Source organism: Salvelinus namaycush, chromosome 27, assembly GCF_016432855.1.
Source record: "Salvelinus namaycush isolate Seneca chromosome 27, SaNama_1.0, whole genome shotgun sequence".
Taxonomy (NCBI): domain Eukaryota; kingdom Metazoa; phylum Chordata; class Actinopteri; order Salmoniformes; family Salmonidae; genus Salvelinus; species Salvelinus namaycush.
This window is the reverse complement of record NC_052333.1, coordinates 27,376,293-27,447,483: the sequence shown is the minus strand read 5'-3', so window position 1 is coordinate 27,447,483 and position 71,191 is coordinate 27,376,293. Positions and strand designations below refer to the sequence as shown.

Sequence of the window (71,191 nt, the reverse complement as noted above, 5' to 3'; positions counted from 1 at the left end):
ACTTGATTCAGTATATCATGCGGCCCTCAGGTTCATTACCAATCAAAAACATCTTACACATCATTGTGATCTCTACAGCGCCGTTGGCTGGTCGTCATTGACCTTGCGTTGGCTTAAACACTGGTATACACGGATTTATAAGGCCATACTGGGTTAAATGCCACTTTATCTCTGTTCTTTTTAAAAATGAATCAGGTCGGTAAATAAATATAAATGACGGTCCCATTCTCATTTGCTACTAGCAGTACCAAGAATTAGAACAGGTCATGGTAGAAATAGTTCTAGTTATTCAGCTCCCAGGTCCTTGAATTCTCTCCTAGACATTGAAATATTTTATGATCTTGTCACGTTTGTGGAGTTAAACACTTGATCGATGTAAATATCATAGAAGAGTGTAATTGTCTTTAGGACAGGTGTTTATGTTTTTTAGTCATGACATAATATGTAATTGTTGTACTGTATGTGTGTCTATAGTGTTGTTTAATGTTGTGTTAGTGTATGTAAGTTGTTTTGTCTGAAAAAAAAAATGCTTAAAGCTCCAGCATGAGGAAGGATTCCCACACAGGGTCCAGGCCAGCACAAGTGTGCTAGTCACCCACCAGGTGTTGCTGAGGGGAAGCCCTTTGTAACGGCTTTCTTCCATAGGTGAAGGAGAGGACCAAAGTGCAGCGCGGCTAGTGTTCAACATGTTTAATAAAAGAACAAGTGAAACACTACAAACAACATACAAAATAACAAAATGTGCAAAAACCGAGACAGACCTATCTGGTGCAGACAACCACAGAGACAGGAAACAAACACCCACAAAATCCCAACACAAAACAAGCCTCCTATATATGATTCTCAATCAGGGACAACGAGTACCATCTGCCTCTGATTGAGAACCATATTAGGCTGGACATAGAAACAGACAAACTAGACACACAACATAGAATTCCCACCCAGCTCACGTCCTGACCAACACTAAACAAGCAAAACACATAATAACTCTGGTCAGGACGTTACACCCTTGTTGGCCAGCCACATGACCGTCAGAGTGGGACGAACGCCACCTAGAAGACAGGTGGGACGTTAGGGAGAGGGGAGCTGTCAATCAATCACCAGACTGATACGACAATATTGATGCAGCAGTTTTACATCTCAGCTGTTAATTAAATGTTGTTTTCTATCAGTAGGTTTCTGTTCCTCAAACACAGTTTATCAGTCTTTCTGTCACTCTTTCACTTTTCCTTTGAGTAGCTACTGAAGCATATTATAACTACATGAGATGACAGAAAATATATTCTATTAAAATATAACTATCTTCCAAATATTTATTATTTAAAATGAAACATATTTTAGCATACTTCTTCCTTATTGTAATGGGATAAATCCTAGAAATCAAACTTCTTCTGAATCATCTTCGACCTCTTCTTGTTGATCAAATCTTTTTTATTATTAAAAAAGTATTATTTTAAAGAAAAATCCACAGAATGTATGACCAATTCATACATGATAAATGTATTTAAAATCTGTTGAAAATAAGCCTATGCTGAAGAAGTAAATTCCAGTTGACTGTAACCATCTACAATAATATTATAATTAAAGATGCACTATGCAGAAATGACTGTCATTTCCTGGTTGCTAACATTGTAGTTTGACTAATTTCAGCAGATTTGGCAAAACAAGCAAGTATAGTGAATCATTGTACCATCTAAACTGCTGTGAAATATATTTTCCATAACTAAAAATATTGTATTTTTAGCTGTTTGAAGCTGGTGTACCAAACCTAAAGTAAAAGATGCAAAAATGAAACTTAAGGATGGGAAGCACAGAAATAGCTCACATAGAATAATCTACCGCTTCTTAGACTTGCTTTCAATAAGAATTAGAGATCTATAACTCATGTGGATTTGGTCTTGTTGCTGAAAAAGCTACATATTGCAGCTTGAATTTAAAATACATAATCTTTTATCATGATTATCAAAAGAAAATAAATAAAGTTATTCTGTAATTTACGAGACATTCTATCACAAGTTGAAACCAAAAGTATATTCCTCAGGAGGTTGGAGGCACCTTATTTGGGGAAGACGGTCTCGTGGTTATGGCTGGAGCAGAATAAGTGGAATGGTATCAAACACATGGTATCTCCTCCCCTCAGCAGCCTCCACTGGTATATTAATAAGAACAGTAGGACTTTCTAAGATAGCAACACTTTGCAAAATATAGCAAATAGCAAATACAATTGCAAAATAAGATAAAGATAGCAAAATATAAAAAAAATAGCAAAACTAAGGATAATTTTTTTATGAGAAATTAGATGTAGATAAACTTACTTCCAACATACAGTCTAATGCCTCCACCAGAAGTGCACCACAGTGATACAAAACTCAAGTCCTTCTGCTCACCTGACCAATAATTCCTTACAATCAAATGCCGGCCATTTTACATCCCAAGAAAATTCTCGTCAGTTATTGTCACAGCTGTGTACATTCCCCCTCAAGCAGACACCAAGACGGTGCTCAAGGAACTTCACTGGACTCTATGTAAACTGGAAACCATATATCCTGAGGCTGCATTTATTGTAGCTGGGGATTTTAACAAAGGAAATTTGAGAACAAGGCTACCTAAATTCTATCAGCATATTGATTGCACTACGTGCAGGGCTAATACACTTGATCACTGCTACTCTAACTTCTGCGATGCATACAAAGCCCTCCCTTCGGCAAATCCGACCACGAAGCCATCTTGCTCCTACCGTCTTATAGGCAGAAACTCAAACAGGATGTACTAGTGATTAGAACCACTCAACGCTGGTCTGACCAATCGAAATCCACGTTTCAAGATTGTTTTGATCACGCGGACTGGAATGTGTTCCGATCAGCCTCAGAGAACTACACTGACCTATACGCTGACTCGGTGAGTGCGTTTATAAATACGTGCATTTGAGATGTCGTACACACTGTGACCATTAAAACCTACCCTAACCAGAAACTGTGGATGGATGGCGGAATTCGCGCAAAACTGAAAGCGCGAACCATCGAAAGAGGTCATGGAAAGAGGTCTGGGAATATGGCTGAATATAAGCAGTGTAGCTATTCCCTCGGCAAGGCAATCAAACAAGCGAAATGATGATATATGGACGAAGTGGATTTGCAATTCAACGGCTCAGACGCAAGACGTCTGTGGCAGAGTCTACAGGAAATCACGGACTACAAATAGAAAAGCAGCCACGTCACGGACACCGACGTCACACTTCCAGAGAAACGAAACACCTTCTTTGCCCGCTTTGAGGATAATGCAGTGCCCATGTCGCGGCCCGCTAACAAGGACTGCCCCCCCCCCCTTCTCTGTGGCCGACATGAGTAAAATATTAAACTGTGTTAACCCTCGCAAGGCTGCTGGCCCAGACGGCATCCCTAGCCGCGTCCTCAGAGCATGCGCTGTCCAGCTGGCTGGTGTGTTAATGGACATATTCAATCGCTCCCTATCCCAGTCTGTTGTCCCTACATGCTTCAAGATGGCCACCATTGTTCCTTTAACCAAGAAGGCAAATATAACTGAACTAAATTACCACCGCCCATTAGCACTCACTTCTGTCATCATGAAGTGCTTTGAGAGACTAGTCAAGGATTATATCACCTATCACCTTACCGGCCACCCTAGACCCACTTCAGTTAGCATACCGCCCCAACAGGTCCACAGATGACGCAATCGCCATCACACTGCACACTGCCCTATCCCATCTGGACAAGAGGAATACCTATGTAAGAATGCTGTTCATTGACCACAGCTCAGCATTCAACACCATTGTACCCTCCAAACTCATCATTAAGCATAAAACCCTGGGTCTCGACCCCACCCTGTGCAATTGGGTCCTGGACTTCCTGGCGGGCCACCCCCAGGTGGTGAAGGTAGGAAACAACATATCCACTCTGCTGATCTTCAACACTGGGGCCCCACAAGGGAGTGTTCACAGCCTCCTCCTGTACCCCCTTTTCACCCACGACTGTGTGGCCATGCACGCCTCCAACTCAATCATCAAGTTTGCAGACAACACAACAGTAGTAGGCTTGATTACCAACACCAACGAGAGAGAGGAGGTGAGGGCCCTTGGAGTGTGGTGTCAGAAAAATAACCTCTCACTCAAAGTCAGCAAAACAAAAGAGATGATCGTGGACTTCAGGAAACAGCAAAGGGAGCACCCCCCTATCCACATCAATGGGACAGCAGTGGAGAAGGTGGAAAGCTTTAAGTTCCTCGGTGTACATATCACTGACAAACTGAAATGGTCCACGCACACAGACAGTGTGGTGAATAAGGCGCGACAGCCCCTCTTCAACCTCAGGAAGCTGAAAAAATGTGGCTTGTCACTGAAAACCCTCACTAACTTTCCAGGTGGACAATTGAGAGCATTCTGTCGTGCTGTATCACCGCCTAGTACGGCAACTGCAACGCCCACAACCGCAGGGCTCTCCAGAGGGTTGTGCTGTCTGCACAATGCATCACCGGGGGCGAACTACCTGCCCCTCAAGGACACCTACAAAACCCGATGTCACAGGAAGGCAAAAAAGATAATCAAGGACAATAACCACCCGAGCCACTGCCTGTTCACCCTGCTTCCATCCAGAAGGCGAGGTCAGTACAGGTGCATCAAAGCTGGGACAGAGAAATTGAAAAACGTCTTCTTCCTCAAGGCCATCAGATTGTTAATTAAACAGCCATCACTAGCACAGAGAGGCAGCTTCCTACCTACAGACTTGATATAATTGACCACTGTAATAAATGGAACACTAGTAACTTTAATAATGCCACTTTAAGAAAGTTTACATATCTCGCATTACTCATCTCATATGTATATACTGAATGCTATGTCCTTCACTATCTATTGCATCTTAGCAGCTCTGTCACTGCTCATCCATATTTGTTATATTTATATATTCTTATCCCATTCCCTTACTAGATTGTGTGTATTAGGTTTTGTTGTGGAATTTGTTAAATATTAGATTTTGTTGTGGAATTGTTAGATATTACCTGTTAGTTACTGCTGCACTGTCGGATCTTGAAGCATAAGCATTTTGCTCCACTCACAATAACATCTGCTAACAATGTGTATGTGACCAATAAAATTTGATTTGATGTATTTGAAAAATCTTACCAGCTCTCTCGCTTTTGATAACCACTCAGCGTAAAAGGGGAAAATGGCATGCTCTGATCAAGTGGAAACATCATAAAATAGGTCTACCTGATCAGCTCATATCCCTTGCGCAAATAGACTACAGCTGTGTCTGTCCGGAGCTTTCTGGCAAAGGAAATTCTAAGGGCCCAGAATATTTTAGACAATGATGCAAGTTTACTAGGGCCAACTTCGGGCCCCTACAACATTTCAAGTTCGTTACAGACAGGCCATGCGTAGCCAATGTGATTTATAGGATATGTATTTTTAACAGGATATTTTCTACCTGCAGGCTGCAATGTTTTTATTTGTTGGCTTTATGTAGGCTATGTTTACATAATTGGCAAAGGCAATAGAAGTTACTTTTTAGGTTTGTATCATTTTAATTTAAATTTGGATCGAATTATTCAGTATTCAGACTCCTTGACTTTATTCACATTTTGTTAGATTACAGCTTTACTCTAAAATAGAATTTAAACATATTTTCATTAATCCACACACAATACCCCATAATGACAAAGTGAAAACAGGTTTCAGACATTTTTGCACATTCATAAAAAATAAAAAACTGAAATACCTTATATACATAAGTATTCAGACCCTTTGCTATGAGAATCAAAATTCAGCTCAGGTGCATCCTGTTTCCATTGATCATCCTTGAGATGTTTCTACAATTTGATTGGAGTCCACCTGTGGTAAATTCAATTGATAGGGCATGATTTGGAGAGGCTGTCACGAACTTCTATGGGAGAGAGAGAGGACCAAGGCGCAGTGTGTGAAAAATACATCTTCTCTTTATTAGAAGAAGAACAACGAAACAAAACAACAAACAGACGAACGTGAAGCTATCAAAGACAAAGTGCAAACATGCAACATAGACATAGACAATTACCCACAAAACCCCAATGCCTATGACTGCCTTAAATATGGCTCTCAATCAGAGACAATGAACCACAGCTGCCTCTAATTGAGAACCAATCTAGGCAGCCATAGACATAACTAGACAACTACACTAGACACTGCCCCATACACATACAACACCCCTAGACACTACAAAAACACATACATTCCCCATGTCACACCCTGACCTAACTAAAAAACATAAAGAAAACAAAGAATACTAAGGCCAGGGCGTGACAGTACCCCCCCCCCCCAAAGGTGCGGACTCCGACCGCACAACCTGACATAGAAAGGGGAGGGTCCGGGGTGGGCCCCATCATTGCGGCGGCTCGGGTGCGGGACGTGGCCCCCACTCCACCATTGTCAATACCCGCTTTGGTAGCCTCCTCCAAATGGCCACCCTCCAAATTAACCCCACTTGATTAAGGGGCAGCACCGGACTAAGGGGCAGCACCGGACTGAGGGGCAGCACCGGACTGAGGGGCAGCACCGGACTGAGGGGCAGCACCGGACTGAGGGGCAGCTCCGGACTGAGGGGCAGCTCCGGACTGAGGGGCAGCTCCGGACTGAGGGGCAGCTCCGGACTGAGGGGCAGCACCGGACTGAGGGGCAGCACCGGACTGAGGGGCAGCACCGGACTGGCTGGCGGATCCTGGCTGGCTGGCTCTGGCGGATCCTGGCTGGCTGGCTCTGGCGGATCCTGGCTGGCTGGCTCCGGCGGATCCTGGCTGGCTGGCTCCGGCTGATCCTGGCTGGCTGGCTCCGGCTGATCCTGGCTGGCTGCCTCTGGCTGATCCTGGCTGGCGGACGGCTCTGGCTGATCCTGGCTGGCGGGCGGCTCTGGCTGGTCATGGCTGGCGGACGGCTCTGGCTGATCCTGGCTGGCGGACGGCTCTGGCTGGTCATGGCTGACGGACGGCTCTGGCTGATCCTGTCTGGCGGAAGGCTCTGGCTGATCCTGTCTGGCGGAAGGCTCTAGCGGCTCCTGTCTGGCGGACGGCTCTGAAGGCTCATGGCAGACGGGCGGCCCTGAAGGCTCATGGCAGACGGGCGGCTTTGCAGGCTCAGTACAGACGGGCGGCTTTGAAGGCTCAGTACAGACGGACAGTTCAGACGGCGTTGGGCAGACGGGCAGTTCAGGCGCCGTTGGGCAGACGGGCAGTTCAGGCGCCGTTGGGCAGACGGGCAGTTCAGGCGCCGCTGGGCAGACGGCAAACTCTGGCCGGCTGAGACGTACTGTAGGCCTGGTGCGTGGTACCGGAACTGGAGGTACCGGGCTAAGGACACGCACCATCAGGCTAGTGCGGGGAACAACAACAGGGCACACTGGACTCTCAAGGCGTACTATAGGCCTGGTGCGTGGTACCGGCACCGGTGGTACCGGGCTGAGGGCACGCACATCAGGGCGAATACGGGGAGAAGGAACAGTGCGTACAGGGCTCTGGAGACGCACAGGAGGCTTGATGCGTGATGCCGGAACTGGAGGCACTGGGCTGGAGACACGCACCACAGGGAGAGTGCGTGGAGGAGGAACAGGGCTCTGGAGACGCACTGGAAGCCTGGTGCGTGGTGTAAGCACAGGTGGTACTGGCCTGGAGCGGGGAGGTGGCGCCGGAAATACCGGACCGTGCAGGCGTACTGGCTCCCTTGAGCACTGAGCCTGCCCAACCTTACCTGGTTGTATGCTCCCCGTCGCCCGACCAGTGCGGGGAGGTGGAATAACCCGCACCGGGCTATGTAGGCGAACCGGGGACACCATGCGTAAGGCTGGTGCCATGTAAGCCGGCCCGAGGAGACGTACTGGTGGCCAGATATGTAGAGCCGGCTTCATGGCACTTGGCTCAATGCTCAATCTGGCCCGGCCGATACGAGGAGCTGGTATGTACCGCACCGGGCTATGCACACGTACAGGAGACACCATGCGCTCTACTGCGTAACACGGTGTCTGCCCGTACTCTCGCTCTCCACGGTAAGTACAGGGAGTAGGCGCAGGTCTCCTCCCTGACTTCGCCACACTCCCTTTTAGCCGCCCCCCAAGAAATTTTTGGGTTGTACTCGCGGGCTTCCAGCCTTGCTTCCGTGCTGCCTCCTCATTTCGCCGCATCTCTGCTTTCGCTGCCTCCAGCTCAGCTTTGGGGCGGTGATATTCTCCTGGTTGAGCCCAAGGTCCCTTACCATCCAATTCGTCCTCCCATGTCCAGAAATCCTGTGTAGGTGGGTCCTGTTGCTGTTTCACACGCCGCTTGGTCCGATTCTGGTGGGTAATTCTGTCACAAACTTCTATGGGAGAGAGAGAGGACCAAGGCGCAGCGTGTGAAAAACACATCTTCTCTTTATTAGAAGAAGAACAACGAAACAAAACAACAAACAGACGAACGTGAAGCTATCAAAGACTAAGTGCAAACATGCAACATAGACATAGACAATTACCCACAAAACCCCAATGCCTATATAAATATGGCTCTCAATCAGAGACAATGAACCACAGCTGCCTCTAATTGAGAACCAATCTAGGCAGCCATAGACATAACTAGACAACTACACTAGACACTGCCCCATACACATACAACACCCCTAGACACTACAAAAACACATACATTCCCCATGTCACACCCTGACCTAACTAAAAAACATAAAGAAAACAAAGAATACTAAGGCCAGGGCGTGACAGAGGCACACATTTGTCTATATAACCTCCCACAGTTGACAGTGCATGTCAGAGCAAATGGGGTCTAAGGAATTGTCCGTAGAGCTCAGAGACAGGATTGTTTACCAAAACATTTCTGTAGCATTGTCCCCAAGAACACAGTGGCCTCCATCAGTCTTAAATGAAAAGGGCCTTGGTCAGGGAGGTGACCAAGAACCGAATGGTCACTCTGACAGAGCTACAGAGTTCCTCTGTGGAGATGGGAGAACCTTCCAGAAGGACAACCATCTCGGCAGCACTCCACCAATCAGGCCTTTATGGTTCAGGGGCCAGACGGAAGCCACTCCTCATTAAAAGGCAAACCTGGCACCATCCCTATGGTGAAGCATGGTGGTGACAGCATCATGCTGTGGGGATGTTTTTCAGTGGCAGGAACTAGGAGACTAGTCAGGATTGAGGGATAGATGAGAGAGAGAGATCAGAGAGATCCTTGATGAAAACCTGCTCCAGAGTGCTCAGGACCTCAGACTGGGGCGAAGATTCACCTTCCAACAGGAATACTACCCTAAGCACACAGCCTAGACAACGCAGGAATGGCATTGGGACAAGTCTCTGAATGTCCTTGAGTCGCCAAGCCAGAGCCCGGATTTGAACCCGATCGAACATCTCTGGAGAGACCTGAAAATAGCTGTGCAGCAATGCTCCCCATCCAACCTGACAGAGCTTGAGACGATCTGCAGCGAAGAATGGGAGAAACTCCCCAAATACAGGTGTGCCAAGCTTGTAGCGTCATACCCAAGAAGACTCAAAGCTGTAATCGCTGCCAAAGGTGCTTCAGCAAAGTACTGAGTAAAGCATCTGAATACTTATGTAAATGTATTAATTTTTTGGCAAAAATGTCTAAAAACCTGTTTCTGCTAAGTCATTATGGGGTGTTGTGTGTAGATTGATGATATTTTGTTTTATTTCATTCATTTTAGAATAAGGCTGTAACGTAACAAAATGTGGAAAAAGTCAAGGGGTCTGAATAATTTCAGAATGCACTGTCGGTAGAAATTGTAAGATAAATCGGCATTCCTCATGAAAAAGTTTGCCGACTCCTTTGTAGCCTATTACCGGCAACTTCAGGAGAGTAATGGCAGAATATGCGAAAGCCAGCAGGAGGAAGATTGTCGGGTCAGGTTAAGGTTTTTTATTCTGGTTATCTTGATATCTGGCTCCCTCTTGAGTCTTTTGTGTCTTATTTAATCAAACGGTGTGCTGAAAGCATCGGACAAGCTCAAAGTTGATTTTATTAAAACACAAAGGGTGTGTCTATATGTGGAAAGATACATTTTTATAAATTTTGACCAACAGACAACCCCAGTAGGCCTACATCCATTGTACAACCTGTGTGTACTGTAAACAAAGCCAAAGATATGGAATTTGACTGCAGATCAGAATGATCATGGGTTCCCCCCCAAAAGAGAGTATTGTTAGATGATTTTGGATTAGTATTTACAGCAGGGAAACATGGGTCCTATCATAACCCTAGCTGTTTTGCACTAAATGACTAATAGTAATTGTAAATAAGAATATGATATGTTTTTAAACACTTCTACATTAATGTGGATTCTGCCATAATTACAGATGATTGCAGATAATAAAGGGAGGTTAGCATTTTGGGGAGGTATGATATTAATGCCCCTGTACCTTTCTCTCTCATCATTATTCACGATTCATTCAGGATTATCCGTCATAATGGTAGCATACACATGAATGTAGAAGTGTGTGGGAACATAATATATTTTTATTTACAATAAAAGTGACTTCAAAATGACACAATACATGATTTACCTATTTCTAATGGGAACAAAATAATCTGAAACGCAACCAAAACAAACAGAAAATGCATCTAAGTTTGTACAGTCACAAGCTTAATGTAATCATTGCATATATGGGACAGAATACTAGAATATGGGACCAAATACTAAAGTTTTTACTATTTTAAACATTTAAGTGAGTTTGTCCCAATAATTTTGTGGGACTATGGAGAAAAAGTGCTCTAATTTCTAAACGGTTAAACCGATATGAATGAAGATTGCCTCAAATTAAAACTGACAGTCTGCACTTTTAGATTCATAGTCATTGTATAATTTCAAATACAAAGTGCTGGAGTACTGAGCCAAAACAACCAAAAATGTGTCACTGTCCCAATACTTTTGGAGTTCACTGTACTTTCTAGGTATCCATAAAATGGGTACATTTGTTATTTGGGGGAACTATTCCTTCAAGCTTGCTCCAGCCTTACGTCAAGCCTATATTTCATTGCTTCCGTCAGCTTTACATCCACGAATACGTAGATTTTGTTCTCACTTTCTCTTACAGTACATTTATTTCTGCATAAGTTCCATGCAACAGTAACTTCCCATAAAGTGTTGGTATATTTCAGCATACAGTACTTTTGATGTTGCCTGAGCATGTCATAGAATGTGGTCATCGGTATGTCAAAACTTTTAACTACAGAAATATGTATTATATACAGTGCCTTCAGAAAGTATTCACACCCCTTGACATTTTCCAAATGTTGTTGTGTTACAGCATGGATGAAATTGTGCTTTTTTTGGGGGGGTGGGGGGGGGGTTATGTATTTCAAAATGTTTACAAATTAATTAAAAATGAAAAGCTGAAATGTGTTGAGTCAATAAGTATACAACCCCTTTGTTATGGCAAGCCTAAATAGGTTAAGGTGTAAAAATGTGCTTAACAAGTCACATTATACGTTGGACTCAACCATGGACTCACTCTGTATGCAATAATAGTTGTTTACCATGGATTTTTAAATGACTACTTAATCTCTGTACCCCACACATACAATTATCTGTAAGGTCCCTCAGTCGAGGAGTGTATTTCAAACACAGATTCAACAACAAAGACCAGGGAGGTTTCCAATGCTTCGCAAAGAAGGGTACCTATTGGTAGATGGGTAAAAAAAGCAGACATTGACTATCCCTTTGAGCATGGTGAAGTTATTAATTACACATTGGATGGTGTTTTAATACACCCAGACACTACAAAGATACAGGCATCCTTCCTAACTCAGTTGCCAGAGATGAAGGAAACCGCTAAGGGATTTCACCATGAAGCCAAATGTGAGTTTAAAACAGTTACAGAGCTTAATGTCTGTGATAGAAGAAAATTGAGGATGGATAAACAACATTGTAGTTACTCCACAAAAAAAAGTTTATTTTATTTTATTCAAGTTTTACAAAATGTACATCAATGTAAGTACAAAGATTTTACCATATCCCAACCACCCAACCACCCTCCCTCCACACAGCACATCCACCCAACCACCCTAGTCCCTACCTACCTCTCCTCTCTACCTCAGTCCACCCACCTCGATTCCCTCCCAATAAATGATCAAAACCTTAGACAAACTTGCTTGGACTGGATAGCATTATATTGATGACTGTACCTATTAAGTAATGACTACTGGTAATGCCTACTGGGAAACCTTAATTAAAGCATCTCATCAGAGGGGAGCCTCTGCAAGCCATTAAAGTATGATATAAATGGTTGCCATTTTCTAACAAATGTATCATTGGAACCCCTAAGAGAATAGTTACTTTTCTAAAGCTTTAGGAAGAACATTACATCGCTGAGCAATTGAGAAGTAGAGGGGGGTTGAGCAGACATCCACTGGAGAAGAATTCTACGGCGAGCTAATAAGAATGTAAAAAGCAACAAAATCGCCATGTTTGGGATCCATGGAGAGCAAGTCTCCTGGAATACCAAAAACAGCTATCAAGGTACATGGCTGCAGGTTCATTTCAAGCACCTCAGATAACATTTTAAAAATAGAATCTCAGTAATTTTGTAGTTTAAAGCATTGAATGAACATGTGACTAAGGTCATATGGTGAGACATGACATCTATCACACTCATCATTTACATTTGGATATATTTCAGACAACCTTGATTTGGAAAAATGCACTCTATGTAAAACCTTAAATTGGATGAGACCAAGATGAGCTCAAGATGTAATGGAGCGTACCCTATCAATAGCCCCTTCCCACCACTCCTGTGTAAATTCAACACCCATTTCCCGTTGCCAAGCAGATTTAGTTTTGTTGGTGGAGTGTTTGTCCCATGACAAAATACACAGATAGATCTGAGAAATGACTGCTTTCTGTCAAGGTAAAAGAGTCAATATACCATCCCAGGGTTGGCAAGGGGGTGGAGCAGGGAAGCCAGAAAATTGGGAGGAGACACAATGCCTAATTTGAAGGTAACGGAAAAAGTGAGATGGAGGCAAAGAGTATTTAGAGGCCAGGTTGGAAAAACTAGAAAAAAATCAATTTACATATAAGTCTTGGAAGGACTTTAATACCTTTCCTCGTCCAGTGAGAGAAAGCATTATCTATTAGAGAAGCGGGGAATAAGTGATTCCTATCAATAGGACTCATAGTAGATGCAGAGGAGAATTTAAAATACAGTCGAAACTGGTACCAAATTTTAAGTGTGGAAAGCACTACAGACTTGCGAGTATAGAGAGAGGGGGATGTTGGGAGAGAAGAGCAGAGTAACGCAAGAAGAGAAGCAAAAATACAAGAATGTGCCTTTAGGTGGCACCATGGGGTATCTGGAGCATGTAACCAGAATGGCAATTTCTGAAAGCTGGCTGCCCAGTAATAGTATAAAACGTTGGGTAGTGCCAGCCCTCCACTAAACTTGCATCTCTGAAGTAAAGATCTATTGACTCTGGGTACCTTTCCTTCCCAGATAAATGTGGTAACCGCCTGATTGATTGACTTAAAAAAAAACACTTTGGTAAAAACAATGGGATAGATTGAAATAGAATTTGGGTAAACTGTTCATTTTTACAGCATTAATCCTTCCTATAAGTGATAGTGGTAAGCTACCCCATCTCTGAAAATCCGTTTTCATTTGCGCAAGAAGGGGAGCAAAATTTGCAGAAAAAAGAGCATGTAATGAACGAGTTACGTTCACTCCAAGGTATTTGAAACCAGAGCGGCTAACCTGAAAGAGCAAATCTATCTGCTGGAGCTGTAGCGATGCTGGATTGATTGGGAAGCACTCACTTTTCTGGAGATTCAGGTTTATACCGGAGAAGGAGCCAAAGTTCTCCAGAATAGAAAGGATAGAAGGTAAACAGGTTACAGGGTTATTTACATAGAGTAACAAATCATCTGCATGTAATGATAACCTATGTTCAACTCCTTCCTGTGTTACACCTTGGAAAGAGGAAGATTCCCGTAAAGCTACTGAAAGGGGCTCAATGGCGACGGCAAATAATAAAGGGGACAGTGGGCAGGCTTGGCGTGTCCCACGTTCCAGAGCAATATAATCAGAACGGGTCTCATTGATACAGACACTGGCCTGGGGAAATGTATACAAGAAACGGATCCATGAGCAAAATTTTTCCCCAAATCCAATTTTTTTAAGAACAGCAAATAGGTATTCCCTTTCAATTCTGTCGAATGGACGTCTAGGGTGATTACCACCTCAGGGGAGTTGGAGAATTGTTTAGAATAAATAATGTTAAACAGTGTCCGAATGTTAAAAAATTAATATCTGTCCTTTATAAGGCCGATTTGTTCCTGTGATATGAGTCCTGGTAAGACTACTTCCAGACTGGAGTCGGAGCCATTACCATTACCGACTGGAGTCGGAGTCGGAGCCATTACCATTCACGTTTGCCTTCGCGGTTGGAACTTTAGTTACAGGTCTTCTGCTCCTCAAGTCATGTGACATTTGTGTCAAAAAGGTAACTTATGAACTCACCAATCAAATCTGATATGTAAGAAAGTAGAATGCAAAGTACAAATTTGGCAAAATTAACGCGTAGGAGCCTTGTCCACAAGATTCTTCTCCATTCACATGCTAAACCGGAATGTAGATTTTTCGAACAAATATTACTTCAATAGAATAAAAGTCTCAATGGATTATCTCACACAAAAATATTTCACACATTACAGAAAACTTACAAGAGTAATGAAAAGTAATACATTTTTTAACTATACATACGGATATCAATTGTACGTTGAGCAGAGGATCCAATGAATGGATGGCCCCACTATATAATTTTACATTTCATTTGACATTATAAACATGTCTTAATAATTATTCGTTATGTAGTCTTCACTCTCAGCTCTTCCTGTGGTGGTTACTGACAGGACACACCTCTGTAGAAGACAGGAAAGCAGAACAAAATGCAGGTTAACCATATGTTTGCCAATCATTGAGATATTGGAGAAGAAATGAAATGCAAATTTTACTCACTTATTCATCTACAAGATTGGCGAAGTTACTCTTCAGCTTTTCTTGCTCTTTCATATCTGTCAGTGTCTTGACTCTCTCGGGGTTGTGATCCCTTTCTGCGTTTTCAATCAGGAGGTCAAGGTATATGGCTGCACTCATTGGATTTGGTCTCAGAGCGATCTCATCCAGCTTTTGAACAATGCAGTGTATTTTAAGAAACAAGATGGAGCTGACAAAGAGGTGCAGGTGAATTTCATTGATAAGGAGGATGAGGAACATCGTTGCTGTCAGCGATTGCCCTTCCAATTCTTCATACTTTCTCTTGAGGTCCAGGTATGTTGATTCACCTTCTTCTGTTTTAAAGACATAAATGAACTTCTCTTTACAATGATCCTTCCAGCTGCATTTCTTTATGCAGACGGTGCATCTGTCTTGCTGCATGCGTGTACACCCAAAATATTCTGTGCAAGGGTGATGGCAAGTTTCCCTGCAAGAATTACAATTTGTTGCCTTCTTGTTTACGGCACATTTCTCCTTCACACTTCCATCTAAAAGAATGGAGAAGTTTCTGCTGGCTTCCATGTCCTCTTCATGTTGTTCTAATTGGTCTCTGACCCTCCTCAGTGCTTCTGCCCGCTGCATTGCATCTTGTAGCTGCTTTGTTAATGTCTGGATTTCCATTTCCAGTTGTTTGCGTTTCACTAAAACTTGACGTGTTAATACCAAGCTTTTTGCTTCCATTGTATTTAGTGATTCAAAAAACATGGCCATGTTTTTCATGCTCATTTTCCAAGATGATTGATACACCTCATCATTTTCCTCCTCCTCTTCATCCTCTTCATCGTTATGTTCTTCATCATCTTCATCCATTTGTAAACCAGCAAACACATTGTTGAATTTGAAGTAAACAGGTGTACCAATTTCATTTCTGACACATGGAACTTCTGCCATTACCAGTGCTTGAAGGACTAAAGGCTCCCCACTATCTGCAAAAGTACTGAGTACCACAATGTTATTTTCTATGTCCTTTCCAAAAATTGAGAGGACAGAATCAAAAATGTACCTCTGTGTAGGTGTGAGGCGCACTTGTGCAGCTTTTACAACAAAGCACACTGCATCAATGTGGTGAACTCCTTTTGGAGATTGAAACAGCTCCTGTAGATGCTTTGTGATGAGTTTGTCTTGTTCTATTCCGCTTGTGTCACCAAATCCTGGAGTGTCGATGATGGTTAGAGAAAATGGAATGTGATCACCTTCGTGACCAAAGATCTCATACACAGTGATGGCAGTGGTTTGTGAACTAGTTTGACTTTTACTCTCATCAGCAATGATTTCAAATCTGTATTTATCCTCCCACTCTACGCCAAGGATGTAGTTCACCATCACATTGATGAGGGTTGATTTTCCTGATCCAGTTTCTCCCATCATCAATATCGTTCGGTTCATTTTGCTCGGGTCCATTTTACCAAAAGTCCATCGCCTGATATTTTCACTGTCATGCAGAATCTCTTTCTCTGTCATTAGCAGATACTTTGTTGGAGGTCCTGGACTGGTTTGTTTACAATCTTTTATGATGTCAGCATGCAGAAGCTTTGACCTGGGTTTATATTCTGAACTCATTGCGCTTGCTGATTGCCTGTAAAAAAAAAAATATATAAAAATATAAATTAAACATGAAATACCAGGGCAAAAATGGTATGTAGTAGGCCTACACACATTTAATACAGAACACACTATATTGCGCTTATGGTAGAGCTGTGTTTTATTCTTCCTGGTATTGCATCCTAAATATTTGAATGCTTTTGTTAAGGATTTAACTACATTCAGGGATTCTGGGACGTCTTCTACGTTAATCTTGATTGGTATTATCTTTTTTCTAAAAGTACATATTAAACCCTGAATATTTTGAGTAAAACAACAGTGTTTTCTGATATTCAAGAAACATCCGAGAATCACTACCAAAGCTGTAAAATATGCAAATAGAAAACGTTTAAATTCCTGTTGGTTTATGGTGACCCCTGTTATGTCCTTATCTTTTCTAATTATCTCTGCTAGCATGATGACTCATGGAAAACAAGAGTGGGGAGAGTGGTCAGCCTTGTTTAGTCCCTATCTCAAATGGGAATGGTTCAGAAGTGCTTGGGGTGCTTATATTGTTTTAAGCAATTCTAAAGGAAAAGTAAATTATTCAAATAAAGTAAAATTATAAAGTAAAATTATAAAGTAATATAAAGTTTTAAAATTCAATCCCCACTGGCCTTGACAACTCAAAGTGCTTTCATCACGTTAGGAAAAAGGGATCCAGATCGATCACTGTAGACCTCTGCAAAATGCAGTGTAAAGGCATTCTTAATTTTCCTGGACTGATAGGCTGTCCATTAGACCTTCCAAACAGGTGGTCCCCTGTGATTAGATGCAGACACTTGCGAGGCATTATCAGTCAAACTTCACTTGCAATATGCAAGATGTTCATAGGCATATATGATCTAAATTAAGATACAATGTTGGTTGAAGATAAAACAATTTTTAATAGAACATAGTCATGACATACCTGGACTGATGCATTGCTATACATGTGAAAACAAAAAAGACAACATTCCATGATGTGGATGTAATCCACCGGGATCTTAGGCTGCATTTACACAGACAGCCCAATTCTGATATTTTTTCCACTAATTGGTCTTTTGACCAATCACTTCAGATCTTTCCATATCAGATATTTTTCAGAGCTGATCTGATTGTTCAATAGACCAATTAGGGGAAAAAAGATTGTGCTGCCTGTGTAAACGCAGCCTTGGTGATCTAATTTGAAATCACTTACAATTCTATTTAAAGTTTACTAAAATTGTTTGTGCTGATTCTAATGCCTGTCTTCACAAGACACCTCAACAGTTATGTTCCATTTCAGTGCCTTTAATTGTTATGCATGTTCTTAAGAGTGATTGATTCAATACATGGAAATAAAATCAATTGCTAAAAAAATGCCTACTGAAACAAAACATACAATGACCATTACATTGCATTGTCTCTCCATCACCACTGCTCTACATTCTGTTTGACTGTTAAATATAAAGTAAAAAGTATTGCACAATCAACATTATTACTACAGTATAGGAACCAACTTAGTAGTTTCAAGATACATTTTGTGACTTAGTACCTAACTAACTAATGATGTTTGATACACAAATCATTGTCAACTGTTAACCTATTTTTGCAGTCCAATATGCTCCTATTGGATATTTTCATTATGAGCATAATCACATAATCACGTTGCAGTAAAGATGTCCCTCGACATAGTGTATCTTGTAAATATGTTGAGTTGCACCCACGTTTGCCCTCAGAACAGCTTCAAATCGTCGGGACATGGACTCTACAAGGTGTCAAAAGTGTTCCACAGGGATGCTGGCCCATGCTGACTCCAATGCTTCCCACAGTTATGTCAAGTTGGATGGGTGTCCTTTGCGTGTTGGACCATTCTTGATACACACTGTTGAGCATGAAAAACTCAGCAGCGTTGCAGTGTCAGCGTTGCAGTTCTTGACACACTAAAACCAGGGCGCTTTGCACGTACTACCATACCCCGTTCAAAGGCACTTACATTTTTTTGTCTTGCCTATTCACCCTCTGAATGGCACACATACACAATCCATGTCTCAATTGTCTCAAGGCTTTAAAATCCTTCTTTAACCTGTCTCCTCCCGTTCATCTACACTGATTGAAGTGGGTTTAACAGGTGACATCAATAAGGGATCACAGCTGGATTCACCTGGTCAGGTTATGTCATGTAAAGAGCAGATGTTCCTAATATTTTGTGCACTCAGTGTCTATGTCAGCATTTGTTTGATGACCTCTTCTGTCAAACGCTTTTTGATGACTACAGATACTTTGAATTGGTTCTCTATCATGATTGACTGACAACAGACAATGTGCTGGGCCAGATGATTCTATCAATCCTTACACAATCTTACTGGTTTGTATAGCTAATCATGCAATGTCCATCCTTTCATTTTTTAAGAACCCATCCCGTGCCTTGTTCAAGTTTTTCCTTGGTCATTGAAGATATCAGCAGAACTTTTGCCTTCATTTCCTGAAGTTTCTTTACCCTGTTGAAATTTTCTGTTTCTCTATGAATCAGAAGATCAATGTATTCCTCTGCTGTCAATGGATTGGGCCTTAGTGCAATCTCCTCCAGTCTTGCCACACATTTGTATAAAGTCTCAAGCAGTTTGTATCCTTTGTCTTCTGATTCTTGAATCTCAGACTGAATCTTCTCTTCCATATCCTCTGCTGTGATTTTTCCACCTAGTCCCTGTCCATACTCAAATTTTATATTATTGTATGTTTTCTTCACTACTTTGGGAGTCATCTGGTATACCACATTTTCTTTGACATGATCTTTCCAGGAACATTTTCCAGGGCAAATTTTACACTGGCGGTTTCTCATGGCATCACAAAGAAATAAGAGCTTCTGTGGGGCTAATGGACACCTTAGATGACAAGTCATTTCACAGTTGTTGCAGTTGGTTGCCATCTTTTCAGAATCAACCCTTACAAGCTCATTAGTGGTGACCAGAAATTCAAAATCCTTCTGAGCAGCTATCATTTCCTTGTTTTCTTTCAAGACGTTTTGAATTTCTTTAAGTTCGATCTGTTTGTCAAGGGTTATCTTTAGCTGATCTTCTATCCCATCAATACAAGCCTCAAGATGTCTGCGTTCTGCTAGCACTTCTTGGGTCAGCTGCAAGCTTCTTGTTTCCAGCGTTGTTAGGAGGTTGATGAACTTTGTCATGCTTTTCTCTCCCATTGCCCAATTTCTTTTATTATCTGTTATTATTTGTGGATCATCTGATCTGTTTGTGAAAGACGTAATGTTGAATTTCAGTTTCTCTTTTGAACATGGAATCCCAGCTTCCTTAATGGCTTTAAGAGCAAGGAGAGGATGCTTGCCTCTGTTTGCAAATGTGATGAGTGCCAGCATGTTTTTTTCAATGTCTTTTCCAAATATGGAAACGATGGACTCAAATATGTAGCGTTGGGTGAGGGTGAGACGAGCCTCATCCTCTCTAACAACAAAACACACGGCATCAATTTGGTGCACTCCATTTTTGGACTCAAACAATTCTTGAAGGTTTTTAGTAATGAGTTGATCTTGTTCAATCCCATTTGTGTCTCCAAATCCTGGAGTGTCGATGATTGTAACTGAAAAAGGAACACGGTCCCCTTCATGGCCAAAGATTTCATACACGGTGATGGCAGTAGTTTGAGATGCAGTTTGACTCTTTTTTTCATCTGGGATTAATTGGAATCTTTTGTTGTCCTCAAAATTGCCCCCGAGGATGTAGTTGGCAATATAGTTGATGAGAGTTGATTTTCCCACTCCAGTCGCTCCCATGAGTAACACTGTTTTATTTGCCTTCAGATTTTTCGTGCCTACTGTCCATCTTCTAACTGTTCCCTCCTCATTCAGGTCAACTTTGATATAGTCCACTGGATGAATTTCAATCGCCTCGTGTCTAGTTAGCAAAGGGTCTACATTTGATCCAGTGTTACCGCTTGTGTTCCTGTAATGAGAGTATACATACAGGACTATCAATCAGGAGAAAAGTATTGTCACCATGGAAACTCATACAACCATACTATGTGCCAACTTCATAAGGAATTTGGGAATTTCCACGTGATAATTAAACATATATTTTCAGAACATTTGATATTTTCCTGAAATACAGTACAAAAACATATCATTTAGATGAAAGATCTTTGATTAATATTCAGACTTCTTGTTCTGTGTCTAAAATGGTTATCGAGAAAAGGTAGAAAAGTTTATATAATCATTACAACACAAATCGTGGAGCAGAGTATAGTGAGTTTTTTTATGTTTCAACTTGGCATATCAGTGTCGGAAAAACACATATTTTAAGGACAGGCGTCGTTTTGCTTCATTATCCAATGACCGTTTCTGTGTGAGAGGTGCAGCTGTGGAATTTTTGTCCCGTTGTTTTGTTTCATTATCCAATGACAGTTTCTGTGTGAGAGGTGCAACTGAGGATTTTTTGGCTCTACTGCTGCTAAACCTCAGACACAGCATAAACATTTCACCGAAGTTACACCTCTGACATTGCTTAAATATGTTGCTATTTTGCATTGGTTTATCTCTGTGTCAATCGAAGCCTTACAATGTGTTGGGAAATATAATCTTGAGCTATGCATAATTCATTTGCCTGTAATGCAAAACATAGATGCTAATTGTTTTTTTACAGTATGCTTATCAGATAAATGGATAAACAACCCATTTACTTTGAATGAAAATGTAACTTTTTCAAATGACATTCTGTACTAATCAAACGTTTGCACACACCGACTCATTCAAGGGTTTTTCTTATTTGTACATTGTTTGTACATTGTTATTTATTTTCTACATTGTAGAATAATAGTGAAGACATCAAAGCTATGAAATAGCACATATGGAAACATGTACAGTAGTAACCAAAAAAGTGTTAAAGAAATATATTTTATATTTGAGATTCTTCAAAGTAGCCACCCTTTGCCTTGATGACAGCTTTGCACACTCTTGGCATTCTAGTTGTGATGTCTTCACTATTATTCTACAATGTAGAAAATAAAGAAAAACCCTTCTGTAGGTGTTTCCAATCTTTTGACTTGTACTGTATGTGAATATGCTGACTTGATAACTTTATTTATTTAGGCAAGTCTGTTAAGGATACATTGTTATTTACAATGCCTGCCTACTTTGGCCAAAAACGGGCGACACTGGACCAATTGTGCACCACCCTATAGGACTCCCAATCACGGCCAGTTTTGATACAGACTGGAATCGAACCAGGGTGTCTGTAGCAATGCCTCAAGCACTGAGATGCAGTGCCTTAGATCGCTGCGCCACTCGGGAGCCCTAATATACCTGAATATAGCCACATAATGGTACTTGCTCTTAGAACATAGTCTAGATTTTACAGGTTTCACCCTAATTAGGTGTAGAGCCAGCAAAAAAACTGTTTTGCGAAGACAGGAAGGTAAGCTGAGTAACTCGTCGGGCAGTGACTCTGGCTGCCATTGTAAAAACTATTCATAAAACATCTGACTTAATTTTCTTTGCAAATGCAAGGGCTGATTAAAATACTAATGATTACTAGCGTTCACTGGCGCAACAGTTTTTTGTAAAAAAATGTATCCGGTTTGATAAACACTCCAAACAGCCTACCCGACCGCTCAGAGACGTTCGCATGTTCTTAAAGCACACCGTTGCCTCATTTTGTATCACATTCCAATGATAAAACTGGGGGGGACAATGATGTAATTTCAGAATGTGGGGTGCAAGTTGCGCCCATGCTAGCATTGCTAAATATTACAGGGCCTGTTAATTTCAAAACCAGATCGCAAATCTTGTATTAAACAAATACAGCTCCTAATCAACTTGAATGTTTTTTCTATCAGGGAAAAAGTATGACCTTACTTCAGTTTGTCATTTGGTCCTTAACTTTCAAATAGAATATTTAAGTAGTATATTACTTTTTGCTGTATATGTATATTTCCAGACATATTTACAGTATACTCTGGCACACATTGCTTTTTTATTATACTAATAATTTGCTTTCAAAAAGTAAACTTGGAGCATATGGTTTATTCTAAGTTCTAAGTAGGGGCAGGTTTTCTGCAATTTGGACAATGTGGGGAAAAGTACTAAAATATATTTAAATGTAAACAAAACATACATCCTTTCTAAAATATTGTGAAGTACATATAAAGTATAAAATAGTACAAAGGAGTGGGTCCAACATTTCTTACATTTAATAGAGTTCAATACCATCTTCAAAATGTTTTTTTATTCAAACATTTATGTCCTCTAACCTTTACTTACCATGGATCTTATTACAGCATCTCAAGATACTAGACACACAACTGTGGTGCACTATGAAACCCATTGACTTAAAGAAATATAAATAGTTCATTAAAGAAATTGTACCTCTCGGTCATGGAAATGGAAGCCATTTTCTTCTCTTCTGGTCACTTCTGTACTTTATTAAGTCTGTTTTTGACAAAATGCATTGTTTGTATTTCATAGGTTACTCATCAACATCTGATTAATTAATTAACTTTCAAAGATGAAGTCATAATTCAAAATATAAATCGTATTTGTATTACACACTTGAACGAGTCATGCAAGTGCTTCTTCTACATATAATCTGATCTTTCGAGCATTATCTTCAAGGTGGTTTAATAAGCAGAGACATTTCTTTGAAAGCGTAAGGTATTTGCATTTTCACAGTAATTGCCAGGAAATTAATTAATTAAATTAGAAATCGTCTAATTTTGCTTGTTGATCTCGTTAGGATTTGTACCACTATGAATGCCCATCTCAAGCATTTCAAATAAAGAAAATCATACCTGTGCAAGTTGATTATGCCATGACTTTGACTTGATAGTTTTGATTTCTTCTCCTCACTTTGGATATTGCTTTACTTGAGGCTTTTATAACAGTCAGCGAGCATCATTATCATGAACACACCCCTCACAGCGTAATGCTTTCAAGTGGGAAATACGAGCTTCAGACTAGGACATAACCACTTGAATGACCCTTGCAGGAGATGAAATCAGAAGTGGGAAAATGAGAGATTGTGATGCCCGAGTTAACAAGTTGTGAGATTTCATCACTGACCATTCACCTTTTAACCAAAAGATGATAAAGCAAATCCCTTTTGATAATCTGTTTACTTGTGAATCTTTTATCAATGACTCTCCCTAGACTGGTATGAAGAGGAGAGAAACACAATTAGAGTTTTGTTCTATCTTGTCATGTGGCCTGAGGCAAAGAAAGCAGCCAAAGACTGGCAACATAAGAAAACATTTGTACAGGCCCTATGTTCCTCCAGGAGTCTTGACAAATATCTACCTGCATAATGTGAGATAACAGTTCAGTGTTTAAACAACCCATAGACCTGCAGGACAAGATATCACAACATTTACTCATTGACAATGTCACTAGACTGGCATGTTGGGTGACATTTGCGAAGCTTCATTACAACATTGTGCAAGGTGTTTGTTATGCCATAGGCCTACTCTTCCCAGGGTACACTTTTGTGTCCCATGGGAATGTCGATGAGATGACAATCTACTCACATAGTCTATAATTTATACAGTGCATTCGGAAAGTATTCAGACCCCTTGATTTTTCCACATTTTGTTATGTTCCAGCCTTATTCTACATTTTATTAAATTGTTTTCCCCTCATTAATCTACACACAATGCCCCATAATGACCAAAAAAAACAGGTTTTCAGAAATGTTTGCTAAAAACAAAAAAACTTCCATTTACATAAGTATTCAGACCCTTTATTCAGTACTTTGTTGAAGCACCTTTGGCAGTCTTCTTGGGTATGACACTACAAGCTTGGCACACCTGTATTTGGGGAGTTTATCCCATTCTTGTCTGCAGATCCTCTCAAGCTCTGTCAGGTTGGATGGGGAGCATCGCTGCACAGCTATTTTCAGATCTCTCCAGAGATGTTCGATCAGGTTCAAGTCCGGGCTCTGGCTGGGCCATTCAAGGAAATTCAGAGACTTGTACTGAAGCCACTGCTGCGTGGTCTTGGCTGTGTGCTTAGGGTCGTTGTCCTGTTGGAATGTGAACCTTCGCCCCAGTCTGAGGTCCTGAGCTCTCTGGAGCAGGTTTTCATCAAGGATCTCTCTGCACTTTGCTCCGTTCCTCTTTGCCACGAACCTGATTAGTTTCCCAGTCCCTGCCGCTGAAAAACATCCCCACAGCATGACGCTGCCACCATCATGCTTCACCGTAGAGATGGTGCCAAGTTTCCTCCATTCAGGCCAAAGTGCTCAATATTTGTTTCATCAGACCAGAGAATCTTGTTTCTTATGGTCTGAGTCTTTAGGTGCCTTTTGGCAAACTCCAAGCGGGCTCTCATGTGCCTTTTACTGAGGAGTAGCTTCCCTCTGGCCACTGTACCACAACGGCCTGATTGGTGGAGTGCTGGAGAGATGGTTGTCCTTCTGGAAGGTTCTCTCATCTCCACAGAGGAACTCTGGAGCTCTGTCAGAGTGACCATTGAGTTCTTGGTCACTTCCCTAACAAAGGCCCTTCTCCCCCAATTGCTCAGTTTGGCCGGGTGGCCAGCTCTAGGAATAGTCTTGGTGGTTCCAAACTTCTTCCATTTCAAGAATGATGGAAGCCACTGTGTTCTTGGAGACCTTCAATGCTGCAGAAATGTTTTGGTTCCCTAGATCTGTGCCTCGACACAATCCTGTCTCGGAGCTCTACGGAGAATTCCTTCCACCTCATGACTTGGTTTTTGCCCTGACATGCACTGTCAACTTTGAGACGTTATATAGACAGGTGTGTGCCTTTCCAAATCATGTCCAATGTTCAATGAATTTACCACAGGTGGACTCCAATCAAGTTGTAGAAACATCTCAAGGATGATCAAGGGAAACAGGATGCACCTAAGCTCAATTGCGAGTCTCCTAGCAAAGGGTCTGAATACTTATGTAAATAAGGTATTTCTGTTTGTCATTTTTAATACATTTGCAAAAATCTAGAAAAAAATATTTTCACTTGGTCATTATGAGGTATTTTGTGTAGATTGCGGGGGAATTGTTTTTATTGAAACGATTTTAGAATAAGGCTGTAAAGTAACAAAATGTCGAAAAAGTAAATGTGTCTTTTTTTCGAAGGCACTGTGTATGTATATTATTACTTTTTTATTATAATATGTATAGTTTATATTTCACTCCCTATACACACCCCCTCAATGGTAGTGTTGCTTCCGCTATGGTCATTCCCCCCCACCCCCTCAACAGTCTTATTATGCCTCTAACCCAATGGACATTCATTTATTAATCTCTGCTACTGTTATTATGATGTACAGTCGTGGCCAAAAGTTTTGAGAATGACACAAGTATTAATTTCCACAAAGTTTGCTGCTTCAGTGTCTTTAGATTTTTTTTCAGATGTTACTATGGAATACTGAAGTATAATTGCAAGCATTTCACAAGTGTCAAAGGCTTTTATTGACAATTACATTAAGTTGATGCAAAGAGTCAACATTGGCAGTGTTGACCCTTCTTTTTCAAGACCTCTGCAATCCGCCCTGGCATGCTGTCAATTAACTTCTGGGCCACATCCTGACTGATGGCAGCCCATTCTTGCATAATCAATGCTTGGAGTTTGTCAGAATGTGTGGGTTTTTGTTTGTCCACCCGCCTCTTGAGGATTGACCACAAGTTCTCAATGGGATTAAGGTCTGGGGAGTTTCCTGGCCATGGACCTAAAATATCGATGTTTTGTTCACCGAGCCACTTAGTTATCACTTTTGCCTTATGGCAAGGTGCTCCATCATGCTGGAAAAGGCATTGTTCGTCACCAAACTGTTCCTGGATGGTTGGGAGAAGTTTCTCTCGGAGGATGTGTTGGTACCATTCTTTATTCATGGCTGTGTTCTTAGGCAAAATTGTGAGTGAGCCCACTCCCTTGGCTGAGAAGCAACCCCACACATGAATGGTCTCAGGATGCTTTACTGTTGGCATGACACAGGACTGATGGTAGTGCTCACCTTGTCTTCTCCAAACAAGCTTTTTTCCGGATGCCCCAAAAAATGGGAAAGGGGATTCATCAGAGAAAATGACTTTACCCCAGTCCTCAGCAGTCCATTCCCTGTACTTTTTGCAGAATATCAGTCTGTCCCTGATGTTTTTCCTGGAGAGAAGTGACTTCTTTGCTGCCCTATTTGACACCAGGCCATCCTCCAAAAGTTTTCGCCTCACTGTGCGTGCAGATGCACTCACACCTGCCTGCAGATGCACTCACACCTGCCTGCTGCCATTCCTGAGCAAGCTCTGTACTGGTGTTACCCCGATACCGCAGCTGAATCAACATTAGGAGACGGTCTTGGGTGCCCTGAAGCCTTCTGCAGAAATGCAGTGGAAATGCTTTTTTGGGATTTAGTTCATTTGCATGGCATAGAGGGACTTTGCAATCAATTGCAATTCATCTGATCACTCTTCATAACATTCTGGAGTAACTGCAAATTGCCATCATTCAAACTGAGGCAGCAGACTTTGCGAAAATTAATATCTGTGTCATTCTCAAAACTTTTGTCCACGACTGTATATAGTGCTTTTTATATTTTATTACCATTTTCATTTTCTAATTTCACTTAGTCCTGCATGTTGAAGCTCAGAGCCTAACATTTTTACTGTACCCCACAATCACACCTGCAACTATGTACATGTGACTATCAAACACTCTGAATCTGGTCAGGTCCAGGATTTTTAGTGAGTCCCACTTATCATCTTTGTTCTATCCTGTCAAATATTGACCCGCATAACGTGAGAAGCAGAGAGCGAGAAAACACGTTAGTGTTTACTATCATACCATCAACCCACATTACTTTTTATCTCAAACATCCTGGTAGGGCATGAAAAACGTGTTCTGACTCATTGCTCCACATACTTTTAAAACCCCAGTGTTGATCAGTGACTGTTCACTCTTTTCAGATCCACTGACACGCAGCACAATGATGATGTCACTGATTTTACTGCTGGGGACACCGGGGTGTCCCCTAGGAAGGACTGCTGGAAGAACAGGCATCTCTCAGCCTTGACGTACAGGTCATGCTCCATCAGTCGACGAAGCACCATGCGTACCAGGGACACATGCTTGGCGCAGTAGCGCAGTATATCAGAATGTCATCAATATACACCACTACACCCTGCCCGTGCAGGTCCCTGAAAATCAAATCTACAAAAGCTTGGAAGACTGATGGAGCAGTCATCAACCCATACGGCATGACAAGGTACTAATAGTGCCCTGAGGTGGTACTGAACGCCGTCTTCCACTCGTCTCCCTCCTGGATACGCACCAGGTTGTAAGCGTTCCTGAGATCTAATTTGGTGAAGAAGCGCGCCCCGTGCATTGACTCAATCGCTGTGGCGATGAGCGGTAACGGGTAACTGTACCTCACCGTGATCTGGCTTAGACCTCGATAGTCAATACACGGGCGCAGACCTCCCTCCTTTTTCTTCACAAAAACAAAACTCGAGGAGGCGGGTGACGTGGAGGACCGAATGTACCCCTGATACAGGGATTCAGAGACATATGTCTCCATAGCTGCCGTCTCCGCCTGTGACAGGGGATACACGTGACTCCTGGGAAGTGCAGCGTCTACCAGGAGAGTTATTGCACAATCCCCCCGTCGATGGGGTGGTAATTGAGTCGCCTTCTTTTTGGAGAAGGCGAGAGCCAATTCAGCATATTTGGGGGGAATGCACACGGTGGAGACCTGGTCTGGACTTTCCGCCATAGTAGCACCAACGGAAACACCTAAACACCTACCTGAGCACTCTCGCAACCACCCCGTGAGAGCCCTTTGTTGCAATGAAATGGTGGGGTCATGACGAGCTAACCAGGGAAGGCCTAGTTCCACGGGAAATGCAGGAGAGTCAATGAGGAAGAGACTGATTCTCTCCTCGTGACCCCCCTGCGTCCCCATGCCTAGGGGGATGGTAGCGTCCCTAATTAACCCGGACCCTAATGGTCGACTGTCCAGAGCGTGAACTGGGAACGGTCTAACCACTGGAACAATAGGGATCCCTAACCTACGGGTGAATGCTCTGTCGATAAAATTCCCAGCCTTATGCTTATGTCTTATGCTGGGAATGCGGGGAAAACTCAGGAAAATAAACATGCAAAAACAGGTGTACAACCGAGGGCTCTGGATGAGAGTGGTGCATGCTCACCTGGGGTGACGCCAGAGTGCCCTGCCTGCTGCCTCAACCCCTAGAGGAACCAACACTGCACCGACCAGCAGTGTGACCTCTGCAGACACAGATGGTACACGTGAAAGCCCCTCCTCCGGCCTCCCTGAGCGCAGCACCTCCCAGCTGGGAGAGGGAATCGACAGAGCCCTCTCTGGACATCCGTGGGTGACCAGCAGGTTATCCAACCGAATGAACAGGTCCACCAGCTGGTCGAAGGAGAGGGTGGTATCCCTGCAGGCCATCTCCCGACGGACATCCTCGCGCAGGCTGCAACGGTAGTGGTCGATAAGGGCCCTGTCGTTCCATCCCGCTCCTGTGGCCAGGGTACGAAATTCCAGGGCGAACTCCTGGGCGCTCCTCATCCCCTGCCTCAGGTGGAAAAGACATTCACCCGCCGTTCTACCCTCGGGCCGGTGGTCGACGCCGACCGCCGAGCGTGCGCCCGAACAAGGACAGGACCTGACTTCGGCTGAAGTCGTGACAGCAGGTATCATTTTGACAAGTACCAAATTTGGCCCAATTAGCCATGCACTCTATGAGAGAGGTTCATTGACTGAAATGTATCAGGAAAATAATTTACTATGGGTCATAAATATTTCCATGTGTAATGGTAAAACTCATTTGATAAGGATATCCAGGCAACAATATTAAGGATGGAGAAACTATTTATTATCTCAACATGTCAGAACCACAATCACACCTGCAACCATGTACATGTGTCTATTAAACACTCTGAATCTGGTCAGGTCCAGGATTTTTAGTGAGTCATCTTGTTCTTTCCTGTCCAATATTGACCCGCATAACGTGAGAAGCAGAGAATGAGAAAACACTTTAGTGTTTACTGTCATACCATCAACCCATCTACCTGCAGGAGAGATAAGATATTCCACCACGTGACTTTTTATCTCAAACATCCCGTAGGGCATGAACAACGTGTTCTCTTTGATAACGTTGACTCGTTGACAATGCCAAGTTTCATTATAACATTGTGTGAGGTATTTGTTGTGACATAGGGCTACTCTTCTCCGGGTACATTTTTGTTTTCCAACTTGCAATGAAAGTTCATTTGGGATCATGAGAATGTATTATAGTGGAGATGAAAATGTTATACTGTCTATTTATACCTGTAGGTGTCTCAAAAAGCACAAGGAAGCCCAAGCTGATCTTCTGCGCTTAGATTTTTTTTAAGGACCCAATCTGGAACATGTTTAAAGGTCCATTTATATTGGAGAAACATGGGACGATTCAGTACCATAGTTTATATGTGAACAAGAGTTGGGAGCAGTCTGACTGTGAGTCGAATGCCTTTGTATTCGATTCCCCTGGAGAATCTTGAATCCTCCATCAGCTGACCTGCTATCATGCTACATTTGCTTGTGCCACAGGGTGCCATTAATCACACCGATATAAATTGTGTGTCAGCTCGTGTGGGCATAAACTCTGAAGTGTCTGAAGTTTGTACTTTCATCCAGAGTCGTTTCATTTGAAATTCAGATTGAAACTGTCATCAGTGTGCCAGGCTCATACCTCTTCTTGTTTCTTAAACAAACAAACACACCTCTCCCTCCCTCCTTTTCTTTTTTCTATTCAGACAGTTGGGAACACAGATAAGGGAGGAGAGGGGGTTCAGAAATGGGGAAGTGAACTCCGGCCTCCGGCTCAGGGACAATATGTGGACTAGAGTTGTGGTGTTACTGACTCAGCTACACTCTGTATCTGTTTCCTAACACAAACACACTTAAACGAAACAGTGTAAACAAGTGCTGTATTCTCACTGAGTCCAAGTGGTTGTGGCTTTACAAACTCATGAAAAATCTGACACACTATCAATCATACAATGTATTTGGTTTTACTTATAGTTTTGAGCCCTTTTTAGCTTTGGTTCCGAGGAGTTCCAACTTCCCATAAAGTGTTGGACTATTTAATCATACCTGTGAAGTTGACTAAATTAAACATTGAGCACAATGGAGAAACACTGGATGTATGCAACAACATTTGTGCCTAAATAGATCAATAAAAGGATGCATTTCAAATCTCTAACCACTCTGATTCCCAACATGGGTTCAACCATGTCAGTTTCAGTCTAAACCACAACAACAAGTGAGACAACTTGCCAACACTGCCAAGCAAAATAGCTCTGCACAACACATTTGGTACAAGGACAAACAGCTTCATCCCAACAGGACCATGCCTTTAGGTAAAATATTTGAAAAATACATTAAGAACACCTTCCTAATATTGAGTTGCACCCCCCTTTTGCCTTCAGAACAGCCCCAAATTGTCAGGACATGAACTCTACAAGTTCTTGAAAGAGTTTCACAGTGTGCCTGGCACCTACTACCATAACCCGTTCAAAGGCACTTAAATCTTTTGTCTTGCCCATTCCCCCTCCGAATGGCACACATACACAATCCATGTCTCAATTGTCTCAAGGCTTAAAAATCCTAGTTACATCAATAATGGATCATAGCTTTTACCTGGATTCACCAGGTTAGTCCATGTCATGGTAAAAGCTGGTGTTTTTTATGTTTTGGGGGTTTATGATAGGGTGGTAAAAAGCATGAGCTGACTGACAATGTTTGTAGAGGTGCTGACTAATAGAAAGTAAACTGTATAAAGATTTTTTTTAAAGTCACACTACATTATGCTCCAGACAATTGAATGGGTATATAAAAGTGTGCGACTTTCTTTTTATATGGATCTGGGAGAAGTTTATCTTAAAGTAAAACACCCACTCTAATCATCACACAGACTGCTATTATGCAGTCTGGTCAGAGGAAGGCGAGAGAGCACCACTACTGTCCCTCATGAGAAGGTTTGAAACATATAGAGGGAGCAATTCTACTGTTAAGCTTCATTTACCATCTCCTGGGACTAGGAGTGACATCCACTATTGAGGGACATCAAACACTGTGTGGGCGAGTCAAACTAGGCCCCATTTAAGATATACTGTAGTTGTTACATTGTGTGGCTTATGATTTTAGTATTCTCAAATATGATACACAGTAGGCCTACCTTAAGAAACTGATGACTTAATGTATCTCTGTGTGTGCACATGCAGGGTGGTGTATATGCGTAAAAAATGAACACTTTGCATAGCTGTCCTGCCTCAACGCTCCACATACTTCTAAAACCCCAGTGTTGATCAGTGACTGTTCACTCTTTTCAGAGCCACTAACACGCAGTACAATGATGATGTCACTGATTTTACTGCTGGGGACACCGGGGCTCCTTGTTCAGGGTGAGAGACACTTCGACCAACTTTGAATCATATTTGGTTTAACCTAAGATTTAACATTTACATTTACATTTTAGTCATTTAGCAGACGCTCTTATCCAGAGCGACTTACAGTAGAGTGCATACATTTTTATTACATACTGAGACAAGGATATCCCTACCGGCCAAACCCTCCCTAACCCGGACGACGCTATGCCAATTGTGTGTCGCTCCCACGGACCTCCCGGTTGCGGCCGGCTGCGGCAGAGCCTGGGCGCGAACCCAGAGACTCTGGTGGCGCAGCTAGCACTGCGATGCAGTGCCCTAGACCACTGCGCCACCCGGGAGGCCCCGGGTGTCCTGGAGGGCAGGTAGTTTGCCCCCGGTGATGCGTTGTGCAGACCTCACTACCCTCTGGAGAGCCTTACGGTTGTGGGCGGAGCAGTTGCCGTACCAGGCGGTGATACAGCCCGACAGGATGCTCTCGATTGTGCATCTGTAGAAGTTTGTGAGTGCTTTGGTGACAAGCCAAATTTCTTCAGCCTCCTGAGGTTGAAGAGGCGCTGCTGCGCCTTCTTCACAACGCTGTCTGTGTGGGTGGACCAATTCAGTTTGTCCGTGATGTGTACACCGAGGAACTTAAAACTTTCCACCTTCTCCACTACTGTCTCGTCGATGTGGATAGGGGGGTGCTCCCTCTGCTGTTTCCTGAAGTCCACAATCATCTCCTTTGTTTTGTTGACGTTGAGTGTGAGGTTATTTTCCTGACACCACACTCCGAGAGCCCTCACCTCCTCCCTGTAGGCCGTCTCGTCGTTGTTGGTAATCAAGCCTACCACTGTAGTGTCGTCCGCAAACTTGATGATTGAGTTGGAGGCGTGCATGGCCACGCAGTCGTGGGTGAACAGGGAGTACAGGAGAGGGCTCAGAACGCACCCTTGTGGGGCCCCAGTGTTGAGGATCAGCGGCGTGGAGATGTTGTTACCTACCCTCACCACCTGGGGGCGGCCCGTCAGGAAGTCCAGGACCCAGTTGCACAGGGCGGGGTCGAGACCCAGGGTCTCGAGCTTGATGACGAGTTTGGAGGGTACTATGGTGTTAAATGCTGAGCTGTAGTCGATGAACAGCATTCTCACATAGGTATTACTCTTGTCCAGATGGGTTAGGGCAGTGTGCAGTGTGGTTGCGATTGCGTCGTCAGTGGACCTATTGGGTCGGTAAGCAAATTGGAGTGGGTCTAGGGTGTCAGGTAGGGTGGAGGTGATATGGTCCTTGACTAGTCTCTCAAAGCACGTCATGATGACGGAAGTGAGTGCTACGGTGCGGTAGTCGTTTAGCTCAGTTACCTTAGCTTTCTTGGGAACAGGAACAATGGTGGCCATCTTGAAGCATGTGGGAACAGCAGACTGGGATAAGGATTGATTGAATATGTCCTTAAACACACCAGCCAGCTGGTCTGCGCATGCTCTGAGGACGCGGCTGGGAATACCGTCTGGGCCTGCAACCTTGCGAGGGTTAACACGTTTAAATGTTTTACTCACCTCGGCTGTAGTGAAGGAGAGCCCGCAGGTTTTGGTAGAGGGCCGTGTCAGTGTCACTGTATTGTCCTCAAAGCGAGCAAAAAAGTTATTTAGTCTGTCTGGGAGCAAGACATCCTGGTCCGCGACGAGGCTGGTTTTCTTTTTGTAATCCGTGATTGACTGTAGACCCTGCCACATACCTCTTGTGTCTGAGCTGTTGAATTGCGACTCTACTTTGTCTCTATACTGGGACTTAGCTTGTTTGATTGCCTTGCGGAGGGAATAGCTACACTGTTTGTATTCGATCATGTTTTCGGTCACCTTGCCCTGGTTAAAAGCAGTGGTTCGCGCTTTCAGTTTCACGCGAATGCTGCCATCAATCCACGGTTTCTGGTTTGGGAATGTTTTAATCGTTGCTGTGGGTACGACATCGTCAATGCACTTTCTAATGAACTCGCTCACCGAATCAGCGTATTCGTCAATGTTGTTGTTGGACGCAATGCGGAACATATCCCAATCGACATGATCGAAGCAGTCTTGAAGCGTGGAATCAGATTGGTCGGACCAACAGACCTGAGCGCGGGAGCTTCCTGTTTTAGTTTCTGTTTGTAGGCTGGAAGCAACAAAATGGAGTCGTGGTCAGCTTTTCCGAAAGGAGGGCGGGGGAGGGCCTTATATGCGTCGCGGAAGTTAGTATAACAATGATCCAAGGTTTTACCAGCCCTGGTAGCACAATCGATATGCTGATAGAATTTAGGGAGTTTTGTTTTCAGATTAGCCTTGTTAAAATCCCCAGCTACGATGAATGCAGCCTCAGGGTGTGTGGTTTCCAGTTTACAAAGAGTCAGAGAAAGTTCGTTCAGGGCCATCGATGTGTCTGCTTGGGGGGGAATATATACGGCTGTGATTATAATCGAAGAGAATTCCCTTGGTAGATAATGCGGTCGACATTTGATTGAGGAATTCTAAATCTGGTGAACAGAATGACTTGAGTTTGTCACGTTCCTGACCTTATTTCCCTTGTTTTGTATTTATTTAGTATGGTCAGGGCGTGAGTTGGGGTGGGTTGTCTATGTGTGTTTTTCTATGTTGGGGTTTTGTGTTCGGCCTGGTATGATTCTCAATCAGAGGCAGCTGTCAATCGTTGTCCCTGATTGAGAATCATACTTAGGCAGCCTGGGTTTCACGTTTGGTTTGTGGGTGTTTGTTTCCTGTGTCAGTGTTTGTGCCACACGGGACTGTTACGGTTAGTTTGTTTGTTATTTTTTATTGTGTCTTGTTTTCGTGGATATTAAAAGCATGGAAACTTACCACTCTGCACATTGGTCCTCCGATCCTTCTCGCCTCGCCTCTCCTCGTCTGAGGAGGAGGAAGAAATAGACTGCCGTTACAGAGTTCCTATATGTTGTTATGATCACACCACGTCTCGTTGATCATAAGGCATACACCCCCGCCCCTCTTCTTACCAGAAAGATGTTTGTTTCTGTCGGCGCGATGCGTGAAGAAACCAGCTGGCTGCACCGACTCCGTTAGCGTCTCTCGAGTGAGCCATGTTTCCGTGAAGCAAAGAACGTTACAATCCCTGATGTCTCTCTGGAATGTTACCCTTGCTCGGATTTCATCAACCTTATTGTCAAGAGACTGGACATTGGCGAGTAGTATGCTAGGGAGTGGAGCGCGATGTGCCCGTCTCCGAAGCCTGACCAGGAGACCGCTTCGTTTGCCCCTTTTACGCCGTTGTTGTTTAGGGTCACCGGCTGGGATCAGATTCATTGTATTGGGTGGAAGGCAAAACACAGGATCCGCTTCGGGAGAGTCATATTCCTGGTTATAATGATGGTGAGTTGACGTTGCTCTTATATTCAGTAGTTCCTCCCGACTGTATGTAATGAAACCTAAGATTACCTGGGGTACCAATGTAAGGAATAACACATAAAAAAACAAAATACTGCATAGTTTCCTAGGAACGCGAAGCGAGGTGGCCATCTCGGTCGGCGCCGGAAGTATTCTCCGCCGTTTTGGCGAGCGCTGTCTCGCAATAACGCAAGCTGTTTGTTATGGTAAAGTTATTTTTAAAAATCTAACACGGCGGTTGCATTAAGAACCAGTGTATCTTTCATTTGCCATACAAGTATTTTTATGTAAAGTTTATGATGAGTTCTTTGGTCAGATTAGGTGAGTGTCCAAAATATCTCTGTAGATTCTGGTGAATCGATGGTACGTATTCACAATGTATAATCAGGATTTGTAGCACATTTTCGAACAAAACATAAGTGTATTGTATAACCTGATGTTATAAGACTGTCATCTGATGAAGTTGTTCAAGGTTAGTGATTAATTTTATAGATTTTCCTGGTTTTTGCGATAGCTACCTTTTGCGGTGAATAAATGCATTTGTGTGTTTGGCTATTGTGGTAAGCTAATATAATTCTATATTGTGTTTTCGCTGTAAAACACTTAAAAAATCGGAAATATTGGCTGGATTCACAAGATGTTTATCTTTCATTTGCTGTACACCATGTATTTTTCAAAAATGTTTTATGATGAGTTTTTATGTATTTCACGTTGCTCTCTGTAATTATTCTGGCTGCTTCGGTGCTATTTGTGATGGTAGCTGCAATGTAAAACTATGATTTATACCTCAAATATGCACATTTTTCGAACAAAACATAAATGTATTGTAAAACATGTTATAAGACTGTCATCTGATGAAGTTGTTTCTTGGTTAGTGACTAATTATATCTCTATTTGGTCAGTTTTGTGATAGCTACCTATGCGGTAGAAACATGGTGAAAATATGGGGTTGAGTCTTTGGCTATTGTGGTTAGCTAATAGAAATACATATTGTGTTTTCGCTGTAAAACATTTTTAAAATTATGGCTGGATTCACAAGATGTTTATCTTTCATTTGCTGTATTGGACTTGTGATTTCATGAAAATTATATTTATGATATCCCTGTCCCGTTAGGCTAGGCTATGCTAGTCAGCTTTTTTGATGAGGAGGATCCCGGATCCGGGAGAGAGAAGTGGTAGAGTTAAACAAAAATAAGAGTTTAAAATTCGCAGTCTAACCAAAAGGCATATTCAACTTTTCACACAAATAGTGACTTGTTTGAAGAGAATAACTATTTTACCAAAAACATAATCATGGATAGTATTTCTTTTAATTTTAATCTGAGATTAAAGATCATCAATGCATCTATATGCAAGGTCAGAACATTTTCTTGAATTAGTAATTAGAGGTACTGTAGGTAAACTTTCTTCCAACATCCAGTCTAGTGCCTCCGCCAAAAGTGTACCACAGTGATACAATCTCATTCAGCGGCCGTACAAAACCCTCTGACACTGTAGAGACACTGCTTTTGCTCTTTGTAAAGCTAAATTTATCTAAACCACTCTGATTTCAACAGTATATTCCAAATGAATACACACTGTATAACCTTGTTTGATATATTACATTTTGAATAGGCATTTTAATTTAACTATATTTACATCTAAGGAAAATAAATGCAAAACAAATTCTCAAAAAATAAATATATATTTCTACTTTCTATTTAAGGGAGTTGTAATATTGTTAAGAAAAGGTATTAGATTTTGATATCAGAGGTCAAGATCTAGAACTGAATACTTGGTCCCTCCACCGAAAGTCAACCACAGTGATAGAGTCTGATTGACTGGCTGTACAAAAACCTCCAGACAGACACAGAGGGGAATGATAAGAGAGACATGGAGCTGATGCCCCCTACTGGTACACTCTGGAACTCTAGTAGATTGGACACGTTCTGCACTGAGCTTTCAACAGTATGAAAACTGCTGTGGACTATGTCAATATACATTGCCTTCAGAAAGTATTCACACACTTTGACTTTTTCAACATTTTGTTGTGTAACAGCCTGCATTTAAAATGGTTAAAAATTTAGATTTTGTGTCACTAACCTGCACACAAATGTCAAAGTGGAATTATGTTTTAGGATTCACTATGTGCGCAATAAAAGTGTTTAACATGATTTTTGAATGACCTCATCTCATCTCTGTACCCCCCACACACAAGTATCTGTAAGTGCCCTCAGTCGAGCAGTACATTTTGAACACAGATTCAACCACAAAGACCAGGGATGTTTCCCAATGCCTCGCAAAGAAGGGCATCTATTGGTAGATGGGTAAAAAAGAACAGACATTGAATATCCCTTTATTAAGAATGGTGAAGTTACTAATTACACTTTGGATGGTATATTAATACACCCAGTCACTACAAAGATACAGGCGTCTGGACCTTCCTAACTCAGTTGCAGGAGAGGAAGGAAACCGCTCAGGGATTTCACCATAAGGTTAATCGTTTCTTTAAGACAGTTAAAGAGTTTGATGGCTGTGACAGGAGAAGACTGAGGATGGATCAACAACATTACAGTTACTCCACAATCCAGTACTAACCTAAATGACAGAGTGAAAAGAAGGAAGCCTGTACAGAATACAAATATTCCAAAACATTTTCCTTTTTGCAATAAGGCATTCAAGTAAAACTTCAAGAAATTCACTTTATGTCCTGAATACAAAGCTTTATGTTTAGGGCAAATCCAACAAAACACATCACAGAGTACCACTCTTCATAGTTTTAAGCATGGTGGTGGCAAAATCATGTTATGGGTATGCTTGTCATCGGCAAGGACTAGGGAGTTTTTTTGGGGGATAAATGAAATGGAAACCTAGAGGACAGCCTGGTTCAGTCTGCTTTTCAACAGACCCTGGGAGACAAATTCACACTGACAATAACCTAAAACACAAGGCCTGTCACGCCCTGACCTTAGAGAGCCTTTTTATTTCTCTATTTGGTTAGGTCAGGGGGTGATTTGGGTGGGAATTCTAGTTTGTCTATTTCTTTGTTGGCCGGGTATGGTTCCCAATCAGAGGCAGCTGTCTATCGTTGTCTCTGATTGGGGATCATACTTTTTCCCACCTTCAGTTGTGGGATCTTGTTTGTGTGTAGTTGCTTTTTGCACTGCATATAGCTTTTTGTTCGTTTTCTTATTTTGTTTGTTTTTCGGTGTCATTTTTAATAAAGAAAAAATGTACCTCCTACCACGCTGCACCTTGGTCTCATTCTAACGACGGACGTAACAGAAGATCCCACCACTAAAGGACCAAGCAGCTTGGCCAGGAGGAGCAGACATCCTGGACATGGGGGGAGATCCTGGATGGTAAGGGATCCTGGACGCGGGAGGAGATCCAGGCCGCAAGGGATCGCCTTCCATGGGAGCAGACAGAGTCAGCGAGAGAGGAATGGCGACGAAACCAGGAATCAAGGAGACGACAGAAGTCCGAGATGCAGCCACAAAAAAATACTTTTGGGGGGGGGCACACGGGGTGCCGAGCGGAGCAAACGTGGGAACAAGAACCACCTCTGTAATTACGATGAGGAGTTGGTCACGGTTCAGATACCATGTTTTCCGGTTCAGCGCACCGTGCCTTCAGTGTGCACCCTTAGCCCGGTGCGTTCTCTGCCTGCTTTCCGCACGTGTCGGGCTAAAGTGAGCATCCAGCCAGGACGGGTTGTGCCGGGTTGTGCCGTGGAGAAGCAGTAAGTAACTAACTGCTGTAGTCTGAATTGTACAGTAATATGTACTGTACTTTCATAATGAGAAGGTACTATCACTAAAACCATTCAAATGTTTTTACAGAACTGCAGCAAAACCAGTATCTAAGGGTCAACTGTTCCCCCAGAGCAGGAGACCCCCATTGTAAATATGGTCATTGCAAATAACTGCATCAGACTGAGAGAACTGCAGGACCACATAATGGCAGATAACACCCTATTCCAAAACGTCAACAGAGTGAGTCTCTCTGTACTGTCTCGTCTACTGAAACACAATACAATTAGGATGAAGCAGCTGTACAGAGTACCTTTGGAAAGAAACTCAGACCGTGTAAAACAACTGAGATATGAATATGTGCAGGTAAGCTATACTATCCTATCATTGGTACTGGATCTGGAAGTGTATGGTGCTACATCATATTGACTGATCCCTGTCTTTTCCTATTGTGCTACATTGTTTTTGGAGCTAGAAGCAGATGCAGTGCATCATGAGCTAATATATGTCGACGAGGCAGGTTTCAACCTTGCAAAAACAAGGGGCCGCGGCAGAAATATAATCGGACACCGTGCCATCATCAACGTCCCGGGACAACGTGATGGCAACAAAAGAATGTGTACGGCTATTAGTCAAAACGGCGTCCTTCACCATTATGCAATCCTAGGCCCATACAACACTGCACACATTATCACATTTCTGGACACCCTTCACAGACTAATCCCTAATGACCAGGGGCCAGATCAGCCCAGGTACGTTATCATCTGGGACAATGTTAGTTTCCACCGGGCTGCTGTGGTCCGCAATTGGTTCACAGGTGAACCCCTTTTATCGCACTCAATCTCCCCCCATAATCTCCGTTCTTGAATCCTATTGAAGCATTCTTCACTGCATGGCGTTGGAAGGTGTATGATAGCCAGCCCCACCAACGCATACCCTTTCTACAGGCAATGGAGGAGGCTTGTGGAGAAATCGATCAGGGGTCATGCCAGGCCTGGATACGGCACTCCAGGCGATACTTTCTATGCTGCCTAGCTCAAGACAACATCACATGGGATGTGGATGAAGTCTTATGGCCAGACCCATAAAGAAGGCGAGATGTAGCCTCATTTTCTTCTTTCCTTTTTTCCCCTAGCACAAATGTTTTGTTTTCTTCTACTGCACTTTTGTTGTTTGAGGAGTGTTAGAACATTTTGAGAACTTTTCCCCCTTATTTGTATTGATAGTGTGTTATGTTCGGAATACACATCCATACTTTACACATTTGGATACCTGTGTGTATGTGTGTTTACTACATGTATGACAAAACTTTATTGCAAACTGCTATGCCCTGCACACAGAAAAAGCAAAAGCCACAAGTGTTTTTAATTTATACTATCAGTGCGTAGTTGGTGCTTCGTGCTTATTCAAATGATGGTTTGTGTGTACTGTATTGACGCAAAAACATTTTTTTAGAGTTTGAAGAGCTTTGCAAGAATTGTTTGCTTTTCAAGAGATGTATAATGTTTTGCTGGTTTGGTGTAAAGTTTTGTAGTTAGTGTGTAGAGTTTAGCAATAATAGCCTATAGTTTCAAAGATAGTGCCCAAGCAATCAGAATTTAAAAAAAAAAGAAATCATCCCACTGGGCACAGATGTCATTTCAATGTCTGTTCCACGTTGGTTCAACATAATTTCATTGAAATAATGTGGAAACGTGGTGCAGCGGTCTGTAGGCATCCCTACAGGCATCCCTACAGACCCGGGTTCGCTCTGGGCGTACAGTTAGCCCAGCGTTGTCTGGGATAGGGGAGAGTTTGGGCTGCCGGGATTTCCTTGTCCCATCACGCTCTAGTGACTCCTTGTGGTGCGCCTGCAAGCTGACTTCGGGCACCTGCAATTTGACTTCGGTTGCCAGCTGTTACCTCCAACACGTTGGTGCGGCTGGCTTCCGGGTTAAGCGAGCAGTGTGTCAAGAAGCAGTGCGACTTGGCAGGGGTGTGTTTTGGAGGACGCATGGCTCTCGACCTCCGCAAGAATGTAACTACCAATTGGATATCACAAAAATTGGGGGAAAAAAAATAAAACACACACAGACAGACAGACAGCTCATCAGGAGGAATCTGACCAGAGGCAGTTAACCCACACCTTTCACTTATTATCACTCTATGACATGAGATCAAGAGAAGAGAAAAACTTTAAAAAAACAAAAATTCAAGCAGACTCTGTTTTCTAGTGCAGAGACTGTTTTAACAGTATACGTTTTCCTTGAGAAACAAAGCATTAGATGTCTAAAGTCTGCTGTCTTCCAGATAGCTCTTAGATCTCTCATCTTTCATCGACAATGGAGCACCTGAACTCCTCCAGCACCACCAGCATGGACCCCACCTCTCTGGATTTAGGCCCCCTGATTTAGAACATCGTCCTGGGGCTGTGATGTACACTGGGCCTCCCTGTTAACACAGCAGATCTGGTGGTCATACTGCGCAGCTCGTCCCGACGCACCAACGTTGCCCTGTCCCCCATGCTGAACCTGGCGTCCTCCGACATCTTGTCCATGGCCACGATGCCTGTGTGGATCTATACTCTCCTGCCTGGCTGGATTCTGGGCCGGCTGCAAGATGTCTGTATAGCCTGTACTTTCTATGTATCCATAGGGTAGCCTGTACTTTCTATGTATCCATAGGGTAGCCTAGATATGTTCCTTTGGTGATCCAACCCACATTCAAGCTTGACCTCCATTGCTTAAATCCTAAATTCTATTGCTTCTCATATTTCCCATTCATGAAAAAATGTATTTTGTTTTCATGAATAAAAATGTTTTATTTCACTTACAGTATGCTACATAGAGACTACTTCTGTTTTCGTTCAGACGAGCTACAACTTTCCAAAAAGTGTTAAACTACCTCATCACACTTGTTAAGTTGTCTCATTCTATGTCAAAATCTAGACAGGTATTTTTAGCATTGAGCACAATGGAAAACCACATTAGATCTATGCAACAACATTTCTGCCTAAATAGATCAATAAAAGCATGCATTTCAATCCTTGCACCACTCTGATGCCCAACATGGGTTCAACCATGTCCATTTCAAGAAGTGAGACAACTTGCCAACACTGCCAAACAAAATGTTTCTGGACCAAATTAAGGTAGAAATTGCCCATATACTGTATGTCAGATGTAACACATTTGGTACACGGACAGACAACTTTATCCTCACCCAAAGGACAATGTCTTTCGGTTCAAAATGAGAAAAAGGCTAAGTCCTCAATATTGATACTGTAAACCATGTATTCAACACTATAAGCTATATTTCTATATGAAAGAGAAGCCCTCAACGCCTTTGATATGAGATATGAATGATATGACTCTGTCAGTCCTCCCTCCTCCCTCTGCCACTAATCTTTAGACCCCAGTGCAGATGCAAGGAATGACAGTCCATGAGATCGACATGATACTGTAGTTTAAAACATATTTTGATACTATGAACAGTTTTGGGGGATTATGATAGGGTGGTGAAAACCGTGAGCTGAAGCACACCCCAATAATGCTTGAATATGTGCTGACTAATGGAAAGTAAACTGTATAAAAATATAGAAAGTTGCACACTACATATGCTCCCAACAATTGAATGGGTATATGGAGTGTGTGACTTTCTTTTTATACGGTTCTGGGGACCTTTAACTTAAAGTAAAACACCCACTCTACTCGTCACACAAACTGCCATTATGCAGTCGGGTCAGAGGAGAGAGACAGAGCTCCACTACTGTCCACCATGAAAAGGTTTGAAGGACATAGAGGCAGCAATTATTATTATTATTTACCTTTTTTTAACTAGGCAAGTCAGTTAAGAACAAATTCTTATTTACAATGACAACCTACCGGGAACAGTGGGTTAACAGCCTTGTTCAGGGGCAGAACTAAATATTTTTACCTTGTCAGCTCAGGGATTCAATCCAACAATATTTTGGCTACTGGCCCAACGCTCAAACCACTAGCTAACCTGCCGCCCCAATTCTACTGTTAAGCTTCTTTTACCTTCTCCTAGGACATCAAACATTGTGTGGGCGAATCAAACTAGGCCCCATAGTTGTTACAATGTGTGGTTTGTCTATGATTTTAGTATTCTCCGATTTGATATACAGTAAGCATACTTTTGGAAATTGGTGACTAATTTTATCTGTGTGTGTGTGTGTGAGTGTGTGTGTGTGTGTGTGTGTGTGTGTGTGTGTGTGTGTGTGTGTGTGTGTGTGTGTGTGTGTATGTGTGTGTGTGTGTGTGTGTGTGCGCGCAAACGCACACATTTGCGTAAAAGATGAAAGCTTTGCATAGCTGTCCTTTCTCATTGCTTTTAAAACCCCAGTGTTGATCAGTGACTGTTCACTCCTTTCAGAGCCACTGACACGCAGCACAATGATGATGTCACTGATTCTACTGCTGTGGACACTGGGGCTCCTTGTTCCGGGTGAGAGACACTTTGACAACTGTGATTCATTATGGGTTTGGCTTCAGAGTTACATTTCATTCGTTAATTTAACATGACAGAAGTTTTTAAAACATGTTAACATTTAGATTGATAGGCTAGGCTTTATGATATCATTGTTGTTGTGATAACCTTACTAATCAACCTTTCTTCACTTTTGTTTATTTTTCAGAATCATCAGCAGATATAATTCTCACCCAGTCTCCTAAATCTCAGTCTGTTCGCCCAGGAGAGTCTGTCTCTATCAGCTGTACAGCCAGTTCAAGTACCAGTAATGTGCTTAGCTGGTACCTGCAGAAACCTGGAGAAGTTCCTAAACTCCTGGTTTATGATGCCACAACCCGTCATTCTGGGATTCCAGGTCGTTTCAGTGGGAGTGGATCTGGTAGTTCATATACTCATTACACTCTGACCATCAATGGAGTCCTAGCTGAAGATGCAGGAGATTACTACTGTCAGCAGGGTGCCAGCTTTCCATTCACACAGTGTTAGAGCGTCGTACAAAAACCTCCCTCAGCTAAAGAGGAACTGTTCTGACTCAACAGCTGCAGAGCTACAGATTCTCTCGTATTCTAAAGTATTCCAAACTCCAATTCATCACAATATGACACTACAATAATGTAATTGGTTAGACGTGTCTATGGATTATGATACTGTACATATCTCTCATTATATAAATCTTTGTTTAACACACTGGGAGCACTAAGGATACAGAGCTGTAGAAAATGCTTTCTTTTGAAGGACATTTTGAACAAAATTCAGAATAGGTTTAGATTTTTTTTCACGATTTGATTTATCTTGATATTGTAAGAAGCACACATTTCATTCCACAACAGCATGAATGTGGATCCTGTCCGAACCCAACTATTCATGCCCTGCTCAACTTCTATACCCCTCCAACCTTGAAGGAGTGAATACAGTCATATTGATTCCATTCAAGAAGTACCACTTTAATAATATTATTATACATGTGTCACAAATAAATGCAGTCTACATACTGTACACAAAGCCATAGAAATACGGTGAATTCCCCAATTTGAACATTATGCAAAGTCCAGTGTAAAGTCTGCTTCCCCAGCCCATGTTCAGTTCTTTAGTCAGACACACAGCTGCCTCAGTCCCAGAGGATTTGAGGCTGAGTGATTGTGAACTCTGGTTGGGTTGAAACTCAGATTTACATGGGCAGGGTGACCGCAACACTCCCAGAATAGAGCAGTACCATGGCCAGATGTTCACCTGTTCACAGAGAGTTCCATTGAGCTTGGAGCACATGGCTTCAGTATTGGCAACATCCAGAGTCATATATTTAGAGTTAGGCCAACTTTTTGAATTTGTAATATTGTTCTAATTCTAGACATTCAGTTACATAGCATTGTTGTAATGTTAATGGGGAGCTACTATGCCTGCCACAGAATGTTGAAGTGTCATGTACATACATCATAATGCAGAAACCTCAGTGTCCCCGCTAATACATGGTTCTGGTAACATCATAAAGACTGGGGAGTCTAGAGAACATGGCTTCAGTATTAATTATCACTGTAGATATCATTTTGACTGGCACCAAATGTGGCCCAATCAGCCAAACATTCATTGAGAGAGGTTGATTGTGTAAAATGATTTTGTAAAATCAGTTTCCAGGTTAGAGAGCTCACCATTCTTTATGAAAATGCAATAAATCATAAAGATCTCAATGTCTAATGGTAAAACTCATTAAATAATGATATCCAGGCAAACAATTTAAAATATTGAACGTCTTTATTATCTCAACATGTCAGAACCAACAGCATTACAGTAATAAGGTTCAGAACATATGTGATATGAAAGCAGAGCAGATCTATGTGACATCAGAATCAGACATATATTCTGTTGTTTGTTCCATTATGCTAAATGCTCCAGCTGGAGGAAGGATTCCCACACAGGATCCAGCCCAGCATTAGACCAGTGTGCTGGTATTGCTGGAACAGTAAGAAGGAGAGGTGCAGAGTAAATACAGTGGAGTCAGAGGGGGGAGCTCATTAATCAGAACACTGGTCTCTCCTCAGTGTCTCAGAGAGAGGAGACTGGGAGCCCTGGGTGGCCTCACAGGTCACAGAGCCCACCTTCTTCCACTGGTCGACAGGGAAGGTCAGGGTGCTGCTCCAGCTGTAGTGGCCGTCCTTCTCCAGGACCCCGGGGCTCCCGGTCACCTCCCAGGTGTTACTGCTGCTACCATCCACCTTCCAGCTCAGCTTCCAGTCTGAGGGGAAGCCCTTGTTGGCCAGGCACATGAGAGTGGCCTTCCCCTGCTGCAGCTCCACACTGGAGGGGGACAGGACCGTCAGGGTGGGACGAACATCACCTAGGAGACAGGTGGGAAGTTAGGGAGAGGGGAACTATCAATCAATCATCAGATTGATACGACAATAATGATGCAGTAGTTTTACATCTTAGATGTAAATGAAGGCTTTGTCCATCAGTGTGTTTCTGTTCCTCAAACAAACAGACAGTTAGTTTATCAGTCTTTATGTCACTCTTTCACTTCCCTTTGACTAGCTACTGAAGCATATTAGAACTACATGAGATGACTGAAAATGTATTTAGCTATCTACAAAATTGTACTTTTTAAAATTTGAAATATGTTAGCATACTTCCCTTATTTTAATGGAATAAAATCCTATGAATCAAACTGCATTTCATTATTAATTAATATGATTGTTGTGTAGAACGTTCAACAGAATGTATGAACAATTCTTAAATGATGAATTCATTTAAAATCGGTTGATAAAATGCCTGTGCTGAGGAAGTAAATTCCAGTTGACTAAACATCTAACAATATTATACATTTAATTTAAAAGACTCACTAAAACATTTAAAAGTTTTAATTTAAATTAATTAATTATAGTTATGTGTAATTTACAAGACATTCTATCACAAATTGAAAATAAACGTATATTGATATGAACAGCAGAACTGCCTGACTTTGCAAGACAGCAAGACTTTTCAACAGATAGCAAATAACATATAACATAGCATATAAAATAGCAAATGAGATCAAATAAGATAGCAAAACAGGAAATAGGAAATTGACAGCAAAACTAAACATTACTTTTCAGCTGAATGCTGAAGGAGTACATTTAAGTTGAATATAACCACCGTACAACAATTGTATTGTAAAAGACACATTACATTATAATGAATACTGATATGATTTACGAGACAGGGACTTTTAATCAAATGAATAGCTCAATATTTGAGGTTCAACGAAAAGGTATATTCAGCTATTCACACAAATTGTGACTCATGATCATGCATATTATTTATTACATTTTTAATCTTAGTTTCTTGTCTCATAAGATTATCAATGCATCTATACAGTATGCAAGGTCAGAAAATAATTTTTCATTAGTAATTACAGGTAGGTAAACTTACTTCCAACATCCAGTCTAGTGCCTCCACCAAAAGTGTACCACAGTGATACGATCTCATTCAGCGGTCGTACAAAACCCTCTGACACTGTAGAGACACTGCTTTTGCTCTTTGTAAAGCTACATTTATCTAAAGCACTCTGATTTCAACAGTATCCCTGTTCCAAATGAATACACACTGTATTACCTTGTTTGATATATTACATCTTGAATAGGCATTTTAATTTAACTAAATTTACATCTAAGGAAAATAAAGGCAAAACTAATTCTCCAAAAATAAATATACATTTCTACTTTCTATTTAAGGGAGTTGTAATATTGTTAAGAAAAGGTATTAGATTTTGATACCAGAGGTCAAGATATAGAACTGAATACTTACTGCCAACACTCAGTTTGGTCCCTCCACCGAAAGTCAACCACAGTGATGAAGTCTGATTGACTGGCTGTACAAAAACCTCCAGACAGACAGAGAGGGGAATGATAACAGACATGGAGCTGATCACTGAATTCTGCATTGTAACTGATGCCCCCTACTGGTACACTCTGGAACTCCAGTAGACTGGACACATTCACGTTCCCCATTAAACTTCCAACAGTATGAAAACTGCTGTGGATTATGTTGATAACAGTGACTTCAGAAATTTTTCACAGCCCTTTACTTTTTCAAGAAATATAAGATTTGAGATGTTGTGTACCTGGCAAGCACACAATACCCCATAATATCAAAGTGGAATTATGTTTTTAGAATTGGTTTACTAATTAATAAAAAATGAAAAGCTGAAATGTCTTGAGTCAATAAGTATTCAAGCCCTTTGTTATGGCAAGCCAAAATAAGTTCAGGAGTACAAATGGGCTTAACAAGTCACATAATACCTTTCATGGACTCACTTCGTGTGCAATAATAGTGTTTAACATGATTTTTAAACAACTACCTCATCTCTGTACCCCACACATACAATTATCTGTAATGTCCCTCTGTCGAGCAGTGAATTTCAAACACAGATTTAACCAGAAAGACCAGGGAGGTTTTCCAATGTTTCGCAAAGAAGTGCACCTATTGGTAATGGGTAAAAATAAAAAAGAAGACATTGCATATCCCTTTGACCATAGTGAAGTTATTAACTACACTTTGGATGGTATATATTTTTTCAGGATAAATGAAACGGAATAGAGCTAAGCACAAACAAAATCCTAGAAGAAAACCTGTTTCAGTCTGCTTTCCAACAGACACTGGGAGACAAATTCATCTTTCAGCAGGAAAATAACCTAAAACACAAGGCCAAATATACACTGGAGTTTCTTGCCAAGTTGACTGAATGTTTCTGAGTGGCCTACATGTAGTTACAGTTTTGACTTAAATCTGATTGAAAATCTACTGCAAGACTTGAAAATGGCTGTCTAGCAATGATCAACAACCAACTTGACAGAGCTTGAAGAGTTTCAGAAAGAATAATGGGCAAATATTGTACAATCCAGTAGAGCAAAGCTCTTAGAGACTTACCCAGAAAGACACACAGCTGTAATCACTGCCAACGGCCAAAGGCATGTATTGACTCAGTGATGTAAATATTTATGTAATCAAGATAAAAGCGTTTGCTAAACGTGTCTGCTAAATGACTAAATGTAATATTCATTTTTTATTTTTCATAAATGTTTTACAAATGTTAGAATTCTTCTTCTGTTTTGACATTGCAGTATTTTGTGTAGATCAAGGACCAAAAATAACAATATATATTTTTTTATACCACTGCACTGTTGAATAGACGTTTCTGATTGGCTTGAAGGGCATTCTAGAGCTTGCATTATTTAAGTGATTATGCCCGAGAAGCCGATGTTTGGAGGATATATTGTCACTTGTGTTGTTAGGCCCGAGGCGATGTTGAGGGCTGGCAAACTGTGCCAATATATCCTTAAAACACAGGCTTCGAGGGCATTATCACTTTTATACAATGGGTTACCAACATTTATTCATACTATTTCATTCTTTCGTGAGATATAGTCCCGACACAAATCTGAGGTTCCTACCCAAGGGGAATGGTCATTCGTTCTATTGGTTCGGTTGCCAGAGACGCGACCTAGTCGTTCAGTCTTTTTATTCTCTATCTATGGACGCGACCCAGTCGTTCGTACTAAATGTTCCATTGCAATACTGGCTGCCAACATACTTATTCCTTGCTTGCTAGCTAGCCAACTACGGCTAACTTACAGTCGCGTCAAACAGTACAGCCAGAATAACAACAATAGCTTCATTTGCATTTGTTTAAACTGTTTTCTAGTGACATTTATTGGACACATCATAACAATGAGGTGCGATATAGCCTGGCATAGAAATGTCCTCTCGTCGGGACACTGTTGTTCAGAGGAGCTAGCCAACAACACAGCTAACACAATCACTTCAAACTGGAGCTGGAAAGACTGCAAACTAGCCGCATTTTGTTGAACCTTTTTTCAATTGACATTTCTTTGTATATATCCATAAAAATGATGCCAGCTGATCCATGATTTCGACTGGCTGAGAAACACTTCCTGTCTGTCTCGTCCCGACACGTCCATTACTATGGGACAGCTGGAGATCGAATTTGAATATTGAAACAATGTTGCAAATGTCGAAGAGACAGACAGCAAGGTTTATATAAATCTCTGCTTATGAAAACAAAATGTTAGTCTGAAATAAATGTGAGACAAAGTCTAGATACTTTTTATAGTGGTGATCAAGTTTATAAATTGGCTGGCTGGTCTGATGAGACAATGGTTTGAGCAGTCAGGTGGAACAGAGTAAATAGGCATTTTAATTTTGCTGGTGGTAACTCGCGGAATAGAAACCGACTGGAATGCGGTTTTAACCAATCCGCATTCAGGATTAGACCCACCTGTTGTATAATTCCCTTTAAAAACTATGTGGTTCGAGTCCTGTGTGCTGATTGGCTGACAGCTATGGTATATCAGGTCGTCTACCACAGGTATGACAAAACATACATTTTACTGCTCTCATTATGTTGCTAACCAGTTCCTAATAGCAAAAAGGCATCTCAGGGGTTTGCGGTATATGGCCAATATACCAAAGCTAAGGGCTGTATCCAGGCACCCCAGGCACTTGCTTAAGAACAGCCCTTTAGCCTTGGTGTCACGCCCTGACCTTAGAGATCCTTGTTATTCTCTATGTTTGGTTAGGTCAGGGTGTGATTTGGGTGGGCATTCTATCTTCTCTATTTCTTTGTGTTTGGCCGAGTGTGGTTCCCAATCAGAGGCAGCTGTCTTTCATTGTCTCTGATTGGGGATCATACTTAGGCAGCCCTTTTTCCCTCCTTCAGTGTGGGATCTTGTCTTTGTTTGAGTGCATGTAGTTTGCACGACAAAGCTTTTCGTTCGTTGTATTGTTTATTGTTTTTCTTGGTGGAACATTTAAATAAAAGAATGTACGCCTACCACGCTGCACCTTAGTCTCCTTCCGACGACAAACGTTACAGAAGATCCCACCACCAACGGACCAAGCAGCGTGGTCAGGAGGACTGGACCTGGGAGGAAATCCTGGATGGAGCAGGACCCTGGACAAGGGCTGGGGAGTATCGCCGTCCGAAGGAGGAAATAGAGGCAGCGAAAGCGGAATGGCGACATTACGAGGAGTTAGCTCAACGTAGCAAGCACGAGAGGCAGCCCCCCCAATAATTTTTTTGGGGGGGGCACGCGGGGGGATTGGTGGAGTCACGCCCTGACCTTAGAAATCCTTGTTTATTCTTTATTATCAAATGAGGAGAGACAAACTTATCTCACAGGTCAGAGTTAATCATAAACTAAATCTTTATTCACGTATTAATAAGGAAAGCAGGTCACACCACACACACAGAAGTGAATGATGTTAGTGCTCTGCAATAACGAGGCCGGTCAACCCAACACTCTTGACTGTCATTTATAGCAAAGATACACCCCCTTAGTCTACATGACAAACAACAGATGTGTGGAATGGGTCACAAGGTGACACTTGATAAATGATAAAGGAGTATCCCCCAGTCAGATAGCATTTGCTGTGAAGACTGTTCTTATTGTACAGAAACCAACGTTTGGCCCCTAAGACAAGGTTCCTCTCATCATTATCCATACCCAAGCCATCTCTCCCTGGTACCTTACATTAAACAAACACCAACTCATTCTATGAAATGCATGCTGTAGGTTTTATCACTACCCAGAATATGATTGTATTCACTCTTTCGGGTTTGGTAGGGCATGAATAGTTAGGATGTTGGATTTGGACAGGGTCAACATTCATGCTATTGTGTACTGAAATGGGTTCTCCGTACAACAAGAAGATAAATCAAAGCGTGAAAAACAATTCTAAAACTATTCAGAATTTTGTTCAACATATCCTTCAAAAGAAAGCATTTTCCACAGCTCTGTATCCTTAGTGGTCCCAGTGTGTTAACACATATTTTTGCAGAATATATTGAGAGATATGTACAATATCATAGTCTATTGACAAGTCTAACCAACTACATTATTGTATTGTAGTGTCATATTTTGATTAATTGGAGTTTAGAATACTTTCGAATATGGGAGAATCTGTAGCTCTGCAGCTGTTGAGTCAGAGCAGTTCCTCTTTAGCTGAGGAAGGTTTTTGTACGACGTTCTAACACTGTGTGAACGGATAGCTGTAACGCTGCTGACAGTAGTAATCTCCTGCATCTTCTTCCTGGACTCCAGTGATGGTCAGAGTGAATTGAGTACCAGATCCACCTCCACTGAAACGACCTGGAATCCCAGACTGACGGTTTGTAGCATCATAAACCAGGAGTTTAGGAGCTTCTCCAGGTTTCTGCAAGTACCACTGGAGATATTTACCAATGTCTGAACTGGCTGTACAGCTGATAGAGACAGTCTCTCCTGGACTAACAGACTGAGATTTAGGAGACTGGGTCAGAATTATATCTGCTGATGATTCTGAAAAATAAACAACAGTGAAGAAAGGCTGATTAGTAAGGTTATCACAACAACAAGCATATTGTAAAGCATAGCCTATCAAGCTAAATCCTTATTTATTCTGTCATATTCAATTAACGAATGAAGTGCAACCCTGAAGCCAAACCCATAATGAATCATAGTTGGTCTTTCACCCTGAACAAGGAGCCCCAGTGTCCACAGCAGTAGAATCAGTGACATCATCATTGTGCTGCGTGTCAGTGGCTCTGAAAGGAGTGAACAGTCACTGATCAACACGGGATCTTTAAAAGTATGTGGAGCAATGAGGCAGGACAACTATGCAAAGCTCGATCTTTATGCAAATACACGCACCGCGCACGTGCACACACACAGATAAATGAAGTCAGCAGTTTCCAAAGGTAGACCTGCTGTATATCACATTTGAGGATATGAAAATCATAAACAAACCACACATTATAACAACTATATCTTAAATGAGGACTAGTTTGACCCGCCTACATAGTAGTTTATGTCCCTCAACAGTGGTTGTCAGTCCCAGGAGAAGGTAAATGAAGCTTGACAGTAGAATTGCTGCTTTGGGGCTCCCGAGGGGAGCAGCGGTCTAAGGCACTGCATCTCAGTGCAAGAGGGGTCACTACAGTCAATGATTCGATTCCAGGCTGTATCACATCCGGCCGTGACTGGGAGTCACATAGGGTGTTTCACAATTGGTTCAGCGTTGTACGGGTTTGGCTGGGGTATGCCGTCATTGTAAATAAGAATTTGTTCTTAACTGACTTGCGTAGTTAAATAAAGGTTAAATAAAATAAATAAAAATAAAACATTCTACTGCATATCCTTCAAAGCTTCTCATGGTGGACCGCAGTGGAGCTCTGTCGTTCTCCTCAGATCACAGTGTGTAATGGCAGTCTGTGTGTGCGTAGAGTGGGTGTTTTACTGTCGCACTCTCTATATACCCATTAAATTGTTGGAAGCACATCTAGTGTGTGAAACTTTTTTTAGTTTATTTTTTTTTATACGGTTTACTTTCTGTTCGTCAGCACCTCTACAAAGAGTTTTTGTGTCAGCTCAGGCTTTTTACCATCCAATCACAACCCCCCCATAAAAACAACATTATTATAGTTACAAACTATGTTTTAAACTACAGCATCATGTCGATCTCATGGTCTGTCAATCCTTGCATCTACACTGGGGACTAAAGATAGGAGGGAGGACTGACAGTCATATCAGTCATACCTCATTTTAGAGGAGATGTTTCTTATAAAAAGAAGAAGTGATGCAGTCAGTCTCTCCTCAACTCTTAGCCAAGAGAGACTGGCATGCATAGTATTTACAGTGCCTTCGGAAAGTATTCAGACCCCTTGACTTTTTCCATATTTTGTTACGTTACAGCCTTCTTCTAAAATGTATTAAATATTTTAAAAAATCTCAGCAATCTACACACAGTACCCCATGATGACAAAGCGAAAACAGGTTTTTAGAAATTGTATACATTTATTAAACAAAAAACAGAAATACCTTATTTACATAAGATTTCACACCCTTTGCTATGAGACTCGAAATTGAGCTCAGGGGTAATCCTGTTTCCATTGATCATCCTTGAGATGTTTCTACAACTTGATTGGAGTCCACCCGTGGTAAATTCAATTGATTGGACATGATTAGGAATGGCACACACCTGTCTATATAAGATCCCACATGCCAGAACAAAAACCAAACCATGAGGTCGAAGGAATTGTCCATAGAGCATAGCTGTCCTGGTGGTCATCCTGCGCTGCTCAACCCAACGCCACAACTTCACCTTGTGTCTCATGTTGAATGCGATGTCCTCCAACATCCTGTTCCTGGCCACGGTGCCGGTCTGGATCTATACTTTCCTGCACGGCTGGACTCTGCGCAGTGTCCCCTGTAAGATAGCCACTTTCCACTCTAATCGGCGTCCAGCGCCACCTCCAGGTGCTCTACCCGCAGAAGTGGAACTGGCTGGGGGCGGAAGGGGGAGGCGGCACTGCTCCTGGCCCTGTGGCGGCTCGCCTGCATCCTGACTTCCCCCGATGTGGCCACTCGCAAAGTAGGCGATGGCAAGCTCAAGTGCAGGCGACACAGGCTCCGATGCTGAAAGAGCAGTTGTCCTTGTCTTGTCTTGGAGACCCTACTGAAGTTCGTGGTCCCGTTCTCTGTGCTGGTCATGTCCTACTTCTGCCTCCACCGGCCGGTGAACCAGACGGGCGCTGTTCAGCAGCGCCAAGTTGATGTGGCTGGTCACCAGTGTGGTTGTTGCCTTTTTCATCCTCTGGATTCATGTGCACATTGTCAACGTGGTGGACCGCCTGTGTGGTGCTGCAGACTTCCCAGTTGAGGCGTCGGCAGTGCTGCTGTGCCACAGGAGCGCAGCAGCACATGTCGTCCGGAGCTTTACGTTTATCAACAGCTACCTGGACCCCTTGTACGTCTTCATCTCACAAAGGATCTGAGAGCAGGATGCAGGTACTCCAAAAACGAAATATACATTTTAAGGGGTTTTGGCTTGGTTTTTAGAGCAGCCAAATAGGGGTTCATCACCCCTGCTATTTTGTCCTCATAAAACCCTCATTTTGGGTTGCTGACTCTGGGTCTTCATAGCCTGTACTTTCTATGTATCCATATGGTAGCCTAGATTTGTTCCTTTGGTGACCTATCTCCCTTCAAGGTTGACCTCCATTGGTGAAATTCATACTCTATTGCTTCTCAGCTCTCCAATTCATAAAGAAATAGATTTGGTTTTCATGAATAAATATCTGTTTTATTTGTCTTAAAGTAGGCTACAGGTAGGCTACTTCTGCTTTGGTTCAGACGAGCTCCAACTTCCCATAAAGTGTTGGACTATTTCATCATACAGTGCTGTGTGCCTCATTCTATGTCAAGATCTTGACAGGTACATGATCAGTGAGCACAATGGAAAAACACACTAGATGTATTCAAAAACATTTCTGCCTAAATAGATCAATAAAAACATGAATTTCATACCTTACACCACTCTGATGCCCAACATGGGTTCAACCATGTCAGTTTCTGTCTAAGCCACAACAACAAGTGAGACAACTTGCCGACACTGCCCAACAACATTCCCATATACTGTATTTCAGATGTAACAACACCTGGTACACGGACAAACTACTTTATCACCACCCAAAGGACCATGCCTTTCAGTTCAAAATGAGAAAAAGGCAAAATCCTCAATATTTATACTGTAAACCATGTATTCAACACTATAAGCTATATTTCTACATGAAAGAGAAGCCCTCAACACCTCTGCTATCAGATATGACTGATATGACTGTCAGTCCTCCCTCCTCTTTCTGCCACCTATCATTAGTCCCCAGTGTAGATGCAAGGAACGACAATACATGAGATCGACACGATACTGTAATTTAAAACATTTTTGATTATGATAGGGTGACGCACACCCCAAAATGTTTTGTAGAGGTGCTGAAAGTACAAAGTAAACTGTATAAAAAAGAAAGAAGGAAAGTTGCAGACTATATATGCTCCCAGCAATTGAATGGGTATATGGAGTGTGTGACTTTCTTTTTATACGGATCTGGGGGACCTTGGACTTAATGTAAAACACCCGCTCTACACATCACACAAACTGCCATTACACAGTCTGGTCAGAGGAGGGAGACAGAGCACCACTACTGTCCATCTTGAGAAGGTTTGAAACACATAGAGGCAGCAATTCTACTGTTAAACTTAATTTACCTTCTCCTGGGACTGACAACCACTGTTGAGGGACATAAACCACTGTGTAAGCGGGTCAAAGTAGGCCTCATTTAATATATAGTCGTTACATTGTGTGGTTTACGATTTTAGTATTCTCAAATATGATACACAGTAGGCCTACCTTTGGAAACTGCTGACTTCATTTATCTGTCTATGTACACAAGCACAGTGTGTGTATTTGCATAAAATGTGAGATATTTGCATAGTTGTCCTGCCTCATTGCTCCTCATACTTTTAAAACCCCAGTGTTGATCAGTGAATGCTCACTCCTTTCAGAGCCACTGACAAGCAGCACAATGATGATGTCACTGATTCTACTGCTGGGAACACTGGGACTCCTTGTTCAGGGTGAGAGACACTTTGACTAACTTTGATTCATTAAGGATTTGGCTTCAGAGTTACACTTCATTTGTTAATTTGACAGTTTTTATTTAACATTTTGCTTAAAAAGCTGTGCTTTACGATATGCTTGTTGTTGTGATAACCTTATTAATCACCCTTTCTTCGCTTTTGTTGTGATAACCTTACTAATCAGCCTTTCTTCGCTTTTGTTTATCTTTCAGAATCATCAGCAGATATAATTCTCACCCAGTCTCCTAAATCTCAGTCTGTTAGTCCAGGAGAGTCCGTCTCTATCAGCTGTACAGCCAGTTCAGATATTAGTGGTTATCTCAACTGGTACCTGCAGAAACCTGGAGAAGCTCCTAAACTCCTGGTTTATTATGCTACAAACCGTCAGTCTGGGATTCCAGGTCGTTTCAGTGGGAGTGGATCTTCTACTCAATTCACTCTGACCATCAATGGAGTCCAGGAAGAAGATGCAGCAGATTATTACTGTCAGCAGCAAAACAGTTATCCGTTCACACAGTGTTAGAACGTCGTACAAAAACCTCCTTCAGCTAAAGAGGAACTGTTCTGACTCAACAGCTGCAGAGCTACAGATTCTCCCGTATTCTAAAGTATTCTAAACACAAATTCTTCAAAATATATGACTCTACAATAATGTAATTGGTTAGACTTGTCTATGGACTATGATAACGCACATCTCTCTCAATATATTCTGCAAAAATGTTACATCTTTGTTTAACACACTGGGACCACTAAGGATACAGAGCTGTAGAAAATGCTTTCTTTTGAAGGACATGTTAAGCAAAGTTCAGAATAGGTTTATATTTACGCTTCGATTTCTCTTCATATTGTAAGAAGAACCCATTTCAGTACAACAACAGCATGACCGTTGACCCTGTCTGAACCCAACTATTCATGCCCTACTCAACTTCTATACGCCTCCAAACTTGAAAGAGTGAATACAGTCATATTGATTCCATTCAAGAAGTACTACTTTAATTAGATTATTGTGCATATGTCACAAATAAATGTAGTCTACATACTGTATACAAAGCCATAAAAAGACTGTGAATTCCCCGATTTGAACGTTATGCAAAGTCCAGTGTAAAGTCTGCTTCCCCAGCCCATGTTCAGTTCTTTAGTCAGACACACAGCTGCCCCAGTCCCAGAGGATTTGAGGCTGAGTGATTGTGAACTCTGGTTGGGTTGAAACTCAGATTTACATGGGCAGGGTGACCGCAACACTCCCAGAATAGAGCAGTACCATGGCCAGATGTTCACCTGTTCACAGAGAGTTCCATTGAGCTTGGAGCACATGGCTTCAGTATTGGCAACATCCAGAGTCATATATTTAGAGAGTCAGGCCAACTTTTAGAATTTGTAATATTGTTCTAATTCTAGACATTCAGTTACATAGCATTGTTGTAATGTTAATGGGGAGCTACTATGCCTGCCACAGAATGTTGAAGTGTCATGTACATACATCATAATGCAGAAACCTCAATGCCCTCTTTAATACATGGTTCTGGTAACATCATAAAGACTGATGAGTCTAGAGAACATGGCTTCAGTATTAGTATCACTGTAGATATCATTTTGACTGGCATCAAATGTGGCCCAATCAGTCAAACATTCATTGAGTAAAATGTTCTTGTAAAATCACTTTCCCGGGTAGAGAGCTAACCATTCTTTATGAAAATGCAATAAATCATGAAGATCTCAATGTCTAATGGTAAAACTCATTAAATAATGATATCCAGGCAAAAATTTAAAATATTGAACGTCTTTATTATCTCAACATGTCAGAAGCAACAGCATTACAGTAATAAGGTTCAGAACACATGTGATATGAAAGCAGAGCAGATCTATTTGACATCAGAATCAGACATATATTCTGTTGTTTGTTCCACTCTACTAAATGCTCCAGCTGGAGTAAGGATTCCCACACAGGATCCAGCCCAGCATTAGACCAGTGTGCTGGTATTGCTGGAACAGTAAGAAGGAGAGGTGCAGAGTAAAAACAGTGGAGTCAGAGGGGGGAGCTCATTAATCAGAACACTGGTCTCTCCTCAGTGTCTCAGAGAGAGGGGACTGGGAGCCCTGGGTGGCCTCACAGGTCACAGAGCCCACCTTCTTCCACTGGTCGACAGGGAGGGTCAGGGTGCTGCTCCAGCTGTAGTGGCCGTCCTTCTCCAGGACCCCGGGGCTCCCGGTCACCTCCCAGGTGTTACTGCTGCTACCGTCCACCTTCCAGCTCAGCTTCCAGTCTGAGGGGAAGGCCACTCTCATGTGCCTGGCCAACAAGGGCTGCAGCTCCACACTGAAGGGGGACAGGACCGTCAGCGTGGGACGAACGTCACCTAGGAGACAGGTGGGAAGTTAGGGCAAGGGGAACTTTCAATCAATCATCAGACTGATATGACAATAATGATGCAGCAGTTTTACATCTTAGCTGTAAATGAAGGCTTTGTCCATCAGTAGGTTTCTGTTCCTCAAACAAACAGACAGTTAGTTTATCATTCTTTATGTCACTCTTTCACTTTCCTTTGACTAGCTACTGAAGCATATTAGAGATGACTCAATTTATTCTAAATTGTAATATTTAAAATATTTTGACATACTTCCCTTATTAAAATGGAATACAATCCTATGAATCAAACTGTATTTAGATAATTATTTATAATATTATTGTTTTGAAGAACATTCAACAGAATGTATGAACAATTCTTAAATTATGAATTTATTAAAATAGGTTGATAAAATGCCTGTGCTGAGGAAGAAAATTCCAGCTGACTGTAAACATCTAACAATAATATACATTTAATTTAAAAGACTCAATAAAATATTAAAATGTTTTATCAAATTAATATAGGTATGTGTAATTTACAAGACATTCTATCACAAATTGAAAATAAACGTACATTGATATGAACAGCAGAACAGCCTGATTTCGCAAGACAGCAAGACTTTTCAGCAGATAGCAAATAACATATAACATAGCATATAAAATAGCAAATGAGATCAAATAAGATAGCAAAACAGGAAATAGGAAATTGACAGCAAAACTAAACAATACTTTGCAGCTGAATGCTGAAGGAGTACATTTAAGTTTAATATAACCATCTTACAACAATTATATACACTTAAAAGACACATTACAATATAATGAATACTGATATGATTTACGAGACAGGGTCTTTTAATCAAAAATATTAGCTTAATATTTGAGGTTCAACTAAAAGGTATATTCAGCTATTCACACAAATTGTGACTAATGATCATGCATAGTATTTCTTTAATTTGGAATCTTAGTTTCTTGTCTCATAAGATCATCAATGCATCTATACAATATGCAAGGTCAGAAATGTCCTTGTCCCATCGCGCTCTAGCGACTCCTTGTGGTGGGCCAGGAGCCTACAAGCTGACTTTGGTCGCCAGTTGGAAGGTGTTTCCTCCGACATATTGGTACGGCTGGCTTCCGGGTTAAGTGAGCAGTGTGTCAAGAAGCAGTGTGACTTGATAAGGGTGTGTTTTGGAGGACGCATAGCTCTCGACATACGCTTCTCCCGAGTCCGTAGGGGAGTTGTAGCGATGGGACAAGACTGTAACTACAAATTGGGGAGAAAAATGGATAAATGTGCAACAAAAAAAACACACACAGCTCATCAGGAGGAATCTGACCAGAGGCAGTTAACCCACACCTTTCACTTATTATCACTCATTATCACTCATTATCACATGACATGAGATCAAGAGAAGAGAGAAACTTGAGAGGATTTCAAGTAGACTCTGTTTTCTAGTGAAGAAACTGTTTTAACAGTATCCATTATTTTTGAGAAACAAAGAATTAGATGTCTAAAGTCTACTGTCTTCTAGATAGCTCTTAGATCTCTTATCTTTCATCAACTATGGAGCACCTGAACTCCTCCAGCACCTCCAGCATGGACCCCACCTTCCATTGATTTAGGCCCCCTGATTTAGAACATCGTCCTGGGGCTGTGCTTTGCGCTGGGCCTCCCTGGTAACATACAGTTGAAGCCAAATACATTTAAACTCAGTTTTTTACAATTTCTGACATATAATCCGAGTAAATATTCCCTGTCTTAAGTCACTTAGGATCACCACTTTATTTTAAGAATGTGAAATGTCAGAATAATAGTAGAGAGAATGATTTATTTCAGCTTATACTCATTTCATCACATTCCCAGTTGGTCAGAAGTTTACATACACTCAATTAGTATTTGGTAGCATTGCCATTAAATTGTTTAACTTGGGTCAAATGTTTCAGGTAACCTTCCACAAGCTTCCCACAATAAGTTGGGTGAATTTTGGCCCATTCCTCATGGCAGAGCTGGTGTAACTGAGTCAGGTTTGTTGGCCTCCTTGCTCGCACACGCTTTTTCATTTCTGCCCACAAATTTTCTATAGGATTGAGGTCAAAATCTTTGTGATGGCCACTCCAATACCTTGACTTTGTTTTCCTTAAGCCATTTTGCCACAACTTTGGAAGTATGCTTGAGGTCAATGTTCATTTGGAAGACCCATTTGCGACCAAGCTTTAACTTCCTGACTGATGTCTTGAGATGTTGCTTCAATATATCCACATAATATTCCTCATGATAATATTCCTCATGATGCCATCTATTTTGTGAAGTGCACCAGTCCCTCCTGCAGCAAAGCACACCCACAACATGATGCTGCAACCACCGTGCTTCACGGTTGGGATGGTGTTCTTCGGCTTGCAAGCCTCCCCCTTTTTCCTCCAAACATAATGATGGTCATTATGGCCAAACAGTTCTATTTTTGTTTCATCAGACCAGAGGACATTTCTCCAAAAAGTACGATCTTTGTCCCCCTGTGCAGTTGCAAACCGTAGTCTGGCTTTTTTTCTGGCGGTTTCAGAGCAGTGGCTTCTTCCTTGCGGCCTTTCAGGTTATGTCGATATAGGACTTGTTTTACAGTGGATATAGATACTTTTGTACCTGTTTCCTCCAGCATCTTCACAAGGTCCTTTGCTGTTGTTCTGGGATTGATTTGCACTTTTCGCACCAAAGTACGTTCATCTCTAGGAGACAGAACGTGTCTCCTTCCTGAGCGGTATGACGGCTGCGTGGTCCACATTTACATTACATTTAAGTCATTTAGCAGACGCTCTTATCCAGAGCGACTTACAAATTGGACCCATGGTGTTTATACTTGCGTACTATTGTTTGTACAGATGAACGTGGTACCTTCAGGCGTTTGGAAATTGCTCCCAAGGATGATCCAGACTTGTGGAGGTCTACAATTTTCATCTTAGGTCTTGACTGATTTATTTTGATTTTCCCATGATGTCATGCAAAGAGGCACTGAGTTTGAAGGTAGGCCTTGAAATACATCCACAGGTACACCTCCAATTGACTCAAATGATGTCAATTACCCTATTAGAAGCTTCTAAAGCCATGACATCATTTTCTGTAATTTTCCAAGCTGTTTAATGGCACAGTCAACTTGGTTTATGTAAACTTCTGACCCACTGGAAATGTAATACAGTGAATTATAAGTGAAATAATGTGTCTGTAAACAATTGTTGGAAAAATTACTTGTGTCATGCACAAAGTAGATGTCCTAACCGACTTGTCAAAACTATGGTTTGTTAACAAGAAATTTGTGGAGTGATTGAAAAATGAGTTTCAATGACTCCAACCTAACTTCTGACTTCAACTTTAGCTGTGCTGGTGGTCATACTGCGCAGCTCGTCCCGACACCCCAACTTTACCCTGTGTCTCATGCTGAACCTGGCGTCCTCCGACATCTTGTACATGGCCACGATACCTGTGTGGATCTATACTCTCCTGCCTGGCTGGACTCTGGGCCACCAGCAAGCTGTCTGTATAGCCTGTACTTTCTATGTATCCATAGGGTAGCCTAGATATGTTCCTTTGGTGATCCAACCCACATTCAAGCTTGACCTCCATTGGTCAAATCCTAAATTATATTGATTCTCATATTTCCCATGCATGAATAAATAGATTTTGTTTTCATGAATAAAAATATATTTTATTTCTCTTACAGTATGCTACATAGAGGCTACTTCTGCTTTCGTTCAGACGAGCTCCATCTTCCCATAATGTGTTAAACTACTTCATCACACTTGTTAAGTTGCCTCATTCTATGTCAAAATCTTGACAGTTATTTTAGCATTGAGCACAAAGGAAAAACACATTAGATCTATGTAACAACATTTCTGCCTAAATAGATCAATAAAATAATGCATTTCATACCTTACACCACTCTGATGCCCAACATGGGTTCAACCATGTACATTTCAAGAAGTGAGACAACTTGCCAACACTGCCAAACAAAATGTTTCTGGACCAAATGAAGGTAGAAATTGCCATATATGTCAGATGTAAAACATTTGGTACATGGACAGACACATTTATCTCCACCCAAAGTATCATACCTTTCGGTTCAAAACAAGTGTCACGGCCGTTGCTGGAAGAAGACCAAGGTGCAGCGTGGTCAGCGTACATTTTCTTTTATTTGTTAAAATGTCATCAACAAAACAATAAATAACAAAAACGCCCGTGAAGCTTACAGGGCAGGGCGTAAGTGCCACTAACAAAGTCAACTTCCCACACTGAAAGGAGGGCTACCTAAGTATGGTTCAGAGACAACAATAGACAGCTGTCCCTGATTGAGAACCACAGAAATACAAAAATCATAGAAAACAAAAACATAGAATGCCCACCCCAAATCACACCCTGACCAAACCAAATAGAGACATAAAAAGGCTCTCTAAGGTCAGGGTGTGACAACAAGAAAAAGGCTAAATCCTAAATATTTATACTGTAAACCATGTATTCAACACTATAGGCTATATTTCTACATAAATGAGAAGCCCTCAACACCTCTGATATCAGATATGAATGATATGATTGTGTCAGTCCTCCCTCCTCCCTCTGCCACTAATCTTTAGACCCCAGTGTAGATGCCAAGAATGACAGTCCATGCGATGGACATGGCACGGTAGTTTAAAACATATTTTGAAACTATAACAGTTTTTTGTGGTTACGATAGGGTAATAAAACCATGAGCTGAAGCACATACCAATAATGCTTGAATAGGTGCTGACTAATGGAAAGTAAATTGTCCAAAAGTAATGAAAGAAAGTTGCACACTACATATGCGTAAAATATGAGACATTTGCATAGCTGTCCTGCCTCATTGCTCTACATACTTTTAAAACCCCAGTGTTGATCAGTGACTGTTCACTCGTTTCAGAGCCACTGACACACAGCACAATGATGATGTCACTGATTCTACTGCTCGGGACGCTGGTGCTCCTTGTTCAGGGTGAGAGACACTTTGACAACTGTGATTCATTATGGGTTTGGCTTCAGAGTTACACTTCATTCGTTAATTTAACAGTTTTAAAAAAAACATTTTGCTTAAAAAGCTGTGCTTTACGATATGCTTGTTGTTGTGATAACCTTATTAATCAGTCATTCTTCACTGTTGTTTATTTTTCAGAATCATCAGCAGATATAATTCTGACTCAGTCTCCTAAATCTCAGTCTGTTAGTCCAGGAGAGACTGTCTCTATCAGCTGTACAGCCAGTTCAGATATTAGTGGTTATCTCCACTGGTACCTGCAGAAACCTGGAGAAGCTCCTAAACTCCTGGTTTATTCTGGTACAAACCGTCAGTCTGGGATTCCAGGTCGTTTCAGTGGGAGTGGATCTGGTAGTTCTTACACTCTGACCATCAGTGGAGTCCAGGCTGAAGATGCAGGAGATTACTACTGTCAGCAGGCTGCCAGCTTTCCATTCACACAGTGTTAGAACGTCGTACAAAAACCTCCCTCAGCTAAAGAGGAACTGCTCTGACTCAACAGCTGCAGAGCTTCGGAGTCTCCTGTGTTCTAATCACAAAGTATTTGAAATATGACACTACAATACAATAATGTAATTGGTTAGACTGTCTACGGACTATGATAACGTACATATCTCTCAATATATTTGGCAAAAATGTTAAATCTTTGTAACATACTGGGACCACTAAGGATACAGAGCTGTAGAAAATGCTTTCTTTTGAAGGACGTGTTGAACAAAATTCAGAATAGGTTTAGATTTTTTTTACGCTTTGATTTAAATTCATAGTGTAAGAACCAATTTCAGTACGCAATAGCATGAATGTTGACCCTGTCCGAACCCAACCCAGAAAGAGAGAATGCAGTCGTATCATTTGCATTCAAGAAGTACCACTTTGACATCGTTATGATACAGTATATCTGTCACAAATAAATGTAGTCTACGTAGCCATATAAAGACCTGAGAAGGAAGTCCGCAACTTGAACTTTATGCAAAGTCCAGTGTGAAGTCTGGTTCCCCAGCCCTAGTCAGCCCTAGTCAGACTCACACAGCTGCCCCAGTCCCAGAGGGCCTGAGGCTGGGAGATTGTGAGCTGTGGTATCGCTAAAAGTGATATTTGCATGGGCAGGTTTACCGCAACACTAACAGAATAGAACAGCACCGTGGCCAGATGTTCACCTGTCCCCTGAGAGTTCCTGTGAGTTTAGAACACATTGCTTCAGTATTAGTAACATCATGAAGACCAGTGGGTTTAGAACATGTCTTCAGTATTAGTATCACTGTAGATATCCTTTTGACTGGTACCAAATGTGGCCCAATCAGCCAAGCATTCATTGAGTGAGGTTCATTAACTGAAATGTATTAGTCAAATCAGTTTCCAGGGCTGAGTTTTCCATTCCTTATGAAAACTAAACAAATCAGCAAGATCTCAATGTCTAATGGTAAAACTCATTAAATAATGATATCCAGGCAAACAATTTAAAATATTGAATGTCTTTATTATCTCAACATGTCAGAACCAACAGCTTTACAGCAATAAGGTTCAGAACACATGTGATATGAAAGCCAAGCAGATCTATTTGACATCAGAATCTGACATACTGTATATTCTGTTTGTTCCACTATGCTATTTAGATTTTAGTGATGTTATATATATACAGGCCTCAACCACTACCCTGAGAGCACTTGATTCAGTATATCATGCGGCCCTCATGTTCATTACCAATCAAAAACATCTTACACATCATTGTGATCTCTACAGCGCCGTTGGCTGGTCGTCATTGACCTTGCGTTGGCTTAAACACTGGTATACACGGATTTATAAGGCCATACTGGGTTAAATGCCACTTTATCTCTGTTCTTTTTAAAAATGAATGAGGTCGGTAAATAAATATAAATGACGGTCCCATTCTCATTTGCTACTAGCAGAACCAAGAATTAGAACAGGTCATGGTAGAAATAGTTCTAGTTATTCAGCTCCCAGGTCCTTGAATTCTCTCCTAGACATTGAAATATTTTATGATCTTGTCACGTTTGTGGAGTTAAACACTTGATCGATGTAAATATCATAGAAGAGTGTAATTGTCTTTAGGACAGCTGTTTTTTATGTTTTTTAGTCATGACATAATATGTAATTGTTGTACTGTATGTGTGTCTATAGTGTTGTTTAATGTTGTGTTAGTGTATGTAAGTTGTTTTGTCTGAAAAAAAAATGCTTAAAGCTCCAGCATGAGGAAGGATTCCCACACAGGGTCCAGCCCAGCACAAGTGTGCTAGTCACCTCCCAGGTGTTGCTGAGGGGAAGCCCTTGTTGGCCAGCCACATGACCGTCAGAGTGGGACGAACGCCACCTAGAAGACAGGTGGGACGTTAGGGAGAGGGGAGCTGTCAATCAATCACCAGACTGATACGACAATAATGATGCAGCAGTTTTACATCTTAGATGTAAATTAAATGTTGTTTTCCATCAGTAGGTTTCTGTTCCTCAAACACACAGTTTATCAGTCTTTCTGTCACTCTTTCACTTTTCCTTTGAGTAGCTACTGAAGCATATTATACCTACATGAGATGACAGAAAATATATTCAACTATCTTCCAAATATTTATTATTTAAAATGAAACATATTTCAGCATACTTCTTCCTTATTGTAATGGGATAAATCCTAGGAATCAAACTGCATTTTATTATTAAAAAATAATTATTTTAAAGAAAAATCCACAGAATGTATGACCAATTCATACATGATAAATGAATTTAAAATCTGTTGAAAATATGGGTAGATTATGTCGATATAGGACTCGTTTTACTGTGGATATAGATACTTTGTACCTGTTTCCTCCAGCATCTTCATAAGGTCCTTTGCTGTTGTTCTGAGATTGATTTGCACCTTTCGCTCCAAAGTACGTTCATCCATGTTTTTAACTGGTTACTTTACGAAAGGACATTAAAGCGTTTTTCCCGTTTACCTTCTGCTCTCTGCGTCTGACTCCACATCCATCCCTCTCCAGACGTTACACACATAGAATAATCTACCGCTTCTTAGACTTGCTTTCAATAAGAATTACAGATCTATAACTCATGTGAATTTGGTCTTGTTGCTGAAAAAGCTACATATTGCAGCTTGAATTTAAAATACATAATCTTTTAATGTTTTCATGATTATCAAAAGAAAATAAATAAAGTTATTCTGTAATTTACGAGACATTCTATCACAAGTTGAAACCAAAAGTATATTCCTCAGGAGGTTGGAGGCACCATATTTGGGGAGGACGGGCTAGTGGTAATGGCTGGAGCAGAATAAGTAGAGTGGTATCAAACACATGGTATCTCCTCCCCTCAGCAGCCTCCACTGGTATATTAATAAGAACAGTAGGACTTTCTAAGATAGCAACACTTTGCAAAATATAGCAAAGAGCAAATACAATTGCAAAATAAGATAAAGATATCAAAATAGCAAATAAATAGCAAAACTAAGGAACATTTTTTAGATGAGAAATTAGATGAAGATAAACTTACTTCCAACATACAGTCTATAGTCAGTTATAGTCACAGCTGTGTACATTCACCCTCAAGCAGACTGCGAGACGGTGCTCAAGGAACTTCACTGGACTCTATGTAAACTGGAAACCATATATCCTAAGGCTGCATTTATTGTAGCTGGGGATTTTAACAAAGGAAATTTGAGAACAAATTCTATCAGCATATTGATTGCACTACGTGCAGGGCTATTACACTCGATCACTGCTACTCTAACTTCCGCAATGCAAACAAAGCCATCCATTTGGCAAATCAGACCACGATGACATCTTGCTCCTACCGTCTTATAGGCAGAAACTCAAACAGGATTACTCAACGCTGGTCTGACCAATCGGAATCCACGTTTCAATATTGTTTTGATCTGGAATGTGTTCCAATCAGCCTCAGAGAACTACATCGACCTATACGCTGACTCGGTGAGTGAGTTTATAAAAGAAGTGCATTGGAGATGTTGTACCTACTATGATTATTAAAACCTACCATAACCAGAAACCGTGGATGGATGGCGGCATTATCACAAAACTGAAAGCGTGAACCACCGAAAGAGGTCATGGAAAGAGGTCTGGGAATATGGCTAAATATAAGCAGTGTAGTTATTCCCTCCGCAAGTCAATCAAACAAGCGAAATGCCGATACAGGGACAAAGTGGAGTTGCAATTGAACGGCTCAGACACAAGACGTCTGTGGCAGGGTCTACAGGAAATCACGGACTACAAAAAGAAAAGCAGCCACGTCACGGACACCGATGTCACACTTCCAGAGAAACTAAACACCTTCTTTGCCCGCTTTGAGGATGATACAGTGCCAACGTCGCAGCCTGCTAACAAGGACTGCGCCCCCCCCCCCCCCCCCTTATTCTCCGTGGCCGACGTGAGTAAAACATTTAAATGTGTTAAGCCTCGCAAGGCTGCTGGCCCGGACGGCATCCCTAGCCGCGTCCTCAGAGCATGCGCTGTCCAGCTGGCTGGTGTGTTTATGGACATATTCAATCGCTCCCTAATCCAGTCTGTTCTCCCCACATGCTTCAAGATGGCCACCATTGTTCCTGTACCCAAGAAGGCAAAGATAACTGAACTAAATGACCACCGTCTACTAGCACTCACTTCTGTCACCATGAAGTGCTTTGAGAGACTAGTCAAGGATTATATTACCTCCACCTTACTGGCCACCCTAGACCCACTTCAGTTTGCATACCGCCCCAACAGGTCCACAAATGACACAATCACCATCACACTGCACACTGCCCTATCCCATCTGGACAAGGGGAATACCTATGTAAGAATGCTGTTCATTGACTACAGCTCAGCATTCAACACCATAGTACCCTCCAAACTCATCATTAAGCTCAAGATCCTGGGTCTCGACCCCACCCTGTGCAATTGGGTCCTGGACTTCCTGACGTGCCGCCCCCAGGTGGTGAAGGTAGGAAAAAACATCTCCACTCCGCTGATCTTCAACACTGGGGCCCCACAAGGGAGTGTTCTCAGCCCCCTCCTGTACCCCCTGTTCACCACGACTGCGTGGCCATGCACGCCTCCAACTCAATCATCAAGTTTGCAGACAACACAACAGTAGTAGGCTTAATTACCAACACCAACGAGAGGGATGCATTATGTCTGTGAGTATAACAGAACTCATATGGCAGGCAAACTTCCAAACAGGAAGTGAACACTCTGAAAAGGGTCGATGTGAAAGTTATAGCCTATTCAAATTCCTGTAATTTATGGATCTGTTTGCACTTCATACGCCTTCCACTAGATGTCAACAGTCAGTAGAATGTGGAATGAAGCCTCTATTGTGATGTGGAGCCGGATGGCAGCTATTTGAGTCAGTGGTCTGGCAGAATGCTAGTTCCTGGTCATGTGCGCTAGTCATGAGATGTCCATGTGTTTCCATTACTCTGTAGACAAAAACGTATGCTCCGGTTGGAACGTTATTGGATATATATGATAACAACATCCTGAAGATAGATTTTCTACTTAATTTGACCAGTTTATTCGACCTGGAATATCACTTTTTGAAGTTTTCGTCCGAGTTCGCCTGGACCGGAGCCTGCGTTTGGACACGTGAACTGAACGTGCTAGCAAAATTAGCTAATTGGACACTAGCAATGGACATTATCGAACAAACCAACGATGTATTGTGGAACTAGGATTCCTGGTACTGCATTCTGATGAAAGATCATCAAAGGTAAGGGAATATATATGATGTAATTTCGTATTTCTGTTGACTCCAACATGGCGGAGAAATGTTGTTATTTTTGAGCGCCGTCTCAGATTATTGCATAGTATGCTTTTTCCTAAAGTTAAAAAAAAATCTGACACAGCGGTTGCATTAAGAACCAGTGTATCTTTAATTATATGTAAAACATGTATCTTTTATCAAAGTTTATGATGAGTATTTCTGTTAGATGACGTGGCTCTCTAAAATTTCCCCGGATATTTTGGAGCCATTTCTGAACATGGCGCCAATGTAAACCGAGATTTGTGGATATAAATATGCACATTATCGAACAAAACATAAATGTATTGTGTAACATGATATCCTGTGAGTGTCATCTGATGAAGATGATCAAAGGTTAGTGATTCATTTTATCTCTATTTCTGCTTTTGTGACTATCTTTGGCTGGGAAAAATGGCTGTGTGTTTTTTGGATTTGGTGGTGATCTAACATAAATATGTTGTGTTTTCGCTGTAAAACATTTTAAAAATCGGACACGATGGGTAGATTAACAAGATGTTTATCTTTCATTTGCTGTATTGGACTTGTTAATGTGTGAAAGTTAAATATTTCCACAAAATATTTTTTAATTTTGTGCGCTGCCTTTCCAGCGGAATGTTGTGGGTTTTCTGCTAGCGGAACCCCTGGGCTGTAAAGGTTAAAGTCTGTGATAGAAGAAAACCGAGGATGGATCAACAACATTATAGTTACTCCACAATACATGCATCCTGATTGCAGCAAGGCACTAAAGTAATACAGTAAAATATGTGTCAAAGCAATTCACTTTTTGTCCTAAATGAAAAGTGTTACAGTTGAAGTCGGAGGTTTACATACACCTTAGCCAACTACATTTAAACTCTGTTTTTCACAATTCCTGATATTTAATCCTAGTAAAAACTCCCTGTTTTAGGTTAGTTAGGATCACCACTTTATTTTAAGAATGTGAAATTTCAGAGAATTATTAATTTCAGCATTTCTTTCTTTCATCACATTCCCAGTGGGTCAGAAGTTTACATACACTAAATGAGTATTTGGTATCCTTGCCTTTAAATTGTTTAACTTGGGTCAAACGTGTTGGGTAAACTTTCACAAGCTTCCCACAATCAGTTGGGTGAATGTTGGCCCATTCCTCCTGACAAAGCTGGTGTAACTGAGTCAGGTTTGTTGGCCTCCTTGCTCGCACACGCTTTTTCAGATCTGCCCACAAATTTTCAAAAGGATTGAGGTCAGGGCTTTGTGATGGCTACTCCAATACCCTTGACTTTGTTGTCCTTAAGCCATTTTGCCACAACTTTGGAAGTATGCTTGGGGTCATTGTCCATTTGGAAGATCCATTTGCGACCAAGCTTTAACTTCCTGACTGATGTCTTGAGATGTTGCTTCAGTATTTTCCACATCATGTTCCTGCCTCATGATTCCATCTATTTTGTGAAGTGACCAGTCCCTCCTGCAGCAAAGCACCCCCACAACATGATGCTGCCACCCTCATGCTTCATGGTTGGGATGGTGTTCTTCAGCTTGCAAGCAACTCTCTTTTTCCTCCAAACATAATGATGGTCATTATGGCAAAACAGTTCTATTTTTGTTTCATCAGACCAGAGAACATTTCTCCAAAAAGTATGATCTTTGTACTCATGTGCAGTTGCAAACCGTCGTCTGGCTTTGTTATGGCGGTTTTGGAGCAGTGGCTTCTTCCTTGCTGAGCGGCCTTTCAGGTTATGTCGATATAGGACTCGTTTTACTGTGAATATAGATACTTTTGTACCTGTTTCCTCCAGCATCTTCACAAGGTCCTTTTCTGTTGTTCTGGGATTGATTTGCACCTTTCGCACCAAAGTACGTTCATCTTTAGGAAACAGAACACGTCTCCTTCCTGAGCGGTATGACGGTCCCATGGTGTTTATACTTGCGTTCTATTGTTTGTACAGATTAACGTGGTACCTTCAGGTGTTTGGAAATTGCTCCCAAGGATGAACCAGACTTGTGGAGGTCTACAATTAGTTTTCTGAGGTCTTGTCTGATTTCTTTTGATTTTCCCATGATGTCAAGCAAAGAGACACTGAGTTTGAAGGTAGGCCTCGAAATACATCCACAGGTAC

At 41.7% G+C, this 71,191-nt stretch overlaps 1 protein-coding gene and 4 gene segments (V, D, J or C); 2 read left to right on the top strand and 3 right to left on the bottom strand.

Annotated features, from left to right (window-relative positions):
- Positions 1 to 14,987: 14,987 nt before the first annotated feature.
- Positions 14,988 to 29,244, bottom strand: LOC120022319. The gene is made up of 3 exons (XM_038966215.1): positions 28,946 to 29,244; positions 15,774 to 16,515; positions 14,988 to 15,155 (listed from the first exon to the last, which is right to left on the bottom strand). The coding sequence occupies exons 1-3, from the start codon at positions 29,242 to 29,244 to the stop codon at positions 14,988 to 14,990; spliced, it is 1,209 nt and encodes a 402-aa protein (XP_038822143.1).
- A 16,050-nt stretch (positions 29,245 to 45,294) lies between these two features.
- On the bottom strand, positions 45,295 to 52,109 carry LOC120022192. The segment is given in 4 exon segments: positions 45,295 to 45,871; positions 46,942 to 46,976; positions 51,572 to 51,869; positions 52,043 to 52,109. Coding segments are annotated over 4 exon segments (708 nt in total).
- Positions 52,110 to 55,912: 3,803 nt separating this feature from the next.
- On the top strand, positions 55,913 to 56,721 carry LOC120022198. The segment is given in 2 exon segments: positions 55,913 to 55,979; positions 56,195 to 56,721. Coding segments are annotated over 2 exon segments (363 nt in total).
- Positions 56,722 to 57,919: 1,198 nt separating this feature from the next.
- LOC120022318 lies at positions 57,920 to 61,773 on the bottom strand. The segment is given in 2 exon segments: positions 57,920 to 58,339; positions 61,671 to 61,773. Coding segments are annotated over 2 exon segments (417 nt in total).
- Positions 61,774 to 63,265: 1,492 nt separating this feature from the next.
- LOC120022199 lies at positions 63,266 to 63,805 on the top strand. The segment is given in 2 exon segments: positions 63,266 to 63,317; positions 63,495 to 63,805. Coding segments are annotated over 2 exon segments (363 nt in total).
- The last annotated feature ends 7,386 nt before the right edge of the window (positions 63,806 to 71,191 follow it).

What these genes read in the sequence shown, in the direction of transcription:
- LOC120022319 (XM_038966215.1), bottom strand. Translation starts at nt 29,244, where the DNA reads ATGATACCTGCTGTCACGACTTCAGCCGAAGTCAGGTCCTGTCCTTGT. An exon ending in TTCGACCAGCTGGTGGACCT is followed by an intron (nt 16,516 to 28,945) that starts GTTCATTCGGTT and finishes TAAACAAACCAG; the next exon opens with TCCAGGACCTCCAACAAAGT. An exon ending in AGGAGGAGGAAAATGATGAG is followed by an intron (nt 15,156 to 15,773) that starts GTGTATCAATCA and finishes ATTGTTCAAAAG; the next exon opens with CTGGATGAGATCGCTCTGAG.